General features: G+C 29.9%; 3 protein-coding genes, 1 long non-coding RNA gene, 1 other non-coding gene and 1 pseudogene across 7 annotated transcripts; 4 read left to right on the forward strand and 2 right to left on the reverse strand.

Moving 5' to 3' along the window:
* Window positions 1-19438: 19438 nt before the first annotated feature.
* On the reverse strand, window positions 19439-19521 carry TRNAL-UAA (transfer RNA leucine (anticodon UAA)). Its single transcript has one exon. It is a non-coding gene; the product is annotated as a tRNA-Leu (tRNA).
* A 3474-nt stretch (window positions 19522-22995) lies between these two features.
* Window positions 22996-25085, forward strand: LOC121223564 (autophagy-related protein 8f). 2 transcript variants are annotated; one of them, XM_041105295.1, is made up of 6 exons: window positions 22996-23149; window positions 23440-23478; window positions 23574-23629; window positions 23733-23785; window positions 24613-24731; window positions 24818-25085. In XM_041105295.1, exons 2-6 carry the CDS (start codon window positions 23442-23444, stop codon window positions 24919-24921), a joined length of 369 nt encoding a protein of 122 aa, XP_040961229.1. In that variant the 5' UTR covers window positions 22996-23149; window positions 23440-23441; the 3' UTR covers window positions 24922-25085. The 2 variants fall into 2 exon arrangements, with proteins under 2 accessions (XP_040961229.1, XP_040961237.1); XM_041105303.1 differs by having other exon boundaries at window positions 23001-23149; window positions 23437-23478.
* Window positions 25086-29139: 4054 nt separating this feature from the next.
* Window positions 29140-31362, forward strand: LOC121223571 (L-lactate dehydrogenase B). Its single transcript, XM_041105307.1, has 2 exons — window positions 29140-29870; window positions 30845-31362. Exons 1-2 carry the CDS (start codon window positions 29262-29264, stop codon window positions 31286-31288), a joined length of 1053 nt encoding a protein of 350 aa, XP_040961241.1. The 5' UTR covers window positions 29140-29261; the 3' UTR covers window positions 31289-31362.
* Window positions 31363-44702: 13340 nt separating this feature from the next.
* Window positions 44703-48198, forward strand: LOC121223573 (protein NRT1/ PTR FAMILY 6.3). Its single transcript, XM_041105311.1, has 4 exons — window positions 44703-45122; window positions 45217-45256; window positions 45340-45911; window positions 47225-48198. The coding sequence occupies exons 1-4, from the start codon at window positions 44833-44835 to the stop codon at window positions 48078-48080; spliced, it is 1758 nt and encodes a 585-aa protein (XP_040961245.1). The 5' UTR covers window positions 44703-44832; the 3' UTR covers window positions 48081-48198.
* A 4893-nt stretch (window positions 48199-53091) lies between these two features.
* LOC121223575 (uncharacterized) lies at window positions 53092-58742 on the reverse strand. Of its 2 annotated transcripts, none has more exons than XR_005920892.1 (6): window positions 58489-58742; window positions 58076-58304; window positions 57862-57933; window positions 57418-57779; window positions 53829-53891; window positions 53092-53363 (listed from the first exon to the last, which is right to left on the reverse strand). It is a non-coding gene; the product is annotated as an uncharacterized lncRNA (long non-coding RNA). The 2 variants fall into 2 exon arrangements; XR_005920891.1 differs by having other exon boundaries at window positions 53473-53891.
* A 2566-nt stretch (window positions 58743-61308) lies between these two features.
* On the forward strand, window positions 61309-65586 carry LOC121223578 (protein NRT1/ PTR FAMILY 6.3-like; annotated as a pseudogene).
* The last annotated feature ends 6503 nt before the right edge of the window (window positions 65587-72089 follow it).

Raw genomic sequence — 72089 nt, forward strand, 5'->3', positions numbered from 1 at the left:
TTTTTAAAAATACATTATGCACTAATAATTATTTTTGAAAATGTTAAACCTAAGTTAATATTTAGGTTAAATCATTAATTAAGCTTAAACTTGATAATTATTCTTATATTGAGATTTAATTTTTTTATTCTAGTTAGGTCTTAAACTTGACAGTTATTCCCACATTAGGGATTTAATTTTTTTTCAAGTTAGACCTTAAACTCAATAATTGTTCTCACATTATGGCCTAAAGTAACCAATTATTTTCATATTAGGGTTTGAAATTTTTTTGTCCAAATTAGTCATTGAACTTGACAATTATTCTCACGTTAACACATAAAATTTAAACCCGAATGAGGATGAATTACTAAGTTCATAATAAATATAATTCAATCCTCAATATAAAAGTAATTGTAAAGTTAAAACTCCAAAATTCGATTTAACCCTAATATTTAACGTGAAATATAATGATATATATAAAATGAATGGACAAGTAAATAAAAAAAGGTAAAGCAAAATTTACTTTTTACGACATGGTAAAGGGAAAAAGAAAGAAAAGAAGAGTAAAAAAATAAGCCCCCAAAAAAACAAACTTAGAAAAAACTATTATTACTCACAAACAACGAGATAAAAATAAGTGGTTGAAATCAAAAGTTAAAAAAACTCCGAAAAGAAAGCTTGCGGCGCACACCCAACGCGATTTAACAACACAGTCCAATCATATTCATCTTTTTAGATTACGGCCCCACTTTTGAGCAATCGTGTCTTTATATGATTCTAATAGCGCGTGGGTCTAAAGTCATTGCTTCTAGTCTTATCTCTGCGAACGGCGGCATTGTGGTTGCCGTCGTAACGCGCTGTTTGATTGATTTATAGTTAGCTTTCTTCTGTATTTGGGTTTAATTTTTGATTTAGTCCTTCTAGTATTGTGAAATTTATAATTTAATCTATTTATTTTAATTTAATCTTTTAATTTTTTAAAATATGTTATTAGTACTCTAAACTTGATTAGTTATAGTTATTAAAGTCATAAATTAAATTAAAAAAACACTTAACATCATGGATTAATCGAATATGGGCAGTGGTAGGAACTACGTTGGAACTAGGGGCCCAAAAGTTTGGAGAAGTTTGATTATGCTCCTTAAAATATTTGAAAATGTTATTTAGCCCCAGAAATATTTAGAGATTCTAGTTAAGCTTTCTAAAAGTACTGAAAATTTTAATTAAATCTTTCAAAATTTTTGAAAATTTTTATTATTCCTTTTAAATTTTTAAAATTTTTTGAAAATTCTTTTTAAGCACCTATTTTTTTTAAAAAATAATTTGACTCCTAAAATTTTAAAAATTTTAAATAGGCCCCCAAAACTCAATGGCATACTCTACCAATTCAAAAATGGCAACAAATAAATTTATTAAATTGAACTTACTAGTAATATTATAAAAAATAATAAAGAATCAAATTTACGTCAAATTAAAATAAAGTGATTAAATTTAAATTTTGGTAATATTAGAGGCCTAAAATTATAATTATACCATTATGTTTGATATTCCCTTTTGATTTAACTTTTACTTTTTTACTAAACTCCGGCTGGAAAGGTTAGGCAGGCAGCCAACCTACTTACTTTTCTACTGTCTCTGATGATTCAGTGGGGGTTTCTTTGTCATTTCATACAAAAATAAAGTTAATCATTTTTATTTTATTTTATTTTATTGAAAAATTTTATTAGTTCCCGTTATATTTGATAAAATGTTTAGAACTATTCATAATTCTTTTCCAACTCATAAATAAAAAAATAATGTGTTTTTATACCTCGAACACATGTCTTTATGTATTGACAACAATATCAATACAAATTGACTTAAAATTCAATCAAACTATTTTCTTAATATTTTTATGTCCTTTCCAAAGATCCATGCTTATTTTATTTTTATGACGAAAATATCCCTATGAGCCTAAGATAATAACAGCTATTTGCCTGTTGGTAGTTAGTACAGTAAATTTTTTTCTCTGCGACAAAAGTTGGAGCTAAAAGGTAAAAAGATTATCATTTTGTTCAAGTACCTTCTCCCTATTTTATAAATAATTTTGGAATGGAATTGATTATACTATCATTTTTTTAATTCAATCAATTTTGTTTTAATTAATTAAAGTATTAAAAAAAATAAAAATAAAAATATATATTAAAACTTATAAATCTTTTATTAATCGGTTTGATTGATTTTTTATCTCAATTCAATTGATTTGTTGTACTCACTTGTAAATCAATTGGTTCTTTCCTTTACATTGAACTAGTGTATCAATCGATTTTTAGTCTAATCGATCCGATTTTAATAACTTACAATATTTAATTTGATTCTAAATTTGGCTTTTGATATTTTGTTATTGTGTTAATTTAAAATTTTTATAATTTTTAAAATGATTTGAAAAAGTTAAAATTAAATTATAATTTTTTAAAAGATTAAAATACAATTTTACTATTCTATTAATTTATAAATTTATAAATTCTAATAATTTTGAATGTAAATGTATCAATTTGGAAGTTGAGATCTCTACTTGCCTCCTTGACGTCACCCTTGATCATGGTTTGATCACGGTGATTAATTAGTGTTAATCCTTCAATGATTATATTAGTGGTAAAATTTTGGGTTTGATCTTTTTACTATACTGAAATTATAGATTCAATTCTTATAATGCGAAATTTGATTACTTAATTTTTATAATATCATTAATTTGTCAAAATAAAATATTGATATAAGTTTTTCTTAATTATATCTTAAAATTTTTAAATATCAACATCAATATTAAATAAGATCAATAGTCAAATCAGTTCTATCATTGATTCTTGATTCGGCCAATTAATTCAGTTTTAATTAAAAAATTATAAAAAAAATCATAAAAATTTAAAAACATAAAATCATATTCAACTTATTCAATCATATACACAGTTAATTTTTTTAACTCAATTTAATTTATACCAATTCATAAATCAACATATTATTTTTATTACTTTAAACAAATACACTAACGTATTTTTAATCAAATTGACTGACTCGATTCAATTTCAATATTAACTTTGAAAAGGTAACACCTTGTATTTTTATTTTTTGAAAATAGTTATTAGCTTTTATTAATTTTTCATTGTGATAATACAAATGTCATTTTTAGTGGATTTAAGTTGATTGAATGTTTGATGATGAAATAAATTAGACTTTTGGTCAATTCCATTAGTTTATATTAAGCATAAGATTCAATTTTAATTGATTAGACATTTTAGAATAAGTTAAAGTTTTACACATTTTTTTCCCAAAAAGATGAATTGTCAAATCATTAAAATTATTATTTGATTAAATATCAAAACATTCACACCTGTTTCTGAATAGTAATCACCATTAATTTATATGTTTTTGGGGGGGATCAAATTAAGCATGGTTCAAAGTTAGGTGATTTGGCACTTCAAAAACAATATTATTTATTTTTAACAGTTTCACTAAATTCACCTTTTACAATACAAATGGAATTTTACTGGGTTCCACAAGTTTCCCATAATTACCCACTAATCAAAATCTTTTTACTTAATTTAATTTAATTTTCTGTACTATGATTGCTTAATTAATTGTGATTTGATTGGAATTTAACGTCTCAACTACGATTAATTTGCGTGAAGAAAGTGTTTTGGTTTTTATTTATGGAATCAAATTTTATCAAAATGAAAGCAACATTTGAAGAAAGGAGGATTTAAAGCCACTTATTGAAAAATCTTGTTCAATAAGTATAATTTAGATTAGGATTATGTGTGTTTTTTTCTTTGAGCTTGCTATCATTGTGTGTGTTCATTTTTGTCTTTTTTTTTATTAATTTTCTTTTTCTTTAAAAAAATTGGTAATTGAGTTGGGATTAGAAATTTTGACTAAATTGATAATAAATACCTTAATTACGATAAAAATAAATAATTACAACAAAATTGACCCAAAGAATCCCCAAAGTATAATGATGAAATCGGACGGCCAAGCAAAAAAAAAAAGCCAACCCCTAAAACCTGTCACCAAATTGGGAAAGGAGAGGAAGTGAGCATTAGTAGCAGTTTTAAGAGCAAGGTTAATGCAACCAGGCACCAGCATGCATGCCTTCGAAGGAGACCATGCCACATCGAATCCCCAAAAAGGGTGTCAAGCCACAAAGGAGACAGCTGAAATGCGGATAGAAAAAGAAACCATAAGCCAACACATGTGACAACAACCACAGGAAAGAAGGCTCTAGTGCAATGACTCCGGTGAACCACGGGACAATCACTTACAAAAATTATTAAAGTTATGCAATCCGAATTTCGATTGATTTGACCTAAAAAATTTGAGGCGCAATTTATTTTTTAAAGAGATAAAATAAGTACGGACCTTGCCTCACAGGTCGAATCCGTAAATGATTCTACTTTTTCTATTAGACGTTAATTATAAAAAGAATGCGTGCAGTCTAAAATTTATTGTATTGTTGTTTTTCAACATTAGTAGATTTTTCACATAAAATCTATGTATTTTTATTTTTCTTTTTTTTTAACTTACAATCAATTTTACCGTCATTATCGACATATAATATAACAAAAACCATAATAAAAATTAATGAGATAATTGAGATCTAAACTAATCTCTCTTTGATAATAAAAAATAACATTGATAGAAAAACTAAAATTAAAAAATATATTCCTTTTACGAATCATGAAACTAGAACTTAAAATTTCAAACATTATCATTAAATTAAAGTTGTGCACAAATTCGATGTACTAAATCTCGAATAAGATTTTTTATAAATCAATGGAACTTAACTTAGATCCGGTCCAATTGATTAACTGCCACAGGATCGAGAATTCTTCAATTTTTTTTATCTTATATGTACTTAGTTGTTTAATATAATTTATTTTATTTTATCAAAATAAATTTAATAATGCAAAACCCTTTCCAATATATAGTATTTGTTTTTAGCTTTCTTCTCAAAAAAGAGAATGGAACTATAACATAAAATTCATAAAACATTAAAGACAATACCCTAATTTGCCTGATCTTGTCTCAAATGGATCTCTTTCTGTATTTGGAGGTTTAATTTTGCTATTAGTTCTTGTATAAGTTATGGATTTAGTCATTGTATTTTAATTTAATATTTTTAATCTTTATACTTTTAGGATTTTAAAATTTTAGTCCTAACCAAATGGTAGTTATTGAATTTATTAAATTCAATTCTACTATTTTTATTTTTAATACGACAAATATATTATAGCATGTATAATGATATGATAGGTTGCTATTTCCATGCATTACTAAAAACAAATCAATTAATAGGTTTACTAATGGTCATTTGTATTAATATTGAAATGTTATAATTTGAAAAATATAGAGACTAAACATTATTCAGTTAGAGAACATAGATTAAATATAAAACTTTACGCATAATATAATATTAATAGTAAAATTTAACCAAATAGATTTAACTTCTACCATTTAACCTAGACTAAAATTTCAAAATTTAAAAAATAAAATGACTAAAATTGACTGATTCGAAAAATGTATGAACTAAATTCACAATTTATACAAAATATAGGATATAAAAGCAGAATTTTACTTTGTCTAGATGATGAAGAAAAAGAACAAAACAATAATAGGAACTGTTCCATGGCAGTTGGGTTAGGAGGCATTTTCCTAAAAGATGTGTTTCCTGTCTATTATATATTATATTATATGCATTAATTGAAAAAAGGGAAGATTTGAAAGGTAATTTTGTGTTGAGGGAAAAGATATGTTGGGGAATTGTTTAGGGAAAAACATGATTTGGTTTTATTTTATGTCCCTCATGTGATTTTCTTTTAAAACTCAAGAAATTTCATGTCAATTAAAAATAAATATGGTTAAATTCTGTTATTAGACCCTGTAATCTGTGTAAATTATGGAGTATACTTTAATTTGATTAATTTTAGGTATTATATTTTTCGAATTTTGAAATTTAAGATCTGATCCAATGGTGATAGTTAAATCAGTTTGGTTAAATTATGTTATTAGTCTTATATTATGCGTAAAGTTATAGATTTAGTCCACATTCACTAATTGGATCATTTTTAGTGGCTATATTTTTTGAATTTCAAAATTTTCATCTTGATGCAAACGACAACTGTTAAATCTATTAACTAATTTATTATGACTAATATATAAAAATAACAAACAAACATAACATGACACATGTGATAGTATATTTAACACATCAAATTTAAAAAATAACAGAACTTAACTTAATGAATAATGGTTAGGACTAAAATTTTCAAATTCTAAAAGTAGAGGGATTGAAAATGACCAAATTAAAGTACAAATACTAAATCCACAACTTACGCAAAGTACAAGGTATAATAACAGAATTTGACCAATAAATATTATCCTATTCTCTCTACAAGGATTTGAGGTAAAAATTGAATAATTTTTTTTTAAAATTTTTACTATTATACTAATTTATAATTTCTTAAAAACTAAAAGAATTATAAAAACAAATTTTTTTAAGAGCAAGGCCACACTGACTACCCCTCCGCTTCTGCCTCTCTATAAATATATTTTTCAAAATTTAAATTTTCGAATTTTTTATGAACAAAACCACTACCACTTTCATGTAGTAAATAAACCCACTTCGCTTCTTTTCCATTTTTATGAGGTTGAAAGTGACTTCAACTATGGTCTTTCTTCTTTAATACCCCATTACTAAATTTTCTATTTTTATTGTCCCTTTTCGTCAATTGATTTCTACCAACTTCTCCCTTCTCATAATTAAGGCTAGAAATTGCAGGGTGAAGTCTTTGTTCCATTTTCCATTTATAATTAAAATGTACTCTAAGCCTTATATTTTTTATATATTTAGAATTTAGTTTTTTTTATTTTAAGAAATTTAAATTGTCTATTTTTTAAATTTAAAAATGCAAGTTCAATTGTTAGTATTGTTAAAGTTTTTCTATTAATTTCAAGTTAATTACAACGTTATTTATTGTTACAAGTCTACCAGTGAGGATTTTTTGTTTATTTTAAAATGTCATCTCGACAAATTTGACAAAAGAATTTTAAGGTGGTGTTAACAATTAGACTTAAATTTCGAAATTTGAAAAATATAAGAACTAAATTCCTTAAAATAAAAATAGAAGGATCAAATTCTAAATTTACAAAGAAACATAAAGACTTGGTGCATATTTTAACCCTTTTGACATAATTTGATTTTCTTACTATTTTTTATTATGATCTTAGTCCAAATTAGTTGTTAAAAGATTAATTAGTTGACTGATATGAAATTTGAAAAATAAAAAAACGAAATCCAAACGAGAATGGGTTGTATGAAACTGCTATTTTAGTTGGATTTGAATTTTTTAGGGAAAAAAATGAGAATCAGGAAGAAAAATCTGATTTTGGAAATGAAAAAAGATAATGTGTAATTACAGTTTCATACAATCCCTTCTCAATCTAAATCTAAACTTTCTTATGACATTTAAAGGAGAAATTGATTTCTAATTCAACTTTATGATTTGAAAAAAGAAAAACCCCAAATTTGTTTTCACTAACTTATCATTAAAAAAATCTAATTCAACTTTATGATTTGAAAAATCACAATTTGATAATTCTTTAAAAAAAGGAAGAAATTATAAAACAAAAATATTGGATGATTTGTAGAATGAAAATTTTCTAGGCCAGATTATATTTTCTTGGAGCCTTATTTATTTTTCTCTCTTTGCTGCCTTTTTGTTTAAAAATGGTAATAGAAAAACAGCCCTAAACATGAAAACGATGAAAAATGAAGAAAACAAAAACATCATGAAATTAAAATTACATATAGAAAAGATTGCCTACTTTGCTTGACTGGTGAGGTAATTGTCCTCCATTTCCAATGGAAATTGAGAGACATTCAACATGATTATAACAAGGATGAATTATATTTGATGCACCGATAGTTTATAATATTGTATATTATTTATATATCAAATAACGACACTTTATTGATAATAAAATTATATAATTATTATATTAAATATGTTAAGGGATCCAGTGAGGGGAGCTTCCTAGGTGGTGATACAAAGATACAAACTGTAAGACTCAAAGGAGAAGTGTTAGTGTAAGGCATGATATTAATTATGTAGGTCACCTAGGTGTGTAGGGACCCAAACTACCAACCTAAAGGACTCAGGCAGCATACTTTCAAGTATAGTAGCCCTAATATCACGCCATATACTGACATTTATCGTTTGAGTCTTGCAGGTCATATCCTTGTATCACTATCAAGGAAGACATCCCTCGTGAACAGTACACGACTCTTGGTGGAGGTGAAGGACAACACTCGACATAAGAACAAAGACTTCGATTATTAGAAGAAGATTTTTGTTGAAAAAATTAATCAACTCACCAGAAAAATATATAAAATAGAAACACATGATCCATATGCATGCATGGAGACGACAGCTTCGATTATTGGGAGAGAAATTTTTTTGAAAAAATTTATCAGCTTAATAAAATATAAATAAGAAAAATTAGAAACACATGATCGATATGCATGCACGGGGAAAACGACATCGACTTTAAATCCTTAATGTAATGTGTACAATGATAATTTTTGTTTGCTGCTCTACATATATACCATTTCATTGTATTAATCATTTAGGGCAACTTAAGAGGCTTCAAGTTTCAACAAATAAGGACAAATTTTTATAAGTGATGTCTGTGTTAGATATGCCTAAAACTTTCCCAACCAGACCCAAATTTATAAGTGATTTTTTTCTTTTTTTTTTTATTTTGAAAAATGTCTTGTTTTGGGTTTTTGATTAGGAAATTCTGAAATCTACGTGACCCATCTTTAATGACCTTTCAAACTGTAAAGCTGTGGACTTTTCGTTTAATAATGGTATTCATTTGAACGACTTTGGTCAGCTTTTAACCATTATTATGCTAATGATATTTCAGACTCATCTACATAACCATACCTTGATTAATTTTTAAATATATATATACACACGGCTACGTATAACATAAGTAACACATAATTAATATTTTTTCATTAAAAAATAATATGTATATTTAATTTAGATTATATTGAGGGATAACTTGGAAGAAGTTTTAGACATGTTGTTTGATGGATAGCTGATTGTTTTCTATTTGTTTTTTTGGTGAGATTTTTTCTTTTATACTCTGTCAAGAGTTAATGTGCTGTGAACAATTAACTACCTGGTGAGCTTGGTTCATAGAACTAAAAATGTCTCGATTGGTGGACTTGCAATATTTAAAGCAGATGTGTCAATATAAGATGTGTAATAATTATAAAACTCACTTGCATGTGAAAAGACTTGAATTGTAAACCTAAAACTTATAATTCACTTACTTTCTATTGTTAGAAAATCAATTACTATACTATAAACGACATTTCGGAAATTTCTTTTAAAAAATCGACCTCCTTAACAAATTACTATTATTATAGAAAGTAATAACAATGACTACAGTTGGGCCATCATAAGGGGGGAAAACCCTAATTAATTAATCAATTATTGCATATTGAGACAGTAAAAAGTGTTTTGTTAGGGCATGACATGATGAGTTGGGTGTCTGTCGGAGAGGTGGCTAAAGGGAAAAAAAAACATGAAAATACAAGTTAATAGATCTGCGTCATTAGGATAATAATAAAATAAACTCTTGAATAAAGTGGTGATCAAAGGAGGCGACAAAGCTTTGCTTTAGGTTGGGTTTTTTGCATTGTTGGTGTTTTGATCTAAAATTTTTGCCTTTGCTTATTGCAGATTCTTCATATATGTCTCCCCTTTGTTAAATGATAGCTGCGTACATATCTGTTTGTTTCTCTAAAAACAAAAAAGAATAATAAAAGGGTATGGAAAACATGATTAGATTTGGTAATAAAAAGATGATTTTTGAATTGGAAATGATATTGCTTTTTAGTACTTAAAATTTGAAGTTATTAATGTAAACTTGAGTTTAATTCAATTTAATTTCATTATAAAAAAATTTTAATAATTAAATCTTGCTCAAACTGAATTTCAAAATAATTAAAATGAAATAAAAAAGTGTTGGATGTAATTGTAATGTACATTATACAATCAAGGAGGGAATGTAAGATCGAATTTTGGAGATAAAAACGATGGCAAAGGGCAGGTGGTTGGCTTGGACCCCCAAAATGGTAGATTTTCTATTTAGCCCCTTAAATTTTTTTTATGAAATCACATATTAGTATAATGATAAAATTATACTTTGCGCCCCAATAATTTATGATTCATCTCGACCCTCCAAAGTAATTTTCTGGCTTACCCCTATTTGGAGATGACACTGTTGAGAGGGATAGTGATGAACCCTAGACCTCAAACATAAACTATAAAACGATCATGAAGAATATAAAAAGAAATCTGAAGGAATAACTTGAAATGATCATATTGTTAGACCATGAATCTTTTGCCAGCAATTCAAGACCATGAAGATTTGGACATATTGTTAGACAACTTTGAGAACCTAAAAAGAAAATATGTTTGAACTTTGAACACTAGCCCATTGGGGCAGGAGTAGCCCAGGTTAGGTGCATAGAAAAGCCTAAAAGAGAGAAGTTTGTGACCAAATCATAGTTATATTGCTCATGGGGTAAACCTATATCATGAACTAGATGAAGCGTTTGGACTTGAAAGTAAAAAAAGCCTTTCTTTTTTTCTCGTAAGCACAAAATTGGCTTAAAAATGAAGCAAAAGTGGGGGAATCACGAGAGTATAGATGTGGATGAGGGGTGTTTTGGTCTACAAATTTATTGAGACAAGACACCTTTTTCAAGATAGCTAAGCTAAACTTGCCTTGTTCACTTTTCTAGATTATGGTACTTGGAGCTACTTCAACTTAAAAACAGAAAAGAGAAAAGTGCTTGATTAAGAAAAGGGTGTATTAAAAAGGGGAGTGAATTTAAAACTTTATAGGGTAATCTATAATGGATATTATTCATGTATAGTTCATTAGGGTGTGTTTTTTTTTTTCAGGGTATTTGTCGGAGTAAGTCTAGTAACTAATCATTTACATTCTATAAACCTATTAAGGGATAGATATTGGTTACAAATTTTAAAGCTGTTTCATACCGAGGATTAGAATCAAATCCTCAACCATTTGTTAAGATAGTCATAAGGGTATGTTTCGATAAAAGAATTAGAGAAAAAATTTCATTCCATCAATGTTAAATATAAACTAATTTATTTGAGTAAAAATAACAAAAAGTTAAACATTTATACGGAATTTAAAAAAAAAACCCTCTCAAATGATGCTTGGCCTATTTTCATACATGTACAAAATTTTTAAAGTTTTTAATAATATTATTTTACTTTTATAGTATATAGTTAGTTTTGGCAAGAACAATGTTAATATCTCTTCCCTTATTTTTTATTTTATAAAATAGAAACACTTTTTTTTAATAATTATTCTTTGAAATAATCTATCTTCAAGAATAGTTATACTCGAAATAATTATATTCAAAATAAAACTTCAATTGAAAGCAACTTTTGTTCGAAACAATTCTTATTTAGCATAATTATTCTTCAAAAAGAGATATTCAAAATAATTGTCATTCAAAACAACTCATAGTTAGAATCCTTGTTTTTCAAGAATAGCAATTGTTATGAACATTTATGTTGAGAGCATCTAACTTTAAAAATATACATATTTAGAACAATTGTTGTTCAAAATAGTTCTACCAAGATTAATTCATATTCAAAACATGTTAGGAATAGCTCTTGTTAAGAACAACTCATGTTTGGAGTAGATCTTATTCAAGAATAACTCTTATTCAAAACGTGTTATGTTCATAATAACAATTCTTAGAATATTTTTTATTCAAGAACAACTTTTATTTAGAAAATCAATGTTTAAAACAACATTGTTAAAGAACAAAGCCTTCATAGAATAACTTAGCATAGAACAAAATTATTCGAAAAGACATATCTTCCAAAAGATGTTCTACAGAAGATGTTTCACATAATATTATTTCACCAAAATAGAGGAAGTACATATAACCTTGAAATATGATAGGAGTCTCGCATTAACTTCACCGTCTTAGTTTGATAAAACATATATAAATCTAGTTAAAAGGTCTCCTCTTAACTTTTTCTTGTAGTATTGAGTGTTTCTCTCTTTCTTTCAAAAAAAAAAATAGTGAACTCTTATTCACTATTCACCATTATAAACAATTTAAATTGTAGTATTGAATATTATGATCCGACCATATAATGCAACTTAATAATTGTTAAACATTAGATAATCAATGAGTCAATATTTGCTTACATTTTTTTTTGCATGCAAAAACTATTAATGATATATACAAATGATGTTAATGTATAATGAAAATTTATAAAACCAATTTGTTCAAAAAATTACAAGTATAAATTGATGAATATACTACATTTAGGACACTAGGCCTTAACAATTGACAGCTTTATTGAAAACCATAGTGTAACATCCCCAAAATTTTCGAAGTTCGGAATAGTGACAAATAAATGATAAGTCGGTTATAATTTAAGAAATTCAGAAATTAGAAATTATCAACGTTATTAGACAATGAAGACAAACATTGAAGGTAACATGCAAAGTTTGTATACTAAGAGGAATCAATCTAGGGTATTGACTAAATTGTAAGAAAGTGAAAAGTATTAGGGCCAAAGTAAGAAAATTAAGAGATAAAAATGATCGAATTGAATTAATGAAAGAGGGAGAGGGACTAGAGGTGGAAATTTACCAAAAGAAAGCATGAGTCATCCATGGAATTGTAGGAAAAGTTGGAGGACAAAATGGTAATTAATGGGCATAGATAATTATGGAAATGTAATGATTAAAGAGGAATGCGTAAAAGCATAATTGGTGGGGTAAAATGGTAAATATTATTTTATGATTATTATAATTAGATATTTTATTGGAAAAGTGTAGAAAAATGTAAAAAAATGGTGAAAAAGATGAATAAAAAGCCATCTTCTCTATCTTTCACATCACCCTCCATAGCCATCTTCTCAAAGTTTTACTTTCTTTTTCAAATAAGTCATTTTCACCATTTACAAGCCAATTAAGCTAAATTCCTCCAAATTTCTTCATAATTAGAGAGTGAAATCAATAGAGAAGTGTAGTAATCACTTTAATTTCATGAGAATCCCAACCATAGTTACCTTGGAGGAGAGACAAAGTAGGGATAAATATTGGATATAAGAGATTGAGGTAAGAAATAATAACTTTACATGAAATATATGTTAGTTTTACTTGAATAACATAGCTTGTGATATGTGAAAATAATTCTAATGTGTAAATATTGTATGTTTTTATATGGAAAATGAAGAAGAAATGAGAAACAAAGAAAGAAATAAAGTAAAGAAGGTGCCAAAGGAAGATCGAGAAGAAGAAAGCTTGATTCAAAGCCTTGAGTTGTAAGTACAACTAAAGTCTTATTTATTTTAAATATGTTGTTAATGGTTAAGCTTAATTAGATAAATAAATAATTTAATATGGTATTTAATCATAAGTTTACAAGTGACATAGATGAAGAATAAGGTATGTTAATGATTGCTTATAAAGATTGATGAATTGGTTGTGTTTACTAAGTAAATTATAACAAAGAAATAGAAGGAAAAGTTAGAAAAAGACTAAGGATGTGAAAAAAGACTAAATTGTAAAAAATAAAAAATAGAAATGTTACTGTTAAAAGTAAGTGTACACATTAACTAATATGTAAAAGATTGATATCAGAAATGTTATGGTAAGATTGTGAATAATATTGATGAAGTATGAGTAAGAAAGGATTATATTGAAAAGTATGTAAAAGTGATATATGATATGTATAATAATGATTAATGATGAATTATGGAAATTATACTAAGTAATGAAACATGTTACATGTATTAAAAAGAGATGAAATTTTTATTTATTGAATTGATGTCCTAAGGACTAAATTGTAAAATATTTAAAAGTAACATGCGATAGCATTGATGAGAACAAATAGTGAATTATGGAAATGTACTAACAAATAATATATGTTACATGTATTATTAAAAGTGGAAAACTATTGTTATGTGAATTATTGTTACAAGGACTAAATTTAAATACATGTAAAGTTTTTGAATTTTGTTTTGAAATGTGAAAATGTAATTGAGAATGATAAGAATGCCCAAGTAGACGAGATAAGAACTAGTGGGATATAGATGGCATGCCATTAAGGAAACTTAGCGTGCTCTTTGTTTACTTGTTTCGGCGGTGTCCCGTTACGTACTTCTGTCTTATCCCATTATTCGCTTCGGCGATTTTCCATTCTGTTTTGTATATTTTATGTATTCTATTTAGTCTACTGGGCCTTTGTTAAGGGTAAAAAACTTTCTTGATTAAATATTTGAAATATTGTACCTATTGAATGAAAAGGCAAAAAGATTATTGTATTGAAAATGATTAAATTGTGATCATATAACTAATGATAGTAGAAAGAAAGATGTGATAATTGGCTGGCAAATCATATATTGTTGAAGATAATAGGTCGTTGAATGATTTTGTGTGAATGTTAATAAGTAAGCTAATGTTATGATAGATAAATTAATGGTAAGTGAAAAGCGAAGTGTAACAAGATTGGTATTAATAAATAGCATCGGTGAATGGAACGATGTGTTTAAAGAATAAATCAATTAAAGGCCATGAATAGTTAACATACTTTAAATAAATGTATGGAAGTGATGATTAAATAAGTTGGGATTATATGTTAAGTAAAATATAATTTAAATTTTTAGTTGTACTTACTAAGCTAGCAATATATTAACGCATGTTTTATACGTGTAGGTGAAGAGAAGTAAAAGTGTTCTAAGGATTGTAGCATTTCATCTTATCTCATCACATCAACAAATTCGAGGAAAAGAGTAAAATTCCTCTCTATTATGCTTCGGTAAATGACATGTACCTAGGTGAGTTTTATGTTAGTAAATGAAAAGCTGAGGGATCTAAGTGTAAAACTAGGTACATGTTTAAAGTTTATAAGAAAATCATAAGTTATGAGTATCATGCTTGATTCTGAAAAATTGAGATTGGATAATATATTTTTATGTTTGAAATGGAAATTAATGTGTCTTAAAATGGTATATTGAACAAGTGAAGGTTTAAGTAAAATTTGGATTAAACTGCCAAATTATCCCCTAAATTTCAAACTACATGGTTTGTGAAAATCCACACGGTCTAGCCATACGGCTACGTGAACAGCATGTATCAGCCACACGGTCGTGTGAATACTAGAAGTTAGTGAATTTTAGAGCCACACAGTTTCTAAAACCTACACGGCCTAGGCACATAGCCATGTCCTCTACACGACCCGGGCACACGACGATGTCCCATTGTTTTTCAAAATAGCCCTTATTTCACTATAAAACACTAATCTAAAAGCAAAAATGTTTAAGAAACTTATCGAACTCCTCCTTGACATTGGTAATGGTTAATTCAATGAGTTTATAAGATACAAATAAGTTATAAAAGAGGTTCTGCTTATTAAACAATGATTGATTAATACTATTATATTTAATGTAGCATTCCTATACTTGATCTTATAGTCAGGTTGGGTATTGTAACACCTCTTACCCGACCCAGACGTTATGGCCGGATCCGACATGCCACATCGAAGCATTCAAAACATTTCCGATCCAGAAAGAAAACTTACTGAGTGTTTTAAAAGATGATTTCATTATAGGTTAAAGTGAATGGAAGCTATGCACCAGGTAGGAAACCGGAAAAGAGGAGGTGAGTCCATCGGACTGCTTAAGTACCAAACTCCCTTCGGATCCAATCCTAGACATGCAAACTGCCATTGCCATACCTTAACGTCATGTATATTTCTAGGAAACCAATTTGGTTAAGTCCTTTTTAGGAAAAGTGATTAATTTTGGAAAATATCTTCATTGCGGAAGCTTTGCCTGTTTTCGTGTTATTTTGAAATCAATTACTGTTTTTGGAAACGCGCCCTAAAGCTATCCAATTTCAACAGTTAAATATAAATATTACCTATCTTAATAAAACATATAAAAACCATCAAAAATAAATAAGCGGCCTTATTACATTTAAAAGCCCAAAACCTCAAACGTAATTAAAAGGATGTTCAGTTCACCAGAAGAAAATCAAACTTTCAGAACGGGTGGCCACTCCGAATTCCCTCACAGCTCCAAGCCCACTATGGTTGGGGATTACCTGCGTGGATGAAAATAAAAGGGGTGAGTTTGGGGAAACTCAGTGTGTAAAATAACCCAACCATAGTCTAAATCAGCTCAACCCATAGAAACAGAATAAGTTGGCCTTAGCCCAGAACAGAAATTCAGAATAAAGCCCATAGGCCCATAAAAGAACAGAATAGATATTGCATGTTTATGCAGAAACCCAACCCAGATTCATCCATAACACCCCCGTACTAGCCTTACACCATGTGGGGAGACTACTCGACCCACCCAACCGCTACACACCACAGAAATCGCAGCGAGGTTGCCAGATATTGTGACGAAGTCACCAGATACAGATATTGTGGCAGAGCCACCAGAACAGATATATGTGGCAGAGCCACCAGATCAGATAATCGTGGCATAGCCACCAGAACAGATATATGTGGCAGAGCCACCAGATCAGATAATTGTGGCATAGCCACCAAGACGCTTCCTCCATAATATAACCCATGTCCCCATGCAACAGATATATAATCATGGCATACATCATACAGAATCAGATCATCATGCTTTTCAGTCAAAATTAACCTTGGGGTATAATGGTAATTTTACACCTAGGGGTATAACAGTAATTTTCCATACATAGGGGTATTATAGTAATTTAGCTGCTTTTAGGGTTTTCATGCATATCCTAACTATTTACGTACTATTAGAACACTTACCGCGCATACTTACCGAATTGGGCCCGTTGGCCCATGAACCCGATCTTTGGCCCATTAAGCCCAAATTATCAAAATGTACGAAATCGCGCGTATTGCAGTTTATTACTTTAGATTACCAAATATACAAACCCAACTATCTTACGAGCATTCGCACACTCGCAAATTCCCAAAATACTGACTTTTCGGCATTTCGGCTTTTGCCAATCTAGTCTATGAGAGGGTGTCAGTTACACACCTGTTTGCGACGATATGCTGACAAGATCCACATACGAACTGCCTACAATTGGATTACTAACACGTTAATCTAACTATTCAAATACAAACTACGTATTAACCCCTTACAATATTCGGCCAACCACACCTACAGATCATAGTAAGCTTATAAGAAATCAATAAGCAACTTATTAACAATTTTTTTTATCAATGTTTACCACATAATCAAAATTTCACTGCAAGCTGTCTTCCTGAGCAACAATCACTAAATCATTTATAACTGGAGCTACAAAACTCTAAATCAAGTGCTGTTAATTTTCCTTACAAATAGACTCATATATCTTCTATCCATAAAATTTTCAGAATTTTTGGTTTAGCCAATCAATACCAGATATTTCTCAAAAATTTCCCATGTTTCACTGTTTGACTAATCTGACCACTCTTCATTACGAATCAAATTTCTCATTGTACAAAATTCAAAATATGTTCTTGTTTATTCCATTTGAAACTAGACTCATTAAGCTTTAATTACATAATTTATTCAGCTTCTAACTCATCTTCCACAATTTATGGTGATTTTCCAAAGTCACGTTACTGCTGCTGTCCCAAGCAGATTTATTACCAAATCACTCTTTCACACCTAACTTGCATGCTTGTTATTTAAACATGTATATCACCAATCAATCATCACATATCTATGATTTTACTTAAGTATAATCTCCATTTCATCATTTTAAAGCACAACATGTTAGCCGATTTTTCCCCTTAGCATCTAAGGCACATGCATGCTCATTTGTTTGGCTCAACTTCACCTATCTTCCATTTTTCATCAAAAGAACATGAAACAACAACCATTTCCTTCATTTTAATTCATGACTAAATGCTCACAACACAACTAAAACCCAAAATATACTTCAAGAGTTAAGGTAGAATCAAGAAGAACTCATGAACATCAAGATAGAAGCAAACTACCATGAAATTACCTTCAATTTTCTTCCCCAAGTGACCGAACATTCAAGAGCTTTCTCCTCTCCTTTCTCTTCTCTAACTTTTGGTTATGATGAACAAAGATAGACAAAACTTTGTTATTTTCACCCCTTTTTCTTTTAATAAAATTTCATATTTCATCCATTTAATTCTTTAATACAAAAGACATGAAATGCCCATCATGGAACATTTACCTAAACCATTATCATAGAACATTTACCTAACCCATTATAATGGAATATTTACCTAATCCATTATCATGGAACATTTACCTAACCCATTATCAATTTGTACCATGAATTATGGATATCAAGTGCTCATATTGTCTACAACAACATGATGGCTGGCCACTTCATGTAAAATGGGAGGTTTGACATGCAAATCATCCTATTTTGCACTACTATTTATTTGGCCACTACAAATTAGCCTATAGCATTTTCCAACATTTTCACATAGGTCCTATTTCATAATTTCACTCACAAATGACAAAATCAAAGCATGAAATTTTGCCAACATTCACAGAATTCCCGAAAATTGGGGCGTTACAACTAGAGGTGTTACACATAACACTTCTATTCCAACTTTCATTCAAAAATTGATGAACATGATCAAAGCCTTTAAAGAGAGAACACAAAATATAAAAGAGAATAATAATAAGATAATACAAATGTTTCCATGCTTGTGTCCTCTTTTATACTTTCACAACTTCAATATAGGAATAGAGATAGGAATAATTATGATGTTGCAACCTTTCTTGACATGAATAGTATTAGTAATGGAAATTACGTACTTATTAACCTTTTACCATGAGGAAACACAATGTTGTGAATCATTCCACCACTTTTGTTGCCATTTCCATTATTTTTATGGTGTATATATAATAATTGCTTATGAGACTTGTTCTTAAGTTTATATTACTAAGAAAAAGCTTCAAAAATTACTTGTGCAAAAAAAAAGTACGAGATTTTTTAAGATTGATCTCAAGCGTCCATAATCTATCTCAAACAAATTTACACATAATAAAAAATCACAAGTCTAACAAAATAACTACTATGCATAATTTACACAATAAAAAATTACAACTATAATAAAGTAACACTTATGCACACAAAACTCAATTTCTACATGTTAAATTAATATTATTAATGGCAAATTTTTTTCAATACAATATTAAGGGTAAAGGATGGGGATAACACAATTCAAGCTCGTGCCAAATAGGTATTTGATAAGTGTTTTAACCACCGCTCCATTCAAATCTAATTTATTTACAACAATTTTAGTTCCTACAAATCTATCCTGCACATAATAAAAAAAATTCCTACAACAACTTTAGTTCCTACAAATTTAGTACAATGCTGGCTGTGAGGTTCGAACTCACGCGCACTTATGTGCAGTAGATCTTAAGTCTACCCCCTTAACCACTCGGGCAAACCAGCTAATGTTTATGCAAAGTACACTCTAATCTTTTATTTCTATTTTATTTATTATGATAATTGTAATTCATTAATATTGCACTTATTATTTTATTTATAATTACTTGCATATTTTTTAAACAAATATTGCATAAAATTGTATGAAAATTATTTTTTTTGTCGAGTAAATGACATTCTAGACCATACATTAATATAGACATTTTCAAAATTAAATGTCATAATAATACTTATATGTGATATAAATTACAAAGTAAAAATAATGGCAATAAAATGATCAATTGTCAAAATCTAATATTGACATTATAATTATTCTAGCAGTGAGAAAGTGTAAAGATACAAAAGAAAGAACGATGTTAATAAAAATTATAAATGCATCATGTATGTACTCTTAGTATGTCTAAAATATTAATTTTGTAAATTCTTATTCATAAAATAGAGATGCTTCACAATATATTATAATGAAATTTGAAATGAAAGTATACTATAAGAGGGGGACGTTTACAAAGATTTATGTTCAAACTTCCATAGTTGCAAAGTTAATTTAATCTTTTTTTTGGTGATCTTATAATATTCTGTAATTTTTTGCTATGGTATATAAAAGTGTTAATCTAAAAAGGTACTTATTAAAATAATTGATAAGTGATATGAATTTATTTTGTGTTACATTTAGTAACTGCTATATTTTTTTTAACCAAAATAAATGCTATATTTATACTTATTCATTGCACATTTCTTTTATACAAATAAATAAAGATTTTGAGGATTTAAATCCCTTTATCATTTATGTTGAAAAGATGTGCAAAAGTGTATATTGTTTAAAATAAATTAAGCATTCGTTGAGGTTATATAATAAAGTTATATTCTGATAATAAGTTCCTAAAGAGCTAATAATACATGTCATTATGAAAATTCTTTAAGAGTTAATATTGCATCTCTTTGTGATGTGCAATCTCGTTGAACATAATATTGTTTTATTTTTTTAGTCTAGAAGATAAATATTTTACTTTAAAACTATTGATGAAAATGGCTTGAGATACTCGTGTATTTGCATGATAGATTATAGATATTCTTCACAAAAAATACATTACACTTACATGATTGACACATGAGAAAGAGATAAATAGTTCTTTAGTCTTGGCATGTTAGACTATCCAAAGTTAGTGATGATGCATGAGTGATTGATGCACGAGTGAAACATGAAGTGGCAACTAATGCAACAACTTTTAAAAATTTGCATGAAGATATTTCTACTCCTTCAAGATCCCGTTGTAAAGGACCTTATTGTTCCACAAGTTACAACTCCCACCTACAAAGTTGTTGATGAGCTAGCATCCGTTGCGCCCCTTGCTAAAATATCTTATTGAGGGGGAGTGTATTGATGCTGCTACTAAGTGAGAGTATGTTGATGTTACAACTAAGAGAGAGTTTCTTCTTTGCCATGCCTTTTGCTGTTGATTCTGTTTCTTCATGATGATGCCTATATTGTATTACTTTGTGTTGTTGATAAAAATTCAGCTTATGGAGACGTTTCTTTAGTTGTAATTGCCCAAAGCTCCTTTGGAATTTTGTCCAAAAAAAGGGAGAATAAGTTGAGTTTTAGGGGGAATTGGAACTTGATGTTGATGATGCTTATGTTACATTCCTTGCTTGATTGGTTATATAGCATTTGGTCAAAAACTCTAAAAGGGGAGATTATTGAGGCAATTTATGAGGAGTGACAAGGAGTAGTGCCCACTGGTGTCTGACGTTGCTTAAATCATAACTTTGCCTTATATGTTGGCATGTTTGACCAAAATATCTTAGTTATTTCTTGCATCTTTTTGAAGATTTTATACAAACAATCTTGTGTTTATTATTAGAGAAGATATTGAATCAAACAAGGTAATTGTTTTTATGAGATTTGGATAGATCATGATGTATTGAAGTTTTCTTATACTACCTTATTGAGAAATAACAAAAAAACCAAATTTGGTTGTAAGAATACTACTTTGCCAACAAAAAAATGGTTCAAGAAATTGTAAAACACACTAAGAGAACCATCAAAACCACTAATTCCTTGCAAAATATAAGAGAAGAACTCTTATTGTGTTCAAATAATGCCCTGGATGATAAAAGAGATATGTACTACTAGTAGACATCGAGATGTCCATTACCAAAAAAGAAAAAAAAAGATAATAAGATTTAATTTTTAGGTATAAGGACTTTATCTCAAACTTTGACAATTATTGAGATTGACAACATATTTTAATCTAAAATCTTAAATCTGAAATATTAATAAGAAAAATATGATGGATCTATTTTTAATACATTTTGTAGATTACCTTTTAATCCCCAAATTGCATATTAGGTGGATATTATGTCCTAAGTATACTAAAACTTGCAACATTTAGGAATTTGTAACAATGTCGATGCCAACTAAATTAATAGTCACTTAATAAGCAAAACATGATAAAAATACATAAAATTTAAGACATGCCAATTGGACAAGGTTAATTGGTTTTGCATTAGCTAACAAGGATAGAGGCAATTTAGGTTTTAAAATTTCTAACCCATTTTAGTTTAGGTTAATTTCCAATTTGGGTTATTTTAGGTTCTAGTCATTTTAAGTATAGGTCATTTCGAGTTTAGATTGTTTTGGGTCTAGTTTATTCAAATTTGAGGCTTGAGTTTTTCGTACATGAGTTATTATGGATTCAAATCATTTTAGGTTTTGGTCAATTCAATTTCAAGAAATTCCAGGTTGCTTGTTCGATTAACTTTAGATTCAGATTATTTCAACCACGAATCATTTCAAATTCAAGTCAATTTTTAATCATTTCAAATTCAAGTCAATTCTTACTTAGGGTCAATTCAAATTCAGGTTGAACAAGTTTAAACTATTAACTTTTTGTAATCCAACTAAATTAAATTGAATCTAAATTTAAAATTATTGAATCAAGTTTTCATATTTTAATCGGAATTGGCAAGTCTAAGATCAAATAAAAAAATAATCATAGAGTTAATGTAATTCTTAATCATTTGACTTAGTAACTAATCCACTTTGATTACAGTACTTTTGTTGTCCACTTTGTTACTTATATGTTTCTCATTGAATTTCATAAAAATCATAATAACATGACATTCCGAAATTGTATTACACTCTCGGATTGAAACTTTTTAGTTAACAAAATATATTAATTTTCCTTAATTTCTTTTAGAATTATGGGGTCAAAAGAGTCAAAATAGACTTGGGTAAGATCCAATAAAAAACCTGTTTCATCTATAGATCCGGGCATATTCGTATTATCCATTGTGACTCCCCACCCTGACCCCATATTTGCCACGTATCATCATCATCATCATCATAAGCCGTTGGATGATAGCTTGTAAATTACCATGATAAGTTTTGCTAAGCCCTAAACAAATGAAAACCAATGAAATCATCCCACGTGTACTAATTAACTATGATTTAGTACACATTAAGAAGTCTAAAAGGATTAATCTTTTCAACCCCCATAAATTAAAAAGCTGCCGATATTATTTTATTTTATCTTTTGAAGCAAAAGCCACGAGCTTTCAAGCCCTTGAAGGATTGTTCTTCCTCCATTGATCTGCAAAAAAAAGCTTTCTTTTTTGTGTTCATCTTCTTAAGGTTTGTCTTTACCCATCCTTTTTTTTGTGGGTGATTACCAAGGATAGGATTTTGGCCTAAAAAAACTAAAGGGATAGTTTCTATTTTAATTTGTTTTTTTTTTTGGTTATGAATTTCTCTTTAATTTTTTTGTGTAAAGGAAACAACTTTCTGATCGGAAAACAAATTTGATGTTTTGGGTTTGGTGTTTTTTTGACTTTGGCCCCATCATGGCTTTTTGATTCTTTGAAATTCATCAAGAACTAAATAAGAAGTGTTTTTGACTTAATTTTGGTTGGTTGTTTTAGCAGGAATGGCAAAGAGTTACTTCAAGCAAGAGCATGATCTTGGTATGTACTGTAAATCTTTTATTTTGTGGTAGATCAGTGTGAATTATGGTAACATTTTTCAAGTTAATGAATTTTCTTTTTGGTTTTGGCTTTAGAGAAGAGGAGGGCTGAGGCTGCTAGGATTAGGGAGAAATACCCTGATAGAATACCAGTAAGGATTGAGCTTTTACCTTCATATATTGTGTATTGCAATAGATTTTGTATATAGTTATAAGAGTTAAACAAAAGAATAACATTTTTTGTTGTGTTTTAAGGTGATTGTGGAGAAGGCAGAGAGAAGTGATATACCAAACATTGACAAGAAAAAGTAAGCATCACTAATCACCATTATCTTGGTTTCATTGCCTTTATATAGTTCTTTATCTCTTGCATTGTATCTTCACCTGGTTTAGTGTTTGTGATGAATTGCTGATATGCATCTGTAGTTAGAATGAAACACGATAAAGGGGTCATATTTGATGGTGTGGAACAGGTTTGATGATGTCAATAATGCTGATGATGTTTAATACTTCTTTGTGGTATCATTGTTTCTGTGTTAATGCTGAAGCTAGTACCTGTTTCCGTGTACCGATTAGTTGCCTTGGACATATGGTGTCATGCAATTGCTTATTTATTTCGATTTGTTGATTTTTCCATTGGGAATCATTGTTTCATTCTTGAAACCCCATTTACATATACCAATTAGTTTGCCTTGGATGTGCAGCGTCATGCAATTGCTTATTTATTTCCATTTGTTTATTTTTTCCATGAGGAATTATAGTTGCATTTTTTAAATTAGTTGCCTTGGACATATGCCGCTATGCAATAGCTAATTTATATCCGTTTGTTGATTTTTCCATTGGGAATCATCGTTTCATTCTTGAAACCCCCATTCTGTATACTGATTAGATGCCTTGGGCTTATGCTGTCATGCAATTGCTTATTTATTTCGATTTGTTGATTTTTCCGTAAGGAATCATCGTTTCATTCTTGAAACCCCATTTCCATATACTGATTAGTTGCCTTGGACATATATCAAAGCTATTTCTCATTGTTTTACACCAATTAGTTGCCTAGGAAGCTTAGGACATATAGAGTCGTGCAATTGCTTGTTATTTTCCATCGAGCACTCTGTCCTAAACTGAATCATGACAGGTACCTTGTCCCAGCCGACTTAACTGTTGGTCAATTTGTATATGTCATTCGTAAAAGGATCAAACTGAGTGCAGAAAAAGCAATATTCATATTTGTTGAAAATGTCCTCCCACCAACTGGTAATCCTATGGAAATTTATAAATCTTTCATTACTTGTTAGCCGATCCAAGGAAGGGCTAAGTCCGTTTATTGGTTTTTTTTAAAGGTGCCATTATGTCTGCCATATACGAAGAGAAGAAGGACGAAGATGGATTTCTTTACGTTACTTATAGTGGGGAGAACACGTTCGGCAATCTGAGTTCGGAGTAGTCTTTGGTAGATTCACCGGGACATTCGTTTTATGTTTTTACTCATATTCCACTGCATTTTATCTACCATCACCATTTCTATTGTCTTTCTGCTGGTAATGTGGTTTTAAAGACCTGATGTACAGTTGCATGCTGTATATAACTTTTTAAAAGATTTCTGCACTATGTTTAAAAATTTCCCTTTGGTCTTATTATCACTTAAGCTTGGTAGATTATAATTAAACCCACAACCAAAAGAATGATTAACTTTACTTGATGGGGTATGAATATAACAATGGTTTTGGCATTGTGCTTAACCAGCCCAACAAAGTTTTGTTACTAGTTTAGCCCATAATTTGGGCTCCTGAATATTATTAAATAAAGAACTTAGGTTCTCAATTTTTTTAATTACAATAATAGCGCAAAATTTAAATAATAAATACGACTAATGCGACTCAAATTTAGGTTATATTTAGGGCGGTGAACGCCCTTTCATCACATTAGGTTTTGGGTTTCTAAATTTTGAGAATATGAGAGAAGACATGGTATGTTTTATTTGGTTTTTGAAAATATTTTTTTATTTTAATATAAAATCTTATTTGAGGCCTAACCTGTGTAGAAAATGAAATTTTTTTTTGTCAAAATTTAAGTTTTAGGTTTAGATTTTTGCTCAAATATTCTCATTTCTCATACGAGTCTTTCGATCCTAGACGGGTGACTTGACTCTTGATTAGGTCTAGTTTAGGCTACAGTAATAGATTTGATATTTAAAAACTATTTAAAAAAGAATATTTTTTAATAGGTTAGTTAATTTAAAGTTAAAAATCTTTATTTTCAATTTTTTATTGTTTTATTAAACATTTTTAGTAAAAAAATAATTAATATGTTATTATTATTTTTAAGGTAAAAACAACTTACTATTTTTTTTTAATTTTCACATTTTCATATTCCAAAAATTATTTTTAAAATTTTTAGTCAAAGACGTCTTCTTTGATAGTTTCTTAAAATCAAACGAAGCCTTAATCTTTCTGTTTCATTTTTTTACTAGTATCAAGAGTAGTATTAAAAGTCTTAATATAACATTTAGTCATTGAATTTTTTTTGGTTCACGTTAGTTTTGAAATTTGATAAATTTTCTCAATTTTAATCTTTGTGATGATGTGACACTTTAATTATTGTGTCACATCACCATTTATTTTTTAAAAAATATTATAATTTTTTAAGTACTGAAGTGTGACAATCTTAGAGTTTCACGTTATCACATATAACTAAAACTAAAAAAAAGTTATCAAAATCTAAAAGTAATATGGACAAAAGAAAATGTAGAAATTAAGTAAATAAAAATGCTAAGTTGAGGAGTAAATGTAGGAGTCTTCATGCTCATAAGATGTAATGTTTCTCTTGGCATAAAGAATGAGCACGTGATCCCATGCAAATGTTGGAGGTTAATTCACGCAATGTATAGTTATATGATTTGAGTATAAATACCGTATGCATGGTTATATATAAGTATATTTATGTTGTACCCATATAGTTATATAATTATATGTCTTCCATGCCATAAGGTATTATAGGACTTTTTATTTTTTATTTTTTTATTATAAAGTCTTCCTTAGGTAAGTGAGTGCTCCCTAATGTATTAGAGAAAGCTTTTTTGTAAGATAGGCAACGTATTGATATCCCAAACATTGTAGCCAAAATTTAGATAATAGGGGATTAAAGTTTTTATACTTAATTTTTGTATCAATACCTTCTTTTTCATGGTACTGATATCTTATGTAAGGGTATCGATACTAAAAGTCAAGGTTAGTTTCCTATCAGGAATAGCTTTAATTAATAGTAGAGCATCTTAAAAGAATTAAAATTACTTTTGGTGTCTCCAGACATCGAGTGTAACATTGCTTGATCAAGATTATTGCTGGTCATGATTAAGGGTATCACATGATAAACAAGGATCATCTCTAATGTAAGAAAAGCACAGTTCTTTTCAATATTAACTTTTTTCCAACTTGTAAATCCTTTAAATATATCCTAACCAGGTCACTCGTTATAGAGCGTCTGTAGTTGGAGAATACTCAAACCATGCAAGAAGAAAATTGAGCAAACCAAGAATACAGGAAACACTTTAGATGCTTTTTTAGGATAACTAGAGTGATGATTTTGATATAAATTTACTCTCAAGTAAGCTTTTCGAGTTTTATTCCGTTGATTAATTGAATATTCTCACATTAATCGATAAAGTAAGACAATAAATTTAAGAAGAGATTGACTAAACGTCTAGGTTTTTGGTTTTTTTCGATTAGCACGTGGGTCATTCATCATATTTATATATTCATAACATGTGCATCTACTTTTTCTATAGATGAACTTGAAGCTAAACTCAAATTTGTAAATGTGATGAATGACTCACATGCTATGAATTGAAAAAAAGGGAAGAAGTTGAAGCCCCAAAGGCATGTGTATCCCTTGATAGTTTCTTGGAGAGTTGAGACAATCAACTAACTTTAAGTTTATATGAGAAGCTAATATTTAAAGAAATAAATTTACATTAACATGTTTATGACTTATATTTATTATAAATTATTAAGTAGTTAATTAAAACCATAAAATTCATTTTAATTTATTTAGTATATATTAAAAAAAATTCAAAAATTATTGGGAGCCAACTTATATACATTAAAAAAAATTGATATTCAAATTTTTTAAAATTGAATTGATGGTCGAATCAATCAGGCTATCAATTTATCGGTTCGACTAGTTTAATTAAAAAATATTAAAAAATTTAGTGATTTAATCAGTTTGTATCGGTTTTCAATCTAATTAGTTCAGTATCATTCTCCAGATCAATACCTCGATCGATTAAGAGGTAAACAGTAACAATGATAAAATACATTGCAGAACATAGATTAAGAGATAAAATAAATGATAGCAACATTGAAAAACATTTGAACTCAGCCATAACCAGCCCCTGGTTTTTCATGTACTAGGGAAACAAGCAAAGCAAAGACCAGTCGGGCAAACTTGGTCTTTGCTGTGATCTTCAACCACCAAATACAATTGTGTCGTAGAAATTGGAGGCAGATGAAAAGTTCTCCTTTGCTGAAAATTTGGGAAAAGAAAAGCTATCTTGGTTTCCACAAGCTTGATTAAATCAAAGAAAGGATTTTGAATTTTCTTACCATGCAATTGCTGTTTATGTTCCTTGTTTAGAACTCAAACCAATGGGCTCCAACATTGTGATTCAAGGACTGGAATTTCTTCTAATGTTGCAAAAGTCCTATACTTTGGTCAAATTGTTTCTTTTGGTCCTCCTACGATTAGTTAGTTGTTAATATTATTAGATATTTTTTCTGTTAATTTATTTGCATTATGAAAGTAGAATGATTAAATTAGGTTAAATTAATATATAGTAAAGGTGTTCATTGGTTGAATTGAATGAGTTTTTCTTTATTGAATTTATATATTGTATTAATATCAGTATCGTTCATGCTTGCTCAAACTTATCATATTTGTAAATGAACAATTCAAGTTTAATAAAAGCCTGTTGATATTATTTTTTTATTTTTCATAAAAATTAATATTTAAATATATATATATTTTACTACAATTTCAAATATTGATAACAAAATTTTAATGTATGCCTTATAATATTATATATGTTATATATTATTGATTTAATATAATATATTACATAATTAAAAAACAAAAGTCAGGCCAGATCGGACATAAATTTTAAATGTTGAAACTCAAGTTTAATCTATATTTCAAATGAATTTATTTATTTATTTTTGTCAAAACTCATTTTGTGAGTATGATATTTTTATCCAAATCCTACTAAATATCAATCAAGATTTTAAATTTAGAGTGAGCGACTAGACCTTTAAACAAAATTAAATTAAATCTTTAATTTAAACAAAAGAGGTAGCAAAAGAAAAATCTTATCTTTATTTTTAGCTTTAAATTTTTTAATATATCAATTAGAACGAGTTTAATGACTTACCCTTCACATTTTATAAATTTATTAACAAAATAAATACTGAAAACTGATTCATATAGATTAAAGTAAAAAAAAAGAACCTTTACCGCTTAATTTTTAATATTATAGAAAATTGGAACGTGTAATAAAAGCATGCCACTAAAAATGGACACTTGGGATCTACCGAAGGACAAAAGTATGGAAACTTGGAGAAGTTGTCTTCCAGAAACAATATTGTTGACTGTAGAAATTAACTGAAAAAAACCCCAATGACACGACATTCTTCTTCTTCTCCGTTCAAACCCTTGTTTTTTACCAGCTATAAATCCCCCCTCAAATGAATCATTCAAAACAATTCAAAGTTAACTTCCAATTCTCATTTTGCAATGCAAATGAATGGTTCTTCTTCTTCTTTTGGTCCAGGTGGTCTAGACTTGGCTCAATCCTTTTTCAAGCCTATCCAAAACGGTGCCCCACCGTCTACCACTAAGTGCCACACCAAAATCTCCGTCGTTGGAGTTGGAAAAGTCGGTATGGCAATAGCCCAAACCATCCTCACTCAGAACTTAGCCGATGAACTTGCCCTTCTCGATGCTAAGCCCGATATGCTCCGTGGGGAAATGCTTGACCTGCAACACGCCGCTGCGTTCCTCCCACGTACTAAGATCAGTGCTTCAGCTGATTACTCCGTGACTGTTGGGTCGGACCTGTGTATTGTTACGGCTGGAGCACGTCAAAAACCTGGTGAGTCCAGGTTGAATCTGTTGCAGAGGAATGTTGCTTTGTTGTCGGATATTATACCTCCGTTGGCGAAGAACTCGCCGGATTCGATTTTGTTGATTGTTTCGAATCCGGTGGATCTTTTAACTTACGTATCGTGGAAACTTTCGGGATTTCCGTCGAACCGAGTCATTGGTTCTGGTACGAACTTGGATTCGTCGAGGTTTCGGTTCTTGATCGCCGATCATTTAGACGTCAATGCTCAGGATGTGCAGGTCAGTTTGGTATTAATTTTCTTATAATCTATGCATCATTATTTGTTGAAAATGGTGGAAGATAAGTTATGTAAGTGTTGTATGTTGGATAGTCAGTCAAACAACTAATAATGAAACGAATTGTCTTTGTGACCGAATTTTTTCCATACTAAGAAGAACTCGAGTGTTTTAAGAAGCTTACCTCATACACATTTTCATAGAGTTGATAGCACCTCAGTTTTATTTTGCAACCAAGGTAGCCCTCTTAAGAAACTTAGACTCTCGGTAGAGTGGAGGGAGTAGGGACAAAACCTCACCATGGTACAATATCTTCTATTGTTAGGATTTATGAATAACTGTTTAAAAATTTGTCTTGAAAAAGTCAAACTCCTATAATAGTGTCATTACACGAAAAAAAAAATTTAAACATTAATATTTTCATAAAAAAAACTTATATTGCAAGTAAGAAATTTAAGAAGAAATGTGAAAACAATTCCCTTAATGCTTTTTAACTTTATTTCTAAGATACAATAAGTTATAAATAATGAAAATTAAAGTTACGAAAATGATATTATCGAGTGTAATATAAATATTATATATTTTTTCATAAAAGTATGTGTCATATAGTATATACATTATGTCAAAAGTTATTTTTTTCCATAGCATAACAATTTTCGATATAAAACTATGTTTTTTTATTTCGAAACTTTTCATTGCGTTATTTCAATAATAAATAAATTCAGATGCAAACAAAAAAAAAATATATATATATATATAAAATATTATTGCACCATCAAACTCGACATTAAGTGCACATATTTTAATTATATATATAAATCCAACGAATAAGCCCACCTATTTAATGGGCTAAACACCAAACTCAATTATCAAAGTTATAATTAATTAATTAATTAAAGTTTTATACTATATATTTCTTAGTAATATGATCATTACAAATTACTAACTATTCGAAATGCTTGTGAAAATATTTGCAGGCCTACATAGTTGGAGAGCATGGAGACAGCTCGGTGGCACTATGGTCGAGCATTAGCATCGGTGGAGTACCGGTTTTAAGCTTCCTAGAGAAACAACAAATCGCCTACGAGAAACAAACCCTTGAGAACATTCACAAAGAAGTTATCGACAGTGCATACGAAGTGATCAATCTCAAAGGCTATACATCTTGGGCAATTGGCTATTCGGTGGCTAATCTAGCTAGAAGCTTGCTTAGAGACCAAAGAAAAATCCACCCAGTTTCAGTCTATGCAAAAGGGTTTTATGGCATCGACGGCGGCGATGTTTTCTTGAGCTTGCCGGCTCATCTCGGTCGAGGTGGTGTCTTGGGTGTCACTAATATCCATTTGACGGATGAAGAAGTGGAAAAGCTTAGGAAATCGGCTGAGACTATACTTGAAGTTCAAAACCAGTTGGGACTTTAAGGAACGATGGAGACTTTAATGGATAAAAGTACGGTGGAAGCCTTTATATCTACTGTTTCTATTTCAAAAATAGGTAAATTAATTCTTATGTTAAATTAAAGAGTAAATTAATCATTTTGTTAAAAATTTCATCTATTTTTATTGTTAAAAACTAGTCCTTATATGTTAATACAAGGCATACGCGACATGTCATAAGTCACTAATTGATTATTCTACTAGCCAAGTCAGTTCTTAATAGTATAAATAGATGAAATTTTTAATAGATTTGACTAATTTGCTCTTTGATTTAACATATACAAATTAATTTGTTCTTTTTTTAATAAAAAAATAAAATACAATTTAACTTTTAGTACATAGACTTCCATAGTAGTTTTACCAAATTTAATGTTGTATTGGTACCTTTATAGTTTATATAAAGGCCTTTCAAAATTAAATTCTCGATGATTAGGTTTATGGTTTAGTTAATGTTTGTGTTTATATGTGTATAATGAAATATTTCCATTCAACATTGTTGTATACTTTTGAAGGTTGTAAGTTTGAGTGAAATTAGATACAAAAGATGACTATTTTGACTAGAATGTTTATTTTCTCAATTTGAAATGTAAAAGGTGTGCTTTATAAATAAAAAATTCTAGTAGGAGGAGAATAAAAAAGTGGGAAAAGAAAAGGTGTAATGATAAATTTAATCTTTAGTGTTTATATTTTTATTAATTTGGTTTTTATTCTTCTTTTTTTTGAAATAAATTTAGTAATTAATCTTTAAAAATGAGTTAAATCACTTTTTTAAATAAAAATATGAGTTAAAACATTAATTTTTAATAATTTTGGTGTGGTAACTTGTATCAAGTATGATAATCTATATATACTTCATGCTAACATAATATTATTTATTTTATATACTACGAAAAAAAGTTGCAAGAACTCTTCCCACTATAACAATATGGTTTCAAGAGTTGTAAATATATATAGTTATTAGTTAAAAAGAACATTGCAGCCCATAAATTGCCCATTCATTATTTGCCAAAGCAGAGAATGGAGCAGGTGAGGGTAGATGTTGTTAAATTCACTACTATTTCATAGATAGTACACTTTGCATCACTATTTGTCTTGCTCTATTGTGGATGTATAATATTAAAATTTACTATATTGGATGCATTTATCTTCACTCCACTTCGCTTTGCTTCAATTTAATTTTTACTATTTATTTTTAATTAATATTTTCAAAATCAAATAAAGATTTAAATATAATTTTTTTAAAAAATATTTGAATATAAAATATATGAATTTTTTTATAATATATTATTACATTTTTACCTTTTTAATAGTTATATATATAAAAATAAAATGATAATTTTATATAATGGAGTAAGGTGTAGTGGAGTGAAATAAGTAATTACCATAACAGCCTATTGTTTAAAAGAAAGAATTCACCCGTCCTACCTCACATCCTTGAAAAAAAAAATATCAATTCAAAATCTATAGGATCTAGCATATATTAACAGTCATTTATGCGACTGTCTGCTATTCTCAGTTAAATATATGTACCTTGACAACATTAATATTGTTGGGTTCTTAAAATTCAAAGTGTTGGGCTCTTCTCATATCATGTTCCACATCCCATAAAATCTAGAATGCATATCAATGATTCGATCTCTTTCATTGAGAGTCTAATAGGGTCCAAAACATTGGAAAATTTTGAGAAATAAACGAAAAACTGAACTAGAAATAATATATATTTAACGAGTAATGGTAAAAGTATTATGGAGGTCTAGGAATTTGATTGTATTTTGTCTATTCTATTAAAAAATTTGAGTAAATTAGTTTCTATACGTTATGTCAAAGAGTAAACTGATCATTCTGTTAAAAATTTTATCCATTTCTACTCTTAAAAATTAGTCTTTATGCGTCAAAATGAGGTACACGTAGCATGACTATTTATTCTGTCAATTATACTAGTTTTTAATAATAAAAATGAATGAAATTTTTAACAAAAAAGATCAATTTACTCTTGATATAGAGTGTAAAAATTAATTTACTCATTTTTTAAATAAAAAAACAAAAACAAATTGATTCTTAATACAAATACCTCCATAATATTTTTACTAAAAAATAACTAATTATCCCTTTTCCACTCTCCCAATGTGCCCACGTGGAGCCATGCACGTTCAGTTTCTTTCTTTTTGAAGCCCAAATATTTCCTTTCTCTCATCTATAAAAGTCTCTTGGTACATTCAACATATTTCGCACCACTCAACCCTTTCTTAATTCTCCAATGTGTTACAATTTTCTTGAGAGTGAGAAATGGCTTCAAAGGCTTTAGCAACAATTGCTCTTCTTCACTCCATCAACCTGTTGTTTTTATCAATGGTCAACGCTCACAACCAACCCAAATGCCGACATGATGCCTTACTATTGAATGTAAATGTTGCCCTTGGTTGGTCACATAGGCCATGTTGCAACCTCATTAAGGGTTTGCTTGGTCTTGAACTCGATGCTTGCCTTTGCACCTTCGTTAAAGCCAATGTCTTGAGACACATCAAAGTGGAGGCTTCTCTTCAATTGACACATCAATAAAATAATAGTAACATTAAGAGTTATAAGGAAAATTCCGATAATGAATATTATCATCTATCATCACTAATCAATTAGCCTAACAAATGATTTGGATAAAGGCAAAATTTAAATTTCTTAGGTTTATATTATTAGATCATTATTTGAAATTAAAAAAAAAAAGACTCCATAGAAACAACAGTAAGTTCTCACATTGATGCATCCATGTCCAATCCGAAGCTTGGTTCTTGAGATATGAGAAACTAAACATAGGGCATACTCTTTAAGAGTTTTCCTGAAAGGGTTATGCAGGAGTCTCCTAATGCCCATTTCATGTTCTACTTGAGTCCTTTCCTAGCAAGCTTTCAAGATTGCTGCTTTCCTTATTTGGAGAAAGTGTTTCATCAATCTCGCCCCTCCTTTCATGACGACCTCTATCTCTTTAATAATAATTGAATTACTTTTTCTTTCTCCATTGTTCCTAAATAGTGTGTTGATCATCGACGCAGTTTCTTCAATCAACTTAAGTGGGAAGCTCTAAACACCGGGTTTTGTTTCAAAAATTTATTTCTCCAGCATTTTCTTGGAATCTAATTTCAATTTCACATTGTATTCAATTTCGGTCAATGTACTTGTTCCTTCTCCACATTGTTTCTTACACCCTATTTCTTTTCCTTCAAATTTCTGAAAATAAGCATAACACAAATCTTTACCTTTCCACAATCTTCCATGTTCAGTTTCACAAATGTCATGGTGCGCAAGTCATCCTCACTGAAAGAGCTCTCCCCTATTTTTGTTGGATAATTTTTTATCCGTTCATCAATGCTATCAGCAGCCATTACCCTGATCCAGTTTCCCTAGATTAGCTTCTCTATGGATGGTGGATCATCGAACAACTTTTTAGGTTATAGCCTAAAATGCCACATGCATGGCAGAAAAGAGGCGCGCACTAACACATTGGCCAATAACAAAGGGTTAGCTTTATTGGGAAGTGATTAATATTGATTGTAGTCTTAAAAAGATAGAGAGAAATTTTTATCTGAGAGAAAAATTCGGCTTAGAGAGAGAAAAAAAAATTGAAATTGAAATTGGAAAAAGAGTCAAAATTTTAAATTTTTTGGACAAAGTTGAGATTTCAAATGCCTAAAACTCAATTTTAAACATTTTGAACAATTTTTATTTGGAACCAAATCATTTTCTACAAAGAAAAAAACACAAAAAGCTCTAAAAAAACAAACATAAAACACTAATAGTTATAACAGGTGGCGAAGTCAGGGACCAGTAAGGGCCTAAAACGAAATTTTTTTCATTTAGGTTCCTTTATAATTTATAAAATTTTAAATAATAGTAAAATTATACTTTCACCTTCTAAAAATAATAAAAATTTGATTTAATTCTTTAAAAATTATAAAAATATAAACTATTAAAATAATAAAATAATATTTTTATTATCATAAAAATATACAATTTAATTCTAATCCCAAAAAATTTTCTATACTTCTATAACAAAAAAACTTAATCTCTATTATCTCAATATTTTATCCAAAAACAATTTTATGATAGCACTAAGGTCTTATGAAGATCTAAATGATTAACATGTGGTCTCATAATACATTAAATAATGAGCCACATATGAGATGACATCTTATTTGTTCCGAATACTTTTTTGAAGCGTGGTCGACGATGAAATCTTTGGTTATCCTAAATGTCTCAATAAAGTTATAATCTAGCTTCCTATAGTAAGCAATTTTATTTGATAATTACATTGTTTGACTTATAAGAGTTCGTGCCATCCATCCATCCATTTATTAGGCTTTATATTTTTGTAGCTTATCATTCAAAACCATTTAGCTGTGTTTTCTATGGGCAGATGCGTGGGGCAACCCTATTTCTTATTATTTTGCTCAATAAAATTTGGTTTAATAGCCAACCATTTTCTCACATGTGGATCTATTCACTCTCTCTCTTCTATTATTTCCATATTTTTGTAAGAAATTGATGAACATTATTGGTTTATTGTATTCCGATTTTGAAGGTTTTTAAACAACTATAATTGAGCTATTTATGAATTCTTTATAGTTGTACATACGTGGCATGTAATTGCAATCCCCCAATAATGCAAACATTAAGCATTAATTTAATATGATTGTTATCCATTAATTGCAACATTTTCTTTTCTTTTATAGTTAAATGAATATATTAGCAAACCTCAAATGAATAGTTTGTGAATGTTAATTAATGGTAAAAGTATCATGGAGGTTCTTGTATTGGGAGTCGGATTATATTTTGGTTTCTCTACTTAAAAAAATGGGCAAATTAGTCGTTGTATGTTAGATCAAAGAGTAAATTAATCATTTTGTTAAAAATTTCATACATTTCTACTGCTAAAAGTTAGTTTTTATATGTCAGCATGAGGTACACGTGACATGTCATATGAAGGGATGAAATTTTTAGTAGAAATGACTAGTTTGCTCTTTGATATAACGTACATGGACTAATTTGTCCATTTTTTAGTAGAGAGGTCAAAATACAATTTGACTCCTAGTATAGGGGCCTTCATGGTACTTTTACCTAAATTAATATGTTGATGTCCATTAATATATTTATAAATGATAAACAAAGGAATAACATTTGATGTGCTGTCGGTGCATGAGTCCCATTCAACATTGTGAACAATAACATGATATATCATCGTTAAATTAAATAAAAAATATATGGAGGACTTGTAAATAAATACTAATAATTTTATTTAAACATAATTAAACATTAACCATAACTATTACATAAACAAATACTAATAAATCTTAGCTTTAGGATCTTGGGTTTAAGGGTTTAGGGTCTAGGGTCCCGAGTTTAGGTTTTAGGATTTTAGAGTTTTAGCATTTATTCATAATTAATTATTATTTAGTTATGTTTAAATAAAGTTATTAGTATTTTTTAAGCCTCCATTATTTTTTATTTTATTTAATTATAATGTGTTATGTTATTATTCACTGATGGTGCATGAGATTTATGCACTGACAATACATCAGATACCCTCCCATAAACAAATAAATAATATCTTATTGCTTTAGATATAAAATAGTTGAAGATAAATATTAGTAATTATATTAATTTATAAATATAATTAGCACATAATTATAATAATATTATTTATTATATAATTTAAACAATAAATCAGCTTTAAATTATTTATGTTGGTTTTATTAGGTTGCCAAAATAATAGTAAAACCAACCAATTGGTCTATTCATGACTTATAGTTTTGGTCGGTTCCTTTCATTTTTCTTTGGTCAAGACCAAAGGCTAAATGAACGATTTACTGATAAATTTTTAGTGACGGAGAACCGTCACTAAATGTCAATGTAAGGCATGGGAATCAAACGTGTCACGTGTTGGGTAGTTGATCTATCTTTAGCCACGATTGAAAATACGACCGTCCCAAAAAACCAAAAGCTATCCTAAATATAGTATAATACAACATTAACACACAGACAAAAAAGAAAAAGGAAAAAGAAAAAGCTGAGTTAGATGAGAAAATGAGTCTTTTGTTTTTTCGTGTAATATATTAATTTATTGATATCTATGTTAATTAGTTTTCAATATACAACAAAACAAAATTACATTAATTTATTAACAAGGATGAATTATTTATCCATCCATTATTAATAAATTCATTGAATACCAAAAAGAAAATTCTTTAAAAATTAAATATTCATAAAATTCTAAAACTTCCTAAAATAAAAAAAAAGAATATATATATAAATTGAGTTTTTTTTAAACTATTAAATTCTAAAATATAAAAATGCAGAATATCCATTAAAAACTATAAAAAAATTAAAATTCTAATAATTCCTTATAATAGTGAAATTAAAAAATTTTAAAAATAAAATTTGCATAAAATTCTAAACAAACATCAAAATTCCAAATCAAATCATAAACTAAAACAAACTAGATGAATACATGATATTAATGTCATATTTTTTTTTAAATAAAAACTGGGATTATTTATTAATGAAAACGGTAACGTATCATATAAAGATATCGGCAGACTGCAAATAAAACATCAAAGAAAGCCCTAAACTAGAAAAAAGATAATACTTACTACCTACCCACAATCAAGGTAAAACCGAAAGAAAACTCAACCACTTTTGTTGAGTCCCATCCCTTTAAATCAATGAAACTTTTGAAATGCCCGATTTCAAAGTAAGAGAAATCTTGCTATCGTATTCGTTGACAGACGAGTTAAAAATTCATGTCTCTAACGATGGTCCGCTCAAACTGAGCAACTCATCCAACTAAACACCACCCAAATACCTTGATGGTGTAGGAAACGATGTGAAACTAAACATGTTTTCGTCGATATTCATTTTGATTTTATAATTTGATTTGGATTGAACCATATTAATATGTTGATAGGCCCCAAATACTGCATGGGAATAAAATGGTGCACGTGTTTGAAATGTGGTAGGTGATCTTTCTTTAGCCACGATTGCAAATACGACCGTCCCTAAAGCTTTGAGTTAAATGAGAAAATGAGTCTTTTTTTTCTTCATTTGTTTAAGTTTATGTAGATTTATATTAACGTTTTTGACCTGATTAGTTGATTGAATTGGATAACAAAGAAGAAGGTAATAATAGGTTAAATTAGTCTGAAAAAATTAGAAGAAGATTGAATTGACATAAACTAATTGAATTGATAAAAAATTAGTTGAAGTGGATAAAAAATTGGTTGAATCAAATTTAAATTAATTTAAATATTTAATATCATTCTTATAATCTAGAAAATAAGTGTTTCTATTATTATTTATTTGTATTTATTAATTTTTTTCTTATGTTATTATTCTTTTCTTAATTATTTTTGAAATTTTAAATTTTGTAATTATTAAACCGACAATTGATTCGAAAATCGAAAACCTGATCAACCTCTAATCTTATTCTTAAAACATGGTAGGTCTTCCATTTTTAATATACAACAAAATAAAATGACATCATTTTATTAATTTAAATATATATATATATATAAGCACGAGTTTAAAGGAACTTTTGAATTGACGAGAGTAACCTTTGTTGTTAATTATATTACTAAATTGACATTAAGATAATAATTTATTAGTCTTATTATGTGATAATAATAAAATTATTATTAATTAAATATTAATTAATATGATGGTTTATTAATGTGGAATTAATTAATTTTATCATATCTTTTAAAAGTTCTACTTAAAAAAAATCACATTATACTATTAATTAATAAAACTATAAATCTATAAAATCATTGAATATAATTGGATAGATTAAAAATAATAAAAAACCAATTTTTTAATTAAATAAATATAAATAAATATAAATAATATTTTATTTAAAATATGAAAATAATTAATAAATATAAAATAAATTTTTTACAATTAATAAAAATTAAATGTGTGAGATTAATATTGTATATATAAAAAGATAATATTTGGAAATCTAATCTATAATGGATAAATTTATTATTTCTTAAAAAAATGTATAAATATTATTAATTTCTTTTTTATTCTCAATGTAATAGTTATTATCACTTAATTAGATTTTGGATCCATAATAAATTAAACTTATTATTTTAAATTAATTCTCACTTAATTAGTGTTACAATTATGTACCAATTAAAATTAATATTTAACAATATAAATATATGTATTACCAAGACATTTCATTATTGCTTAAGATTTTTAGTTATCATTATTTGATTTTAATAAAAAACATAATTGTGAATGCAGTTTACCATTATGTTACGAAATATTATGTTAAAGATAATGAAGTATTAAAATAATAGTTTTTTATAGGTGAAATTTTGACTCATATTTGAGTGACAAGTTATCTTATTAATATAATTAATATTTTACTATTGATTGTTTCTCTCTCTTTTTTTTAATACTTTTAAAATGTTAATTTATTCTCTCAATTATTTTTTAAAATTAATAAATTTTATTACAAATTAGAGAAGTTCTATTTTAATTAGTAAATATATATTTTAAAAGCATAAAAATATATTATTTAATTAATTTAAAAAACAAACACATCAAATTATTTAATTCAACTTATTGAGTTTTTTTTTGTCAAAGATTAAAACTAATAAATAATATTAGTTTCCAATACTGATCTAAAATCCAAATAAAAAAATTAAATTTGTAGATAATATGACTTTGACACAAATAATGAAGGGAGACAAAATTATTAGAAAATCCCCTTAGCCGACCTTAATTAGTTTCCTAACCTTGGTTACCAAAATTCAACTTCCCCAAGGTTAGAGGAAGTATATATAATTATCAATCATTGATATACACATGGTCCTACAATTTAAAAAAAAAATGGAATAATAGCCTATCAATTAGGGTTTCGCTGTCATTTCAGCCCGAAATGGGCTTCATCTCATCTAACACACAATTAATCAATTAAGCATTATTACCAAATGAAATCAAGAAGATACGAAGGGAAAATGACATCTTTTATAGGAAGGATAATAACTCATGCAACTTGGACTGCTTATGATGCCATCTTTCATACTCAGAAATTACATTATTCTCCTAAACCCTTTTTTAATCTTTACTATTTAAAGAGGAATGTCATACACTCAACATTTATGCTTCATTGGGGAGAACAACAAAAGGGGAAGAGCAAGGAGACACATTTATGGAATCAACTTCTTTGTTGATTTTATGAACTATGGACAATAATTTTTTTTGAGGTTTGTAGTTATTTATCTCATTAATTTCGTCTTTAAAATTTAAACATAAATTCTAATTTTAAGAATGTAATATATTTTATTATTGCACTCAAAATTCTTTTTTTTTTTTCATTTTTAAGAGTGAGAATCACTGCAACTTTTGGAAGTTTTCATGGGAATATGGAAGAGAACGAGATTTTATTAGTTGATTTGTTTATTAGATGGTAGGGCTGGTTTTAAACAGTTAATTTCAATTTTAAAATTTTTTAATTTCAATCTTTTGAGTAAGATTTGGATTTGAGTTGTTTGAAATTTAAGTTATTTTAGATTTGGATTATTTGAGATTATTAGTGAATTTTGTTGAGGATGGTCATTTTGGAGTTTCGATAATTTCGACTATCATTCATGGTTGACATTAATTTTTTTATCGAATTAGTGTTATTTAAATGCTAGACGAGAGTTTTAACCATAATTTTCAATAAGTCCTGACATAATTGACAATTTTTTTTTATGTATGACACGATTGGTACTTGAACTTAGGTTATTTCAAGTTATTTGTTTGAGTCACTTTGAGTTAAAATCATTTTTAATTCAGATAATTTTCAGGATAAGTTGATTCGAGTAATTGATTTTATAATCAAATATGATATATTGAACCATATTTGGATTCGTATTAATCACATAAATTTTTATTTTTGATCGTTACTCTCGTTAAATTTTAAAATTCAAATTAGATTTTACATGTCTATTTATTAGTTTATGTATTATAAAAGATTGTTTATATTATTATTTAAGCATGTAACTGCATTAATATCATAAGTTAACTTGATATAAACTAAGTTAAGAAAATGAACATAATCAAAATAAACAAACTATACACTGATCGAAAAAGCTCAGTATTGCTTTCATGATTCGAGTCATAAAATGAGCATAATCACAATAAAAATTCAATCAATGTATGCTATGATTCAACCATGTCAATTTACATGTTCATTACTTAAATGTCAATCTCATACACTAGCTTATTTGGTAATCAATTGAAAGATTCTTTACCATACTTTCTATTAACAAAGATACAATCAATTCCATTACAATTTCACACACACATATATATACACATCTAAAATATGGTATTCAATTCTCATTTTCAACCAATGTCATCTAATCTTTCATTTCACGATTCAATTATCTCTCTCAAGTCTATTGACTCGTTCATATTCAATTTGGCCCCCAGGGCTCGTTTATAACCGGATCACATGATCTTTCACATGTTGTCTTTAGTCGCATTTCACATTTATACACATATGGTACTATTTCATATTATCATCTCAATTCAATATCATTTATCAAGTTCATATTTTATAATCCCTATTAACCTAACTCAGACTCGGGACAGATACGTGGATCATCCAACCAACACACCAATCTGACACCTAGTGCTTCATCAGAATGTCCCTAGTATACATTGTGCTCAACACTCATTGGTATAACTGAAGTAAAAGTGTGCTTAACACTCATCGGAACATTCGAAGTAAAATGCGCCCAGTGCTTATCGGCATATAACCGAAGTATAACTTGTACACAATCTAATTCTATGACATGCCAACTATATTTGACTCTGCTCAAATAATTAATAGAGTACCCATGATCCAATTACATGATATAACTAATTCACATATCGTATCTCATTTCATTTCATCATCAATTCACATAATAAGCCATAATCAATTTCATATCATATTCAATTATGTTATGCACAACTTAACTGAGTTCTTAACACATTATCGTTCAACACCAATCAATTCGTACAACAAGCATAAGTTTACCTTGATAGTTAATCATGCAATCAACATGCATATAAATATAAATATAATGATCTTGAATCATAAAGGTACAAATTGATATTGCCCGCTACTTGACAACGACTCTGAACTTTCCCTTCTTCGATACGACTTGATGTCGTCTTTAGCTACGTTTGATAATTCAATACTAAAAACATTGCTAGTTTACACTCAATTCACATCCAAATACAGAGCCACTCATATTTTACATTTTATTCAATTTAGTCCATATACTCGAGATATGTATATTTTTCGATATCTAGCATCAGATCAAAATTCGGTTTCACATTTTTACTAGGGACCCTATATTTTTCATCTATAGCATAATCTCATGATAGTTTCTGATTTATTCAATTTAGTCTCTAATGTTATAAAGTTATCTAACAAGCTTAATTTAATTTCCAATTTAGTCCTTATCAGGATCTAAGCTTATTAACTAACAAATTCAAGCCTACATCAATTTCTCTCTAATGGCAACTTGCTAAAAACTTAACAATTGTACAAATTGATACACGAGTTAGCTAAATCAAACTCCCATGATCATAAATCTATAAAAAAATCAAGAATTTAGCTTTGTTACCTATGTAATTTGCTTGGCCGAATGCAAGCTTTCTAATAGAGTTTTCTTCTTTCTTTTTGGATGGCAAGGACGAAGATAAAGTGAATTTTCTCTTTTTTTTCCTTAATTAACTTTGTTTAATTAGTTAATTTAAGCATTATTATACTTAATTTTTATTAATTAAACTGAGTGGAATTAACAATCATCATCCACTAATTCATGTTAAAAAATGGTTAAATAATCATTTACATTTTAATCCTTGAGATTTAATTAACTAATTTTCTCGGTTAAATTATTTAACTGAATTTTAATATATTTTCATACTAACTTCATTAATTTTTATATTTCATATTTACGGGTTCGATTTATGGAAATGAGATTTCAAAACAGTATTTGCACCTATAAAAATCGAGTCATTACTCTTTGCCTTCAAGTGGGACTTTGGAAAAGGAAATGAATCCCTAAACCAACATCTGAGATATGCCAGCGGCATGATGAAACTATTAAGCATCTTTTTGGATGTGACTGGGTAAGTTTGATTTGGTTTGAAGCTCTATATAGTCTACAAATTTCTGGGGAAAACATTAGCACCTTTGATTGTTAGCTGCTTTCTACTGCTGGAAACATCGAAAGACTAGAGATCCAGAGAGATGATTTATTGGTTAGAATTTGCTATGCAACTTGGTATATATGGAAAATGAGGTGTGAAAGATTTATGCAGGGGAAATAGATTGATATTTGGAAGATTATAAGAAAGATACAAATTGCGCCTAAGGCGATGATGGATTGTAGAGAAGGAAATGAGGGTCAGACCAGACTGTCAAAGGCTAACTCAATTGAGGTCACATAGGAGAAACTTGAGGAACATTGGCTGAAACTTAACTGTGATAGGGCTTTTGATATTAAGGTAGGGAAAGCTGGACTTGGGGTTATTATTCGAGATAGTATAGGGACATTGGTTGATAGCACATGTTTGAGTACTCTCTGATTCTCCAAAAATGACTGAAGCATTGACATTAAAATTGGTTGTTGAATTTGCTAAGAAAAGGAACTTCGAAAAGATTATCATGGAAACTAATTATCAAATTGTGCATAATGAGCTTGTGAAGAAGAAAGGGGAGGATAGATGGAAACTAAGGCCTATCATTATCATGTTGGATAGGTTGATCAAATAGATTCCTCATGAGGGAATCCAACTGATCAGAAGATCTGCTAACCAGGCAGCTGACTGGGTTGCTTCCTACTACAAGAAGGAGATGAGCATAGCAGACTAGGTTGCTCGAACTCCATCTTCTCTGGTTCATATCTTGGGCAATGATGGACTGCCTGCCCCTCCAATATAGATTCCTTCTTTCCTAGATAGTTTATGAGGCAATTGTGAAGTTCCCCTGACTCTTATCTAGGATATAGTTAACCTTTCAAGATAGGATTTTGTTGAGAGTTTTGTTTTATGAGTATGGTTATTTTTTTGACTTTGAATCTTTGATGATATGAAATGAGGTATTTGTTGGAAAGAAAGAAAAACCATAATTTTTCTTTAATTATATTGAGAAAAAATATATTTAATGCAATTTTAAATTTATTTTATTTATTATGTGTTTGATTGAAATGTTAGGAGTTAATTTAACACTGATTCAAATCATAAAAATATTAAAAAAAGCTATAAATTTTAAAATTAACAAATTTTATTATTAAAATATTTATATCTTTTCATAATTTCTTTTTAAATTGAATAGCTTAACTTCATCCTTAAAAAAATAAAATGATTGAGTGGCTATCTTGATATTGATTTTCTATAAATACATCCACCTGCCTTTGCTCTCATTGTGCCACCATCACTCTCTTTTCTCTCCTTCGATCTGCCACCCTTTTCATCTTGAATATCAACCAATGTCCCTTCCTACAACACAAGGGAAAACCCTCCCCGATGCTTGGGACTACAAGGGCCATCCCTCCGAGCGGTCAAAATCCGGTGGCTGGACCAGCGCCGCCATGATTCTAGGTGTTGAGGCATGTGAGAGGTTAACAACTTTAGGTATCGCTGTTAACTTGGTGACATACTTGACGGAAACCATGCATTTAGGCAATGCTACATCAGCCAACATCGTTACCAATTTCTTCGGCACATCTTTCATGCTTTGTCTACTCGGAGGTTTCGTCGCCGACACCTTCCTCGGCAGGTCTCGTCGATAGACTTCGATTTCTATTATACTGTACCCATGCGCACACACACTTCTTAGTTCTGTTTATAACATTTTATCTTGAAATCCACAGATATCTCACTATCGGAATCTTCACCGCCGTTCAAGCAACTGTAAGATAATATTCATTTCCCTTTTGACTTAAAATCATCATCTTCACTTTACAATTGAAAATCATTTGCATAATCGTTTGCAGGGTGTCACAATCTTAACAGTTTCCACAATAATCCCAAGCCTAAGGCCACCCAAATGCACCAGGGACAGCACCACAATATGCATCCCAGCAAGTGGCATACAACTCACTGTTTTCTACTTAGCCCTTTACCTCATAGCCCTTGGGACTGGAGGTCTAAAATCGAGTGTTTCCGGGTTCGGGTCTGACCAATTCGATGAGTCGGACCCTGAAGAGAGATCCCAGATGAGCAACTTCTTCAACTGGTTCTTTTTCTTCATAAGCTTAGGTTCACTTTGTTCAGTCACCATTTTAGTTTACATCCAAGACAATTTAGGGCGTGATTGGGGCTATGGCATTATTGCTTGCGCTATTGTGATAGGGTTAATGGTGTTTCTATCGGGTACAAAGAGGTACCGGTTTAAGAAACTAGTGGGGAGTCCATTGACCCAAATTGCTTCAGTGTTCGTAGCTGCTTGGAGAAAGAAGCATTTGGAGTTGCCATCGGATCCATCGTTGCTCTTCAATATTGATGATGTGGCTGAGGGATTAAAGATGAAGACGAAGCAAAAATTGCCCCACACCGAACAGTTCCGGTTAGTCTTCTATTTATTTTACAATATTGGAGAGAAGAGTAGGAGAATAAAAAGGTTTAAACCCGTGTGATTTAAATGTTAGAGAAAGCTTTATCGAGTGCTGCAAGACTAATACAAACACTACTATCAATAATAATAGGAGTTGGAAGAAGGTAAGATCTGATTTATTTATATTAGATAAAAATGTAAATTAATTTTTTCTATTAAAAAATTATCTATTTGTATTATTAAAAACTGGACTGAATAATCAGATGTTGACATGTGATGTGCCACATCTATGTCATACTAATGTATAGAAACCAGTTTTAAATAGTAAAAATAGATATAATTTTTAATAGAATGAACTATTTACTCTTTAATCTAACGTATAATAATTAATTTAACCATTTTTGAGTAAAGGGAATAAAATTTAATTTGATTCTTATTACAAGGACTCCATAATACTTTTACATAGTAAACCCAATAATTTTAATTAAAAAATGTTGATGTTAAAACCCAATAATTTTAATTAAAAATAATGGAATATGATGGAGATTCAAGATTAAGAACACATGCATCTTATTAATGCATGTTCTCAAAATAAGGTTAGGTGCTTTCTTGATGGGTCCAATATGATAGATTATTCTTTTTATCCTTTTATTAATATTTTATGTCATCTTATTGATTTCAAACAATTAAAATAGTCATTGTTTATTTCGAAAAAAAAACTCAATATTATTTATTTAACTTTTAATTATTAGTTACTTAAAAGAACTTTTAATTATTAGAATTATCCACTCTTTTTTTTTAAAATATTATTATTTCTCAAAATACAAAATCTATATAACAAATATTTTTTTGACATAGATATATGAAATATTCTTTAAAAATAGAAAATTTCTATATCAAACACTTATGAAGAAAATTGTATATATAATATTAAAATTTTCTTGTATTTATATTTATTTGGCAACCCTATCTCTCCTCAGGACAAAGATATATATATATGTCTATCAATAGTCCAATTCATGAATCCAGAGACAACCCTCTATTTCTTTGGCTTCTTCTTACTTTGCCTTTTAGTCTCAGATTCAAATCAAAGTTAATTTTATGAAACCAGATATGTAATTCGACAAACATGTCTGTCAGTCATTTTTTATGTCCTCGATTGAATTGAAAAACAAAACACAGGCAACGAAATTTATACCATGAAATATTTATGTGGGTGTTAAAGATATTAAAAAACATGGGGGGGGGGGTCGTGTATATGAATTGGCGGTGAATTTTTTTATTATTATTGGCTTAATTTTTTATTGGTTTTGAATTGTGTACAGTTTCTTGGATAGGGCAGCTATCAAAGGCCCATCTGTGATTAAGGCAAATAAATGGAACTTAGCTACTTTAACAGATGTTGAAGAAGTGAAATTGGTGCTAAGAATGTTACCTATATGGGCAACCACCATCATATTTTGGACCGTTTATGCCCAAATGTCAACATTTTCAGTGTCTCAAGCCACAACCATGGACCGTCATATAGGCAAATTTCAAATCCCACCAGCATCACTCACGGTGTTCTTCGTGGGAGCCATTCTCTTAACAGTCCCAATTTACGATAGGCTCATCGTCCCAATCGCTAGAAAAGTACTCAAAAACCCACAGGGCTTAACCCCTTTACAAAGGATCGCTGTTGGCTTGGTGTTATCCATTATAGCAATGGTAGCAGCAGCATTGATCGAGATAAAGCGGATGAGAGTGGCAACCACGAATGGGCTTACGAATAACCCCACCGCTCAAATCCCATTAAGTGTCTTTTGGTTGGTCCCTCAGTTTCTGTTTGTAGGGGCTGGTGAAGCCTTTACATACATAGGTCAACTTGATTTTTTCTTAAGGGAGTGTCCAAAAGGGATGAAAACAATGAGTACGGGCTTATTTCTGAGTACCCTTTCATTAGGGTTTTTCCTTAGTTCTTTGTTGGTTACTATAGTTGACAAGGTCACTGGAAACAAGCATCCATGGCTGCCAGACAATTTGAACCAAGGGAGACTCTACGATTTCTATTGGCTTTTGGCAATTCTATGTTGTTTAAATTTGGCAATTTATCTGGTTTTTGCTAAATGGTATGTGTATAAGGATAAGAGGCTTGCTGATGAAGGGATTGAATTGGAAGAATCGGAACCTACCTTCCACTAAATTAATTAGGTTTCATTAAGATTTTGTGTTTGTACCTTTGTATAAGTACCATGTTAATTTATTGCTGACAGTTAAGCTGTATATGTTCCAATAAAAAATTGTCTGCATGAGCCATGAAGATGTATATTCGACTTTTATTTTTAGCTTCTTTTAACCCTAACATTTCCCTATCTTGTCTCTACGAAAGCCTTACAATTCAACATTTGTTTTTGAGAGAATATGGTGACCTGAGTTCAGGTCAACAATTGCAAGAAATAGAATATAAGCATAAGTGTCAGTGGAAGTGGGTATTTCTGATCAAACAAGCACAATAAAATAGGAGATGTCAAATTGATTATACAATTCAGTTTTTTACATTTGTGGAACATAGCTCAATGAGAAGAATAAATTATTTTTAAAATAAATACAACAAATGAACCTAGTTTTAATACATCCCAGCAAAGAATCCTTACTCTTGCCGTGATAAAGATAAATTACAATCAAGATCCACTAAAATAACCTCCTAAAAGAAGTAATCAAATAAATCAAATAAGTATACAAATGTTCTCAAAGAGTCGAAAATAAATCAAAGAACTTCAAGATAAGTATTCAAATAAGTCCTAATTCAATCTCCATATTCCATTGGATTTGATTTGCTTGATTTGATTTAATCTAATCTTCAAAGATGAATATTTAAATAAGGGCCAACACACATCCACCGAATCATTCAAATCATTGTCTAACTGATTTGATTGAAAATATTTCCAACTCCAAAAATGACAAATTATGTTGCTTGTGGTTGTGCTAGTCGAGGTGACTACTTCCATGGACACATCGACAACCACTTAAAAAACACTTTTTTGACCATATACTTCTATCAAGGTTGAACAAGTCTCCATATTTAGAGCATGAATCTATCTAAATAAGGTAACATTTAATATAAGGATACAAAATATCATAAGGTGGGCTCATATCTTCATGGATTGCATATCTCAATATATAAGATAAGTGGGTCATATAAGAATCTTTAAAAAATAATCTTGCTTAATTCAATCTCTCCATTAGTGATAAACACGAAATTAGTTGCACAAAATTCTAAAAAAGATGTAAGGAAATCATAACATATTTTGGTTAAACATGCTAATGAATAATGTAAGATATGTGCCTGACACAATGATAGTGGAAGTGGCCACTTCCATTAGCACATGAATAGCCATTTCAAAAACTTGGGTCAATAGAATATATGTACTAATGGTAATGGGATTGCGCTTGGGGATATATAAGTTAATGAAATAAAACTACATACTAATGAGTACTAATGCAAATGTTTTCTTTGTGTTAGTACTACTAAGTTGTTGAAAGTACTAATAGGAAGAAGCCCATAAAACAAATAAGGCCTTGTAGAGGAATTGAAAACAATATACAATTATGTAATCCTTATTTATTAAGTTATATTGTTAGAATATTTCATAGTCGGCACATTATTGAGACGGGCATTAGTAATGCACTAGAGACTAGTATGTGTTAAGTCTTCACGCATAGGATACATACAACCAATTTCATATGTTGAAGTATATGAGACACTTCAGGACAACAAAGAGTACTTGTTTTGGAAACAAGTTTATTGTGAGAAATCATTTAAGAGAATCACTTAAAATTTTTGGAAAATATTGTCACCTCAAGTGGTGACAATGTAAATTAATCCATTGGCTTGAGATATTGGGTCATCTTATATGAGGAAGGATGTAATTTGATTCATCATAAAATATGTCCATTATAGATAAAACACGAATCATTTGAAGGTGGGTGAGTGATCCAAAGAGAATCTACCACTTTGAGTGATATTGAAGGCCTATCTCACTTAAATCTAACTATGGATAATTGTTCAAGACTTTAGCCAAAGAGTTATAGATTAAGAGAAGTTGTTTCTCTAAGTCTAAGAGTTAACCATAAGTTGCAAGGTTGATAAGTGCTCATCATGATTATATTTTATACTTCTTATAACTTTCATTTAGCTTGATTCTTAGGTGAATTTACATTAACTCATGCCATTTTAACTAGTTTTGCCTGCTCATGACATTCATTGCATAATTTCTATTTTCAATGTTTTTAGAACTTTTAATTAGTTTTTATTTTTAACAAGTGTTTATCTAGTTTAATGAAGGTTAGGAGGTGTTTAATTGAATATTCATGAATACGAAGTGCAGTTAATCTTGGACAATTGGTTGTCAATAGTTCACAATTCTAGTATCCACAAGAAACTTGCTCGATTGTTGTTTAAAGTGGGAACAATGGTGCCTTTCAGTCTTGGAGAATGGATCTCCAAATAGATAGTTAAGAAAGTTGAATTTAAAGCTAGTGATGAATTAATATTGTTTTCATCTCACACCTATCAAAATCCCAAAAAGTAAAAGTAATATACGGAATTTAATAAAAATATTTTTAAGAAATTCTAAAAAAGTTAAAAGCTTAATGAGAATTTATGAAACATTTTGAAAAGATTTAATTAATTTTTTTTAAAAAAAAATTGAAAGGCTTAATGAGAATTTTTAAAAAAATTGGGAAGGTAACTAAATTTTTTTTTAAGTAGAAGATGACTACAAAGGTCAACGATATATTATTAAGTAACATAACTAATTACAGCATAATGGATTTCCTTGGGGTAATCCATTTCGAATAGCTAAGATTTAGCTTCATTACAAACTATAGTGTAAATAAGATCGGCCACATTATTGCACGACCGATTAGACCAAACTAAGTTGGTGGAACTAAACAAATTGAAAGATGCTTTACAAGCTTGGAGTCTAGCCCTTATATGGTTATGTCCATATCACCTTCATTCATTTTGTTAACCAGTCCTACATTGTCAGTTTCAAAAATCACATCACCATGAATATTCAATTGGCCCGCAACCTCAATGCTTCTCTTCAAAGCTATACATTCTGCTTCTTGCACCGAAACTCTATCATCACTAAAGCCACCACCATCCCCGGAAAGTTAACTAATTTAATTTTACTTATTTGCTCACTATCAAAAAGCATAGCGGTTAAATTACTCTAAAAAATAGGGGTATTTATATGTATAATTTATATACAGCCAATCAAATTTATCACATTTTCCCCAAAGTAGTCTATTTTTTTTTTGCCATTTCTTCCGTTAATTATGAGATAAAAGGGTACAAGTTATAGAACTCTTAGGCTAGAAAAGTAATAGTGACTAGAGAGAGGCTATTTTTAAAGAAGATGCATTTTCAAGTTGATCGTGTTGATGCTTGACAAAAACACTAGAAGAAGAAATTATGCAACCAATATTGTAGAGACTTCTAGTCGGCCACATCGCCAACTTCAATTGCCTAATCATTTGCAGTACGATGTTGTTAGCAACGACAACAATCCATTTGATAATGATGATATGATGGCTCACTTTGCGAACTTTTCTCAAAACCCCTCGCATGATCATTATCCTTATAATCATTTAGGCTGACACCTACAAGGCAGTGCTTCCACACCTTCCGAACGGTAATAGTGCAATGGATGTTCAGAGGATTCCCAATGCATAGCGCGTTATACTGCGTTTGGTTTAATGGTGTGAGGCTATAGAAGTTTGGAAAGCACCCAATAGAGGAAGTTGACAACGCTCGCAACACAGGATCAAAAACCCCACCAAAATCCACCATGATGCACCTGCAAGCTATCCAGAAGTTGGGCCCACTCATTGTATTGAGTTGATTTTCGTCGTGAGGGTTGTGAAAGCCAAACTGATAGTTACTAGGCTGCAACCTACGACATAGAAGCAGCCATCGCATCTCGCTATTGCTTGTGGTGCACTTGAACAAAGCGCCGACCACTACCTCTATCACCAATCGAGGAACTTTTGCCTTTCAATCGCCGATGGCACTGACACTACATCCAACCTCTCCACTCCAATTTCCTCCGGCTATCAGAACCCCAACAAAGACTTGAAAAATACAAGGAAAAGCTTGAACTTGCCCTTAATCTAACTCCGGTGAAAGAAACAAGTCCTTCGATCAAAGAGAACATAGTAACGAACAAGATACAACTCAAAGGAAATGCTGAAAGAAGAATTTCAAAGCATAAAAAAGCAAAGATTGCACAATGAGATTTCAAAGAAGAAAAGTTCATAAAATCTAAAAGCTCCAATGATAATATTATAGCTAAAGCTCGAGTATATAAAGACCTTTTGGCCATGGGGCGTATTCATTCACCACCTGGCATGACATTTCGTCGTCCAATCAAAATGTAACAAACGATGCTTTTAAAGGTCTAACAGTAGAAAATATTAACGTTGTTTCCCAATGACACGCGCCCATAAAGATGCATACTAACAATGCGTGGCACTTGGTAATCCAACTCCAAGGTCTGCCAATTATGCGCAAAAAGTTGCCTCTTCAATTTCAAAGCCCTACACAAAAATCGTAAATATCTTCACTCTTCTCAAAACTAGCTCACACTTTTAGGAAGTTCGTTAACTTCAATCTTCACAAAAAAAGGAGCTCATATCCCTCGAAAGTACGATTTAACTTCACTCTTCACAAAAATTAGCCCATATCCTAGGAGTGAAGTTAGAATAAATATTTAAAGGCAGAATAAAATTTTAATTTTTTATAATTTATATCTTTATAATTTTTAAAATTAAATTAAATTTTTAAAATTTTAAAATGGCTATAGTGTGATTTTAATTTTACTAATTTAAAATTTTTAAAAAAAATTAAAGACCTGTGTTCCTGTGTTTTGTGTTTTACTATAATTTTTTTTTAAATTGACCAAAGTGATCCTGTGTCCAATTGTCACGTTAGCACTAATGTGCTAAACTAATGTGTCCAACTAAGTTTTTTTTTTCATTATAAAAAAAAGTCAATTTATCTTTTTATTATGCTTAAATTTACGATTTAATTTCTCTATTTTTAGTTTTACTATAATTTGATCTTTATATTTTTATTATATTATTAATTAGTCTAAATAGTTAATTATTCGATTAAATTATTGATGTGAATTTTTAAATACTATTCTAATTAAAAAAATTGATTTCGGCGAAGATTTTATTAGTAAAAAGGGAAAAATAAAACAAATTTCATAAGTAATTGAAAAGATATTTATAACCCTAGGAGCCAAGAGTGCTTTGCTTAGTATCTTAACGAAATCAGCCTCTGTTGTGGCTTGAGATGGAGGAAAGTGGTGGCAACAAAGGGTTACAAAGTGGCGAGGTCTCCCTCTTGGCAGAAGACCTTATCCAACTATCGATTAAAAGTTCGGCAGTGGAACCAAGTGGTAAGCCAACGCTGATCTGCACTTTATGTACAAAGAAACATTATAATCCAGATAGTTTTAGGGCACAGATGAAAAGTATATGGAAAACAAGAAAAAAATTTGAGATCCAATCGGCAGGACAGAACCTCTTTCTGATCGGTTTTGAGTCTGAAGAAGATTTAGAGACTGTTCTGGAAGGACAACCATGGTTATTTCGAAAGCAACTAAATATCTTTGATCGTTTGGTTAAATCGGTAGAGAGAAGTAAAATCAGACTTATTTCATCCCCGTTCTAGCTCAAAATTGGGCCATGTCTGCCAGAATTTGACAAAAAAGATCTGATGCATGCTATCGGGGTGACTTTTGGAGGAATTATTCGGTCTGAAATAACTGGTGAATTCTGTCGTCTTAAAGTTAATTTAGATGTGCAAAAACCCCTTCGTCAAGGTATATTTGTCTCCACGAATGATCAAAGGAATCCCTTTTAAATACAAAAAATTACCAATATTTTGTTTTGGCCGTGGGAGGATGGGACACGCCCTTCCAGACTGTGGTGCACTACAACCTGCAGAAAAAGATAAAATCAGAGAAACCCCACCTTTTTCTTTAGCGTTAAAGGCAAAATTAAATCTACAAGGAAGGGAGAGTTTAAAGATTAATGCCCTCTCAAAGAAGATACAGTCTCAATATTCGTATACAGGTTTTATGGAGGAAAGTCGGGGGATGAAATCACAAGGAGGGGATGGTAACAACATGAGATTACAATTACTAGCAGTGGAGAAAACGAAGAAACCACAAGTAGAAGGGGTGATCGTAGATGAGGAAGATTATAGGCAAGGTGAGATACAGGATGAAATTTTGAAATCAGGAAAAAAGACCAGCTGGAAAAGATTTATTTCGACTAGAATGATGGATCACTACAGCGATGAAAGTATAACGTGAAAGAGAAAGCTGATTGAATTAAAAGCTGGAAATTGCGATGAAGAACAAGCCTGTGATGATTTAGTAAAAAGAGCGAAATTTGATGGACAAGTTTCAAAAAATAAGGAGGACTCAATATTGTCAGCAGAACATGTAGAAACAGATGATTTTCCCAACCACGATAGATCGACGGCTGCAAAAAGGCAAGCCGACAGGTGCAATGAAAATAATTTGTTGGAATGTCCGTGGATTGGGGAACCCACGGATAGTGCGAAGGCTTCGATTCTCACTGAAGCAATATAACCCCAATATGGTCTTCTTTATGGAGACTAAAATTGATGATAAGCGTATGGAGAAAATCAGAAGCAGATGTGGTTTTGTGAACGGAATAGATGTAGGAGCAGAAGGATCGCGAGGTGGGATTTGCCTTGCCTGGAGAGAGGAAATTTCAGTTAATCTTAAAACTTTCTTGAAAAAATCATATTGACGTGTTGATCAAAGAAAGCAATGTTAATGGGGAGTGGAGATTTACAGGGTTTTATGGGTCACCTTATGTTAGTAATCAGAGTGCCTCGTGGAATTTGCTAAGAACATTGGGCCAAGAACAGTGTTATCCGTGGTTGGTTAGTGGTGATTTTAATGAAATAATGTATTCTTTTGAAAAATGTGGAGGTCAACCAAGGGAGGAGAATATAGTGGCAGCCTTTCGCGAGGTTTTGGATGCATGTCAACTAATGGATGTGGGTTTTAAGGGAGTGTGGTTTACATGGGAAATAGGGAATATGCCAGAAACAAATATTAAAGAGAGGTTGGACAGGAGTGTTGTTAATAAACATTGGATGCATTTATTTCCAAAGGGCATTATTCATTATCTAGTTCACTCGATATCAGACCATTGCCCCCTCCTTATTAGTACGAATAATGAAACAAGTTATAAAAGGAGTCCACGTTTCAAATTTGAGGCATTGTGGACCTTGGAAAGATCGATCGAGAGCGAGATAAAGAAGTCATGCATGGGAGTCATTGTGTGGGTCGATATCTAAGAGGCTAGAAGGGTTGCAAGTTAGCATGACAAGGTGGCCAAGCTCAATTAAAAAAGGTCGAGATCGTTTAAAGAGGAAGCTCACAAAGGAACTGGAAATTTTAATGGAAAGCGGGAGGGATGATGATATAATGGCAAAACTAATTGATACTAAAATCAAACTTAATATGGAGGTTGATAAAGATGAAATGTGTTGGGAATAGAGAGCTAAAGCTAATTGGCTTCAATTAGGGGATAAAAATTCAGTCTTTTTTCATAAATATGCCTCAACTCGTAGACGAATCAACACAATTAGTAGGCTGGAATCAGCTGAAGGGCAGGAAATTTCTGATGAATAAGCTATTAATGACGAAGCCTCAAACTATTTTCAAAATTTATTTTCGTCTAATGGTGTGGGCAATTTATCCCACCTATTGACAGGAATTGGCACTAATATTTCCGCTGAGATGAATACAATTTTGGTAGCAAAATATACAGCGGAATAGATTTACCTAGCATTAAAAAGCATGGGGCTAACTAAAGCACCAGGTTGTGACGGCTTTCCAGCATTATTTTTCCAAAGATTCTAGCACATTGTGGGTAAAGACGTTGAAGCCTTTTGCATAGGAATTCTAAATGAGGGTAAAAATTTTGAATCCTTAAATAGTATAGATATTATGCTTATTCCAAAAATTCCAAATCCCACAAGTCTAGTTCATTTCAGACCTATTAGCTTGTGTACAGTACTATACAAAATTGTGGCAAAAACAATAGCCAATCGACTTCAAAACTGTATTGATAGGTGCATTGATATGCTCAAAGTGCTTCCGTTCCAGGTCGATTAATTTCGGATAATGTACTGATAGCTTATGAAATCCTACATACATTACGCCAAAAACGTATTGGGAAAAAGGGATTTATGGCAGTAAAGTTGAATATGAGCAAAACCTATGACAGAGTTGAATGGGATTTTTTAAAGGAAGTAATGCTTCGAATGGGATTTGCAGAGGAATGGATGACACTTGTTATGAGGTGTATTTACACAGTCTCTTATGCTGTGAATATTAATGGCAACAGAGGCAGGGTTTTTAGACCAACTAGATGGCTTCGATAAGGTGATCCACTTAGTCCCTATCTTTTTTTAATATGTAGCGAGGGACTTTCATCTTTGATAAGATTGGCAGCAGGAGAGGGTTTCCTAAAAGGAGTAAAAGCGAGCAGAAATAGACCGGCAATATCACACCTTTTGTTTGCAGATGATTGTATTATGTTTGGGGAAGCCACAAAAGGAGCGGCAATTTTAAGGGACATTTTGAAGGAATATGACTGCTGTTCTAGCCAGTGCGTGAATTTTAATAAGTCGACAATTTTCTTTAGCTCTAACACTACAGAGAGAAATAAGGAAGAAATCTCGAATGCAATGGGTGTACGATGTTCAACAAAAATGGAAAGATATCTAGGGCTTCCCAACGTGGTAGGCAAACGAAAAAAAGAATCGTTTCAACATCTCAAAGATAAGGTTAATCAGAGAATTGGAAATTAGAGCACGAGGTCTTTATCCCAAGGGGGAAAGGAGTTTTTTATAAAATCGGTTCTTCAAGCAAACCAACTTATGCTATGACATGTTTCCTTCTACCAAAGTCTCTATGTGGGGATTTGGAAAACATTTTTGCTAAATTTTGGTGGCAACATGGGAAGAGGAAGAGAGGGATTCACTAGTGCCAATGGAAATTTATGTGCCGATCAAAAGAGGAAGGGGGATTGGGTTTTCGAAATATGTCTCATTTTAATATATCTCTTCTAGCGAAACAAGGATGGAGGATTATAACTAATCAGAATTCTCTTGTTACGCGAGTTCTTAAAGCTAAATATTTTCCAAATGATCATTTTTTAAACTCTAGTTTGAAAAACTTAAGTTCTTATACATGGAAAAGCATATGGGCGGCTAAAGCTGTATTAGCAAAGGGTTTATGTTAGACTGTTAGAGTGTAGGTACAGGCACTCAGATTTCTATTAATGATGATGGTTGGATTCCAGACGCAGTAAATTTTAGGTTGTCTTCAGTAGTTAATTCGATGCAAGATTTACAAGTTAATACGCTGATTGAGAGTACTGAAAGAAAGTGGAAAACAGAGCTGATTAAGAATACCTTTGCGGAGGAAGATGCTGAGAAAATCCTCTTGATTCTTTTGACACGCGTACCACACAATGACTTTCTGGTTTGGGGAGGTGAAGCTTCGGGAGACTTTTCGGTTCGCAGTGCCTATAAACTATTACAAATTTCTGATGAGAATCCTAGAGCTTACGCTTTACAAACCATCTACAGGAAATTCTACAAAAAACTATGGCTTCTAAATTTACCAACAAAAATCAAGATTACAATATGGAGATTCTCATGGAACTATTTGCCTACGAAGGTAAATATGCAATGTAGGAAGCTAGCAAATAACTCAAGCTGTCCGCGTTGTGGAGAACGATCTGAAACAATCGACCACCTATTTCGGGAATGCCCTGTAACAATGGAAGTTTGGACAATTTTGTCATTTCAGAATATTCTGATTACTGCTAATATGGACTTTGCGCAATGGCTTACCTGGGTTTTTGACCAATTCACCCCTCGTCAATGTCGGATTTTCTGTTGCGCACTCTGGGCCATATGGGGAGACTGAACTCAAGGATACACAAGAAAAAGATCAGTACGGGTAAAGAAATAGGACACTTCATTCATAATTATATTGCTGAACTTGATGGTCTTGAAAACAGGAAACTAGTAAATACAAAGGATGCCAGGAGTTGGAGGTACCCACCTCGGGAGTTTGTCAAGATCAACTTCGACGGCGTGTTTGATGGACCGAATAATCTTTCTGCATCAGGAGTAGTAGTCATGAATGAAGAAGGGCTAGTTATCATATCCTGTTCAGAAACCCACCAAAGGGTCGTCTCCGCCTTCGCCGCTGAAGCAGTTGCTTGCCGCAAAGCAGTCCGAATAGGAGTTGAAAATAACTGGCCGGCAGTTATAATCGAAGGTGACTCTCTCTCAATAATTAAAAAATGCAATAGCAAGTGTCAAGACAGATCCATGATAGGAGCATATATATCAGATATTCAACATATGATGAGTCGATCTAAGAATTTTTTGTTTAACCATATTCTGAGAAATGCCAACGCCCTTGCTCATAAAATCGCAACAGAAACTTTAAGACGGAGAGAAGAGATGTACCTGGAAGGGGGAGTTCCGGAGTATGCTGAGAATCAAATACAGGTTGAGTGGGTGCGTGAACCAGATTGAAGAGTTTTTTGGAGGATAGTTTTGACAAGGGAAGCTTAAAGAAATGACAAGTTTTTGAATGAATCAGCTTCCCTGAAAGAGTGAAATCGTCAAACTGAGGGCAGAAGATAAGATGGACATTTGAGTAAACAGATTTCAGTGTTTCTGATCGGGTTTTTTTCGGTGCATTTATTGTTTTCTAGACTTTTCTGAAGCTATGTTTCTAAAACATCTAGATTTTTTCATCTTGAATTGTGGGCCTATCCACTTTTGGGCCGGTTTTTGAGTTAGTTGTTTTCTTTATTTAGTTTTTAGATTGTGTTTCTTAGGTTTTATGATTGTATAAGCTTTTCTTTACTATTTAAAAACAAGCCCAGTCGAAATTTACTTCAAAAAAAAAATGATTTCGGCTTGATAGATTGGAATAAGTGTTTAAAAAAAATCACGTAAACTATTAGAATCATTAAGGGTATTAATTGTTGAGATTAACTAATGAGATTATAATATTAAAGGGACCAAATTAGATCAAATGAAAGTACACAATTTAAATTATAAATTTAAGCATAATAAGGTGATGAATACATAATATAACCCAAGACAATCTATACCTAATGCAATCCTAACTTATATATAGTCATCGAATGTATAACAAAAATTAACGATTCAATTTTTTTTTACAGATTTATATATTACATATTTGAATATTAAATTTATTATTTTATATTAATTTATAGTGTATAGGAAATTGAGGCATAGAATAATCATTACATAAATTTGCTTTGATTTTAAATTTGAAGGATACAGAACTAAATTCTAAAAATACAAAGAGTACAATAATATAGAATATATTGTAATTTTAAATTTTTTATTTTATAATGTAGTGAAAAATAATTAATCCAATAAAAAGTGTTGGTTCAACATGATATTAGTTTATTTACTAATGAGAAGCCAACTACATTCCCTACAAGAACACTTTTGAACTAATAAATGCAAACAAACTCGAAGTAAATGGTTTGTATTTTAGTTTATAAATTCGTGACATTTAAAGTTATTTTATGTAAAAAAATTAAACTGTAAAAGAGAAGGGAAATTAAAACTTTTGCTTAGTGTAGGAAGTGCAAATAGAGAAGGCTATACAATAACGTTTTTAACAACCTAGTGACTTGAATAAAAACTTTCGAATAATTCAATAACAATTATGTAACTTTGAAATTGAATGGCTAAAATATAAATTTACTAATAATTTAATGACCTTAAGTATAATTTACCCTAAAGCACACTACATCAAAGCTAAATAATGGATAAGACACTCTGACCACGGCCAATAGCTGCATTCCAAATGGCTTCAACACTTTTACTCCCTAAAGGGTCACTGGATTTCTCGGTAGAACAAGAGATATTCCCTGTATAAGGTCAAATTATGCTATTAGAGCCTCTACTTTGCAATGTAGTACCTATATTTTAATTTGATTAATTTTAGTTCTTATACTTTTAGAATTTAAAAATTTTAGTCCTAACCAAATGATAACTATTAAATTCATTAAGAAAATTATGTTATTTTTAAAATTTAATGTGTCAAACATATTATCGCATGTGTAATGTTATATCCATTTTGATATTGTCATATATAAATCGCAAAAAATTAGTTAATGGATTTAACAACTTTCATTTGCATTAAAATTGAAAATTTGAAATTTAGAAAATATGGCCACTAAAAATTATCCAATTGGTGAACATAGACTAATCTATAACTTTACACATAATACAAGATCAATGACATAATTTAAGCAGATAGATTTAACTGCTATACCATTGGATGAAGACTAAAATTCTAACATTCAAAAAATATAAAGATTAAAATTGATCAAATTAAAATATATGTACTAAATATACAATTTACATAAAATACAAGATTTAATAACATAATTTGACCTATATAATTATCACTTAGGTTTTGCCAAACATACCAAAAAACAACACAACTTAAAAAAATAAAATGCTCTTCTGTTTTCGTGATTTGTGTAACATAGGGGACATAAATCAGAATTAAACCGAGTAATTCCTCTTTTGATAAGCTCAATTATAGTGTGAATTGTACCTCATAATAGTCGCCAAACGAACATCTCAATATTAGGGTGGAACATCCCACATTCCAAATCAAATTTCAGTAGGATTTTCCATCGTCACTAATCCCAAGAACATAATAAAAAAACACACTTTCCATATTTGGATCCATCCGCAGCATTAAACAGAAAAGTGTCGAATGTAAATATTAAAATTTCAAAAGCTTAAAATTTTGTTGTAGAGTAATCTATGTTTTTTTTTTATATTTGTTGTAGAGTAATATATGTTTTTTTTATATGACTTTTAAATTAAGTATGTTAAGTAATTTTTTGTTGTGTCTTATTAGAAGAAATAATCAAATATTTATATATATGACTACCGTTCATAAAATTGACGTTCTTAATAGACTTTATGCATGCAAGACATATATTCTGCTCTGGTTATCTATTGGACTTCGTGACTCTCACATATGAACTTCTTAAATATATGCGACCTGATATTACAAGTTCTTTTGCGAACTTTCGAGTCGCAAGTGGTTGACCCGGAACTTATTTGGTTCTCGGGATGTTCATCATAACTACCTAACAAAATATATTATAGTGATTAAGTAATTCTTTTTTGGGTGTGTAGTTTGTAATTCGTCACTATAAATACATCCATCAACCTTTGCTCTCCTTGTGTCGTCATCACTCTCTTTTCTCTCCGATCTGCCACCCTTTTTCACCTTGTATCAACCAATGACCCTTCCTACAACACAAGGGCAAACCGTCCCCGATGCCTGGGACTACAAGGGCCATCCCGTCGACCGGTCCAAATCCGGCGGTTGGACCAGCGCCGCCATGATTCTAGGTTCATCTTTCATCAACCCTCCTTATTGTCCCTCTTTAGCTTTGGTTTTGGTCTAAACAATGGGATCTCAATATATATCCTTTTTCTCTATGTATCTATCTATCTAAGGTGTTGAGGCATGTGAGAGGTTAACAACATTAGGAATCGCTGTTAACTTGGTGACATACTTGACGGAAACCATGCATTTAGGCAATGCTACATCAGCCAACATCGTTACCAATTTCTTCGGCACATCTTTCATGCTTTGTCTACTCGGTGGTTTCATCGCTGACACCTTCCTCGGCAGGTCTCTCCAATATACTTCGATAATTTCTAGTATACTTTTCCCATGCACGTATCACTTTATAACATTATTCATCTTCAAATCCACAGATATTTCACCATCGGAATCTTCACCGCCGTTCAAGCAACAGTAAGATAATATTCATTTTCCTTTTGACTTAAAATCATCATCTTCACTTAGCAATTGAAAATCATTTGCATAATCGTTTGCAGGGTGTCACCATCTTAACAGTCTCCACAATAATCCCAACCCTAAGGCCACCAAAGTGTAACTGGGAGGATATCACCACGATTTGCACCCCAGCAAGCGGCATACAACTCTCTGTTCTTTACTTAGCCCTATACCTCACAGCCCTTGGGACTGGGGGTCTAAAATCGAGCGTTTCCGGGTTCGGGTCGGACCAATTCGATGATACGGATCCTGAAGAGAGATCCCAGATGAGCAACTTCTTCAATTGGTTCTTTTTCTTCATAAGCTTAGGTTCACTTTGTTCAGTCACCATTTTAGTTTACATCCAAGACAATTTAGGGCGTGATTGGGGTTACTGCATTATTGCTTGCGCTATTGTGATAGGGTTAGTGGTGTTTCTATCGGGTACAAAGCGATACAGGTTTAAGAAACTAGTGGGAAGCCCATTGACCCAAATTGCTGCAGTGTTCGTAGCTGCTTGGAGGAAGAAGCATTTGAAGTTGGCATCGGATCCATCTTCGCTCTTCAATATTGATGATGCAGCTGAGGGATTAATGATGAAGAAGCAGCAAAAATTGCCACACACCAAACAGTTCCGGTTAGTCTTCTATTCAAAAACCAATATTTTTTTATGGTTACAAATATCTCTTTAATGCAGTACTTAAACACTACCATTAAAACTAATAGTCTTGAAATCATTACTATTACGAAGGTTTATCTTAATATCATCTTATCCGAATAAAATTATTATTAAATTGTAAATCAAACGAGGATACCCACAATTATTAAACAAAATATTACAATTAATCCACTCAGGGCGAAGTTAGGCTTTGTTAGCTAAGGAACATAATATCCCTTTTAGTCCCTTTTGATTATGAGATGTTCAATTTAAGTTTTTTTCAACAATTTTTTTAACTTTCACCTCCCAAACTTTTGCCCCTGAATCAACCATTCTCTACCACCATGCGTCCAAAGGCATCTTAAGCAACGCAAAGACTAGAAAACAGGTTATTGATTTTCAATCTGGAATTAGTTTACCTTAAAAAAGTAGTATACCATAAATCAACGGAAATGGGACAAAAAATATTGATGTTAATTCCCAATAATTTTAATTAAAAAAAATAGAGTAAACCACTCAAATTGTTTTATTTTGGTCACCCAATTTTTTTTATTAATTTAGTCTCTCCCGTTAAGTTAATTTTCTATTTTAGTCACTCCACTATTAAAATGCATTAGTCGCCATACGAAATGATAACGTGGCCAGCTTTTGATTGATATAATAACATATTTAGCCCTTAATATTTTACACTTTTTATCACGTCTGTCCTAATTCGAAAAGAATCAACAAATTTAACCTAAATGTTTACACATTCCTTTACTTTAATCTTTATTTTTTAAATTCATAAAAATTATAATTACAATAAATAAATATATAAAATACATAAAATTTTCAAAAAAATAAAATTAAAAAGACTTTATAAAATAGATTAAAATTCTAAAAATAATTCAAAAATAATTTATAAATATAATAAAATTTATATTTTTTTTCTATAAAGATAAGCTCAAGAAAATTATAATAATTTAAAAATATTTTTTACAAAAAAAGTATAATAATAAATTTAAAAACTGAAAAAATAACTAAATTATGAAAAATAAAAAGAATATAATAATTTATATATTAGAATTTTTTAAAAAATTTAAAATTATTTTCTCACAAAATAAAAAATTATAATTTTTAAAAATTTTAAAATAATTTTTTAATATAAAGCTTCAAAATTCTATCATGTTAGCACCAGTCAACTACTAGTTAATGCTGGCCAATGACTAGTCAATGATGATCAATGTAGTCAACAGTTAGTCTTGTTGACCGGCATTGATTGGCTGTTAACCTAAAAATATTTTCAAGCTTCATATTAGAAAATTATTTTGAAAATTTTGCGAGGAAAATATTTTTTGGATTTTGAAAAAAATTCTAATATATAAATTTTTATATTCTTTTTTATTTTTCATAATTCAATCCCCTTTTCAATTTTTAAAATTTTGTTATACTTTTTTGTATCAAATATTTTTTAAATTATTGCAATTTTTTAGAGCTTATATATAAAGACAAAAAAAACTAAATTTTATTATGTTTTGATTTTATAAATTATTTTTATATTTTTTTATATTTTTAAAGTTTTTAATCTATTTTTTCATGTACTTAAAAATTTAAATTTTATTTTTGAATATTTATATATATATATAAAATATTTAAAAATATAAAATTTATATATCAAACACTTGTAAAGAAAATTATACATAAAATATTATTTTTTCTAGTATTTATATTTATTTGGCAACCCTATCTCACTTCAGGACAAAGATATTTATATCAATTGTCCAATTCATGAATCCAAAGACAACCCTCTATTTGTTTTTGGCTTCTTCTATCTTTGCCTTTTTAGTCTCAGATTCAAATCAAAGTTAATTTTATGAAACCAGAAATGTAATTCGACAAACATGTCTGACAGTCATTTTTTATGTCCTCGATTCAATTGAAAAACAAAACACAGGCAACAAATTTTATACCATAAAATATTTATGTGGGTGTTTAAGGAATTAAAAAACAGGGGGGATCATGTATATGAATTGACAATGAATTTATTATTATTATTGGCTACTTTTTTTTTATTGGTTTCGAATTGTGTACAGTTTCTTGGATAGGGCAGTTATCGAGGACCCATCTGTTATAAACGCAAATAAATGGAACTTTAGCTACTTTAACAGATGTTGAAGAAGTGAAATTGGTGCTAAGAATGTTACCTATATGGGCAACCACTATCATATTTTGGACCGTTTATGCCCAAATGTCAACATTTTCAGTGTCTCAAGCCACAACCATGGACCGTCATATAGGCAAATTTCAAATCCCACCAGCATCACTCACGGTGTTCTTCGTGGGAGCCATTCTCTTGACGGTCCCAATTTACGATAGGCTTATCGTCCCAATCGCTAGAATAGTACTCAAAAACCCGCAAGGCTTAACCCCTTTGCAAAGGATCCCCGTTGGCTTAGTTTTATCCATTATAGCAATGGTAGGAGCAGCATTGACCGAGATAAAGCGGTTGAGAGCGGCAACCAGGAACGGTCTTACGAACAACCCCACGGCTCCAATCCCATTAAGTGTCTTTTGGTTGGTCCCTCAGTTTCTGTTTGTAGGGGCTGGTGAAGCCTTTACATACATAGGTCAACTTGATTTTTTCTTAAGGGAGTGTCCAAAAGGGATGAAAACAATGAGTACGGGTTTATTTCTGAGTACACTTTCACTAGGGTTTTTCCTTAGTTCTTTGTTGGTTACTATAGTTGACAAGGTCACTCGAAACAACCATCCATGGCTGCCAGACAATTTGAACCAAGGGAGACTCTACAATTTCTATTGGCTTTTGGTAATTCTAAGTTGTTTGAATTTGGCAGTTTATTTGATTTTTGCTAAATGGTATGTGTATAAGGATAAGAGACTTGCTGATGAAGGGATTGAATTAGAGGATTCAGAACCTGCCTTCCACTAAATTAAGTAGGTTTCATTAAGACTTTGTGTTTGTAACTTTGTATAATTACTATGTTCATTTCATTGTTGACTCTGTTGGAGAGAATTCTAGAGATGGTGATGGTGAAGGGAAGAGATATTCAAGATGAAATGAAATTTCAATTTTATTTTTTCACGTCATATTCTCTTACAATCTTCTTCTACATTCTCACAATGGCTCATCACTTATAATTGCTACAAGTGACTTAATTTTTTTACGCATGCATCTTAATGTGACTCTTGATCTACTATATTCATGCATCTTAGATAAGTACATTAATGTATATATGTTAATTAAATGACTACTAGATTCCCTAGATTCATCCATCTTATTCACTTTGATTAAATACAGCATTGATGACATCATATTTTCTGATAGCCAAGTTGTAATTATTTCAATAAAAAATGTTTGTACGAGCTTTTCAAATTTCACTTTTGTTAATAGTTTTCTGTAATGACCTGGTTTCCAGTTGTGTCAAAAAAATACAATTTTGAAATCTTATATCCGTAAACTAAGTCCGTAAAATAAGGATAATCACGGAGTTAGGGTATTGATGAATTGAATTTTAGATAAATAATTTAGTCGAATTAGTGATTAGTTAAGGTTCAGGGACTAAATTGTACAAGTTTAATTGCTATAGATTTTTAATTAAAAATGGTTTGGGGACCCAAATTACAATTAACCAAAGGTCCAAAATGAAAATTAGGCCATGTTAAAATAAGACTTAATGGACGCTATAATGATGATAAATTAATTAAGTAAACTAATTTAATTAACTAATTTAATTAAGTTTAGTTAAGGAGTAAACCTAGTATAAATAGCAAATCGTGGATGGAAAGATGAAACTTCATCTTCTCTACCGTCCATCACTTAAAACAAAAGGAGAAAAACTCCATGTTTACAACATACATTCGACCCTACATTAGGTAAGTAATTCAAGTTCTTTTCTTGTAATTTTATATTTTGAGGTCATAGGAATTTGATTTAGCTTGCCATGTAGTAACTTGTAAAACTATTAAATTTTTAGAATGTTTTCATTGTTGAGAATCGAAAGTTCTAGGTGTTAATTTGATAGAAATTAAGCTTAGTTTAAGAAAAAGACTAAATTGTAAAGCATAATTGACAGCTTTGTATATTAGGATTAAATTGAATAAAATGTAAAATTGTAACACCCCAAACCTAGCCTAGATGTTAAGTCGGATTATCAAGGTCACAACGTTCGTAAAAACATTGCCAATTAACTTACGTGAAAACTTAGTTTTATTTTCAGAGTAGTAAAGTTATTTAATTAATCGCAACACAAGTATTCAGAAGATTGTATCTGAACACTTTAACACAAACCTTGTTTTATTAATTTTATAAAAACAATCCTGAACGTTTAATCAATTGAGTTGTATAACGTTGTAATTAATTTCAAAACTTTACAACTAGAAAAAACTTTAAAATTCTTATCGCTTAAGATCTTAGGGTTTCATCAGTTATGTCGCCTCGGGTGTGTTTACAAGTTATAAATAACACGTCCGCGAAAACAAATACCAAAAAAAATGTAACGTTCCCAAACAAATTAAAATTTGAAAGACCGTAAATTTCAAAATAAAAATCCAAAATGTTCTTCTAACAAATTGTGTGAACCGAGTTCCGGAATCGCCGCCAAGTCCTAAGTCTGAAGGTCACCTGAAACGTATTAAACAAACGGATGAGCTGGAAGCTTAGTGTGTGACTTGGCCCACAAACAGTATATACTTATAACAAACACAAATGTAAAAACCATCACAAAAGTTTTACTTATAATGTACAATTGCCAGAAACATATGTTAGATCGGAATATCATATTTTCATAATAAAAAATCTCAAACTGATTCTCTTATACAAAATGAGATGTATTTCATAATCGGATACAGATGAGATGCAAATTAAGATTCTGACACATAATCAAATTCAGATACAAATGCAAATGCAAATTTTGATACAGATGCAATCACAGATCCTACTTCCATCCGCTACACACCAACTCCATCCAGCCAATCACACCAAATAGGACTACAATAGTCCATCCATCCAGTCACACCGTGTCGTGGTGAGAACTTAAAGATGATTATAAATAGGCAGCATAGTCAGCAACTCCAATGAGGGGTTTTTAAGTGTCTTGTTCGATTGCTTTATTTTGTATTCTTTGTTGCTTAGTTTGAAACTCTCTTTAGTTATTACTTGAAGAGTGATTCCAATAATTGGGTTCAATAATGGGGTTGCAATATCAATTTTTACAATAGTAGCTTGGGCTGGAGCAAATAGGTGATTTGTTCAATTATTGAATATAATCATTCTTTGAGGGAAGCTCCATAGAGTAAGATTGATGAATATGAACCGCGTTAATAAATATTGCGTGTTAATCTTTATTCTCTCATTACTTTGCTCCTTACTTCACTTTATCACAAATTGTTATATGTTTCAATTCTAACAATCTAAACATTAAATTGGAACAACTATAAACCAAAGCTTTTTCACAATTATGAATTTTTAACTAAAGAAAATAGACATTATATAATGGAAACCAGCAACTTATATTGACTTAAATATGAAGTGATTTTACACATTTCCATAATTTTTTTTAAAAATAATTTATATTTTAATAATCAAACCATTAAATTTATCAAGATATTTATACTTGTCATATATTAATTTTTTTTAATCAATCCGATATATATACCATATCGATATAAAAAATTGTCTATATTAATATATATTTAATGGTTGAATTTTTTTATTTAAAACAAATAGTTAAAATTCTAAATTTATTCTAAACTGTATAAAATCTACCTCAATAGATAATAAAATATTAAAATTAAATTATTAAATTATTAAAAAAATACGAAGTAATATAAAACAACTTTTAAGTTTACATTCATGTAGGAGGAAAAACTAATCACCTTTATCACTTTTTTTCCCCAAAAGTTCCCCTATTCTCTTTTTGGCATTACATTCATATGTTTATTTTTCTATTTCCCTTGATGGTGGGGAAAAGTAAGAAAGAAGAAATAATATTAATTTTCTTTGTGCACTCCACTTTCTCTTGTTCATCCCTTTCCGGCTTTAACAACAATAAACCTCAATTGTGGATTTGAAAAGGGATTAATTGGTATGATTTTAAAATGTGATGAACCAGTACATTCCCAACACTTGGGATCATGCTTAATTATTCACAAAATTGTAATGATGCAAGTGATTTTAAAACGACTTTTTGAAATTTTGTGCCAACATGATTTAACCCAAATAATATTATTTATTTTACTCGAATTTATGTTTTTTTATTGATAATAATATTATTATCAATTAATTTAAAATTCAATTGATTTATAGCTATAAATCTAGCAACATAACAAAATTGGTTCTTTGACCATATAAATGATTTAGCATGCCATCTGCTAATCAATCAAAAGAAGTCGATAAGCATGTTGGTTTAATTGCCACATCAAAGATGACATATTATTTGTCCCCAAAGAATTTTGATACGTGGACGTGGTGGATGATGAAATCTTTGGTTATCCTAAATGTCCCAATAATATTTGGTTGACTTATAACAGTTTTTGCCGACCATTCATGGATTAAGCTTTATATATTTTTATAGTTTATCATTCAAAACCCATTACGTATTCTTTCAATGGGGCAGATACATGCAACCTTATTTCTTAAAAAAGGATTGTATGAAACTATAATTCCACGTCACCCTTATCTCTTTCTAATAGGAGAATGACAAATCAGATTTTTCCTCCTGAATTTTAGCTTTTTTCCTCGTGGAAAAATTCAAATCCAACTATAAAAATGCTAAAAATAAAGAGGAAAAATCTGATTTGTCAAAAAAATCTAATTTGTCATTCTCCTATTAGAAATGGATAGAGATGACGTAAAATCACAGTTTAATACAATTCCTTCTCTGTAAACAGTTATAGTTGAGCCACTTATCATATCTCGTCGAGCCTATTGGCTCTTGAAACTTTTTAGGATAAACTACTAATTAACAAAACTTTTAGTAAGTTTGATCAATCAATTTGAAAAAGTTATAAAATGTCATTGAACTATCAAAATTTTTTATTTAAGTCACCATATGATTCAAAAGTTTTTATTTAATTCATTGGGCTATTAAGTTTTTGTTTTTTTAATCCGGTTAGCAAGCTCTAAACAGTGATTTGACAATAGGTACAATTGATCAATACCCAATGATAAGTAAAAGAAAATACCCTAAATCAAGTCAATCTAATGATCGGTGTTGGAGATTGGAAAAGAAAACTATTTGAATTTTTGTTCGCATATTCATGCCATTCAAAGTTGTTAATTTCATTTAAAAAAATAAACTACAATTCGCAAATTCATGCCATATTCAAAGTTGTTAATTTCATTAAAAAAATGAACTACAAAAGGTGAGAATGCGATCTTTCGATTAATGCAAACGATACAAACAAAAAAGGCCATACAATAGCGATTTTGATAGCCCGATGACTTAAATGAAAGCTTTTGAATAATTCAATAAACATTTTATAACTTCTTAAAATTAAATGATCAAAATATAAATTTTTTAATAATTTAATAATTTTTTAATAACAAAACAAGTTATTCGGATTTTAACCCTATTAATGGAAATTTTAAGTCAACAAAAATCTCTTCACACTCACCATTATTTAATTGATATCTCTTTAAGAACTTAATATAATCATATAAATCTACTCACGTTTGTCACATTTTTCCAAATACGTCCAATTATTTTCTGCCATTTCTTCCATATGTTTATTTTTTCTAATTTCCTTTGATTGTGGCGGAGGGTAAGAAAAAACAATAATATTATTAATTTCTCTTTCAAAAATTAAATCCTTAATGCGTAGATTATTATTTTAATAATATGTAGATTTTCAACACAATGCGATCAACTTTGTCATCTTAGATAATATAAAATTAAAGAAAGGTAAAAAATCAAAAAAGTAGTATCCGAATCGAAAGACTAAACATTCCCCACACTTGGAATCATTCTTAATTATTGTTGACCTTTTCAAATATTATCCCTAATTGTGCATTTCATGATATATTTATGTCTCGTTTGGTTACAATAATATAATATAAGGGAAAAAATATTTATTACATGTGTATTATAATGGTTAGACATAAGGCATCTTGTAAAAAGATGAGTCAAAACTCTTATAAAAAATAAGATCTATTTAAAATAAGTAAAAAAAATTTCTTCTCTTTACTTAAAATAAGTAGTCGGGGGTGATTAAATACTACCAATTAAATTAGTTTATTACTAATTCATATACTAAAACAAGCGTAAAAAATAATACTACAACTAAACGGAGTATTAGTTATTAAGTTGAGCGGTATCTTCTTTTGAAATGGTTCCCAAGCTTTGTGTTGGATTGTTTATTTGTTTTAGGTTAATTTATAAAGTAAAAATTTAAATGGTACCTATACTTTATGTTTCTATACTTTTTTGTATATTTGGACTTTAGTTATTATACTTTTATTTTTAAAATTTTACTTTATCAAATTTTTTAATTTAAAAATTTAGGTTCAATTATCAATACCATTAAAATTCTTCTGTTAAATTCATTGATGTGACATTTTGTAAAAAACCTCACTTGATATCAAAAAATGACATTGTAATGAACTTGAATTTAACAAAGAATTTAAACAGAGTTAGCAATTCTTAAAATTTACATAAGTATTTTAACCAGAATATAATTAATGATGTTATAAAAGTTGAGGTATCAAATCATGTTCAAAATTAAAGTATACAGATTAAATCTCAAATTTAAGTGTAATATAAGAACCAAATTATATCATCTCAAAAAGTAGAAGGATTAGAATTGAAAATTAACCATTACCTTATAATTTCAAAAGAAAAAGAAGAAGAGAAGAGAAATATAGTACAAAAACATTATTATAATTTTAAGATTATTTATTTAGTTACACTGCTACGAAGTGAGTATTTTTTAAATTTCAGATTTCAAAATTATGTTAACATTATTAAAATGGAAGATTATTTTGTTAAATTTCACGTTCATTACATCATTTATTTAGTTACATTGCTATCAAATGTGTATTTTTTATTTCAAAATATTTAACAATGTTAACAATTAGACCTAAATTTTGAAATTTAAAAAGTAAAGGGACTAAATTCTTAGAAATAAAAGTGTAGGGGTTAAAATTTCAAATCTATAAAAATAGATGGACCTATGGCTTATTTTAACCTCGATTATAACATAATGTCTATCTGAAGAGAAGAAACAAATATAATTGTTGCTTCTTCCTCAAAAGGGAAGGGAAGACGCGCTAAGAAAAGTATTCTAAAGCCTATAAATACCAATTAGAAGAAGACATAAAGGGGCAATCAGAGAAGATCGAAGAGCGCCATCGGAATCAACTCAGAAGTGGATCTCCCTCAAGATCGAAGATCTCTATTTAATTTCTTTCGAAGTTTTATTGAGTTTATTTATGTCTTGTGGTTATCCTAACTTTGAGATGTTTTTATTCAAGATTATGAACTAAATTCCCTAGATACCTAAGGGAAGATGAAACTTATGATGAATCTTATTATTTGATTTCTGATTTACACA

The sequence above is a fragment of the Gossypium hirsutum genome, chromosome A03 (assembly GCF_007990345.1).
Source record: "Gossypium hirsutum isolate 1008001.06 chromosome A03, Gossypium_hirsutum_v2.1, whole genome shotgun sequence".
Lineage (NCBI taxonomy): Eukaryota > Viridiplantae > Streptophyta > Magnoliopsida > Malvales > Malvaceae > Gossypium > Gossypium hirsutum.

Coding starts and splice junctions, on each gene's coding strand:
- LOC121223564 (XM_041105295.1), top strand. CDS start 23,442: ATGGCAAAGAGTTACTTCAAGCAAGAGCATGATCTTG. Junction 23,630..23,732: donor AATACCCTGATAGAATACCA/GTAAGGATTGAG, acceptor TTGTGTTTTAAG/GTGATTGTGGAGAAGGCAGA. Junction 23,786..24,612: donor CCAAACATTGACAAGAAAAA/GTAAGCATCACT, acceptor GAATCATGACAG/GTACCTTGTCCCAGCCGACT.
- LOC121223571 (XM_041105307.1), top strand. CDS start 29,262: ATGCAAATGAATGGTTCTTCTTCTTCTTTTGGTCCAGGTGGTCTAGAC. Junction 29,871..30,844: donor TCAATGCTCAGGATGTGCAG/GTCAGTTTGGTA, acceptor AAATATTTGCAG/GCCTACATAGTTGGAGAGCA.
- LOC121223573 (XM_041105311.1), top strand. CDS start 44,833: ATGTCCCTTCCTACAACACAAGGGAAAACCCTCCCCGATGCTTGGGAC. Junction 45,123..45,216: donor GCCGACACCTTCCTCGGCAG/GTCTCGTCGATA, acceptor TGAAATCCACAG/ATATCTCACTATCGGAATCT. Junction 45,257..45,339: donor TCACCGCCGTTCAAGCAACT/GTAAGATAATAT, acceptor AATCGTTTGCAG/GGTGTCACAATCTTAACAGT.